This window comes from Anastrepha obliqua, chromosome 2 (assembly GCF_027943255.1).
Source record: "Anastrepha obliqua isolate idAnaObli1 chromosome 2, idAnaObli1_1.0, whole genome shotgun sequence".
NCBI lineage: Eukaryota > Metazoa > Arthropoda > Insecta > Diptera > Tephritidae > Anastrepha > Anastrepha obliqua.
The window spans coordinates 74568285-74640373 of NC_072893.1; the positions used below are offsets into that span (position 1 = coordinate 74568285).

Sequence of the window (72089 nt, forward strand, 5' to 3'; positions counted from 1 at the left end):
TATGCAGGCAGAATGGGCGAAGATTATAACTGAAGAAACAAGAAGTTAGTAAACTCAGTGCTAAATAGATTAAGTGAAGTCCTAAAATATGTTCTCAACTATAAATTTTATACTGTGTTTTTAATCAATTTAAAATATTTGTAAGATGTACGCATATTGTATTAATCAAAAATAAATTCTTTATACCAAAAAATCTCCAAGTAAAATTTCTATTAAAAAAATAACATTTATGATACTTCAATCAATATTCATTTATAATACTTCAATCAATACGAGTATTAATCTTCACATTAACTTCACATCAACTGAGGGGGGCAGCTCCTCCAGACAACGAGTCTTTCAATCGTTTTTTGCCAAAAACTGAGAGTATTTATTATCTTAAAATAAATTACTTATTAATATTAATGCTTAAATTAATAATATATATAACAATTTTTTTGAAATAAAAAAAACAAAATGGCGGTGCGAAATCAACCAGACAAAAATTTTTCATTAAAATAACTTATTCCGCTTTGTACTTACTTTTTTAAGGAAAAAAAAATAAAAAGAAAAATTTGAAGTGAAAAAGAAAAAAACTATACTTTTAAACAAATTGATCAAAACTACATATATATATCTTATAGTGATAATTAATAGAAAATTTGAGGTATATGCAAAGGCCAATATGTTAAAGAATATCCCTGTAAATTTTTAAGTTGATAGCTTGATTACTTTTTGAGTAAAACGTATTAACACATCGGTCAATAAGTCCCTAGCCTGACCTCTAGATGGCGCCCTTTATAGCATATCGATTTGTTATTTAATAGTGCCAACCTCTAAAGGTATACTGTCAAAGTTTCAAGACATTCGGTTTATTAATTACCAAGTTACAGTCCTTTAAGTGACGCTATAGTACTTTTGCTATTTTTAAAAACAATGAATTCAAAGTAATTTCGCGTGTTGATTTATCATTGTTTTCTTATGAAAAAAATACCGTTGAAGCAAAGCAATGGCTCGATAAACGTGATCCGGACTCTGCTCCATCGGAAACAACCATCAAACGATGGTATGATGACTTTAAACGTGGCCGTACAGACACCGATGAAGCTTAACGTCAGTTACTCCAGAAAATATTGAAAACCCCCTCAAAATTATCATGGACAATCGCAAAGTGAAGTTGCAAGAGATAGCTGACATCCTGAAGATATCAAAAGGCACGAACATTTGGGTATGGAAAACCTGTTGTCGAAATGGGTGCCGCGTTTGCTCACGCTGTTTCGGCAACAACCATCAATTGATGAATCATATCGCTGTTTGGACATTATTAAGCGAGATAAGTCTGAGTTTTTTCGTCGATATGTGAGAAAAGGTGAAACATGGATCCACCACTACACACCAGAGTCGAAACAGCAGTCATCTGAGTGGACTGGACCCGGTGAAAGCCGTTCAAAGCGACCAAAGATGCAACAGTCAGCTGGAAAGGTTATGGCGTCGGTATTTTCATTAATTATTTGGAAAAAAGCGAAACAATTAATTCTGATTATTACTGTGAATTATTGCAACAATTGAAGGAGAAAATCGCAGAAAAACGGCCCCATATGAAGAAGAAAAAAATCCTCTTTTCACCAAGACAATGCACCGTGTCACAAATCGATGAAAACGATGGACAAATTGAACAAAATCGCAGAAAAACGGCCCCATATGAAGAAGAAAAAAATCCTCTTTTCACCAAGACAATGCACCGTGTCACAAATCGATGAAAACGATGGACAAATTGAACGAATTACGTTTCGAATTGCTTCCCCACTCACTGTAAAGTCTAGATCTGGGCCCCAGCGACTACTAGCTGTTTTCAGACCTCAAAAAAATACTCCAGAGAATGAAATTTCCATCAAATAAGGAAGTTATCGCTAAAACTGAAGCGTATTTTGAGGCCAAAAATAAATGTTCCACAAAACAGGCATAGAAAAGCTACAAACTCGTTGGAAGGATTGTATCACCGCCAAAGGCGTCTACATTGATGAATAAAGAAGAATTTTCGAAAAAAAAAGTTATTTTCTTATCCAGGCCCGGGACTTATTGACCGATGTGTTATATTTCGAGAAAAACGCGAATAAAGTTTTCGTTCTTACTCATCTTTCGTTCGACGCTCAGCATTTCACTGACTTCATAGGGGCTTTTTAGACTTTCTATTAAGCTTAAAACATTACTATTAAGCTGAAACATTGATGAACAAGATATTCTTTGAATTGTAAAAGAATTTTTAAAGCAAAAAAAAAAATGGAAAATTTGAAAGTGCTGGAGGAGCTGGAGGAGCTGCAGGAATTGCCCCCCTTATAGATAACTTCTTTTCAAATTTGAATGGCTTGAAATTAATTTTAGAGTTATGCTCTAGTGGATTTTTTTCCAAAATTTTTATGTACAATCCGAATTTCCTGGGAACGATGTTGAAACAAGATTGACCTGCCCTAATGCATATATGTACATACAGACATACTTACGTATGGATTTATAAGAAATTAAGGTTTTTATTGCGCTTTAGACTAAAATGCCCAATTTGTGTACGATTTGTTGCTATTACGCCACAAGTGTCAAGGTGGCAGTGTCGCTTCGTTTCTTTTTTTTGTTTTTTTTTTGTTTTTTTTTTTGTTTTTTTTTTTTTTTTTGTTTTATCGTTGCCCATACAAACCCCACATAGTCATAAAGAAATCACAATTTACTCAGAATTGTTAGAAGACAATACTAAATAGTCGTAACGATATAAAAATGGCAACAAAGCAGAATGCGAGTGTGCAATAAGAATCTACTGACGCACTTGTGTCTGCATGACATACGAGTACTTACTCATACAGCAAGTGGAACAATGCAAAAACAACAACATGCAACAAATGTACAACTACTGAGCCTTTTATTCTACGCTCTGCCATCAGATTGGGAATGACATAATTTCTGCTTTGTTGCCGCACCATTGTCTATGGCTACAACACGCCTTTGATAGTGCCGCACCCTTCTGTGTGCCGGTGCCGGTGGCAGAAGTTACGTACATACATATCTCTCTAAAATTTGTTAAAAAGGACACAAGCATAATCGAAAAGGCCGATTGTTTCCATACAGTCTATGTGGCATTGTTTTGTGTCAAATTTAACTGCGCGAAAAATGCATTCGTTGCATGGACGTATGTGAGTATTTTCAATATGACATTGCAGAATGGGTGCACAGATTCTAAAAAATTGGGAGATTTGACATTTTTATTACCCAGACGTACAGACGCTAGTTTGTGAATTACGGTGAAACTTTTAATAAAACCTGCCGCAGCCAAGTGGATTTGGGCGTAATTTCAATTATGGAAATAGTATTTTCTAATAGCGCTCGCCACTCGCCAGGTAACAACAAATCTCGTAGGAATTAGAAGATCTTTGCATGATAACCATGCGCTACGGAGGTAGTATTTGTGGTATAACATCAACGATGACAGGAGAATTATAACGGCGGTCAGCTTGCTCTGTTTTAGCTTGACTCAATTTCGTGCTAAAAAAACTTTACAATTTTCAAATAAATCACAAAATTTACAACAAAATTTGCAGCAAATTAATGAGATCTCAGACATTGAGATAAAAAATTTGCTGCTATACTTGGACCTCACTAAATGGATCGGACTTAGAACAAAAACAAAAACAAAAACCTTAATCATACGAGGACGGTGGTATTAAAACGGTGCTGGTCACTAATTAGGATTATCAGTGGAAATACTCAACCACTTCAACATCAACAACAACAACATCTAATTTAACAATATACTTACATTCGCTTGCTTTCGCAGGGTCATGCGACCTTCTCCGACAGCAGTGAAGGTGAAAAGAAATTTCATAGAATATGCAAAAGCGCACCTAACCGCAAAGGTCAATGACGTTTAACCAAGGCAAAGACCTTAAATTGTGGTCCATAACCCTGTAGGCATGCATGTTAATGCATGAGAGTTATCTTAAATATAAATTACTAATGGTGAAAGGTTTTTGCACGCAGGGTTATATATATATATGTATATGTCAGGTCAGTCCATAAGTTCGTGCTTTTTTTAAAGGTGGTTTTAATATTAATAAAAAAGATGTTTAAAGTATTTATTAATTAATAATATATTTTCCTTCATTACTTACAATGTCTTCCCAACGTTTAGGCAAATTTTTAATTCCCTGCTCAAAAACGTGTTTGTCCTTGGAGCCAAAATACGCCCTTCTTATAGCTTCTTTTGAGGAATAGTTCTTGTTCCTCATATGGGATTGAAGTCCACGGAAAAGGTGATAATCACAAGGTGCAATATCCGGAGAGTATGGTGGATGCGGCATTAGCTCCCATCCGAGCTCGTTCAGCTTGCCTAATGTTTGCCTTGCGGTATGAGGTCTTGCGTTGTTGTGGTGAAACAAAACTTTGCGTCTATTCACTAAAGGCGGTCGATTTTTGTTAAGTGCCTCATTCAGGTTTGATAGCTGATGGGAATAATAATCAGCAGTTATCGTCTGGTTTGGTTCCAGAAGTTCATAATATACAATACCGACCATATTCCACCAAATAGACAGGAGAATTTTCTGGTGTCGGTTCTGGTGTTTCATCTTTCTCTAACCATTGGCGTTTGCGAACAGGATTATTGTAAAGGACGAATTTTTCATCATCAGTAACGATACGGTTCAAAAAACTTTCATTTTCAAGCCGTTACAGCAGCTGAGAACACACATTCACTCTCTGCTGAAGGTTGGCGACGGAAAGACTATGCGGAACCCATTTTCCCAGCTTTGAAACCTATCCCAACTGAACCAGGTGCCTGTGAATTGTTCCACGCCATAAATTTAACCTCTGAGCTATCATATCGACAGTCAAATTTGGCTCAGCTCCACGAGTTCGAGCAAGGCGTCGGAGGTAAAGACTTCGGGACGACCAGTTACCACTTCGGAACTTTGAAAACCACTTTTGCAAAGTCCTTACACTCACGGTATCCTCTCTGTGAACAACACATCGGAGGCTTGCCATTGCCTACCAAGGGGCAACGGCTATTAGGAAAAACGTTTTCTTCATTTTGGTCTTTCACCGAAATTCGAACCTACGTTCTCTCTGAATTCCGAATGCTAGTCACGCACCAACCCTTTCGGCTACGGCGGCCGCCTACAAATGATAACCAATATAAATAAATATGTACGAAAAATTAACATCTTTTCTTTGTGTTTGAGAAACAGAGATTTATTATATAGAAAAAAAACTATTGGCAAATGGAGGCCATAATTTCTTCAATATTTCCATCTCAATTTCTATCCAAAGAGACGAACAAGAAGCGAATCATTCAATATTACATTCGAACGCAAACCGAAAGTGTCTATAAATTAATTTTTTCTGCGAAAATCTCTAGTTTCCCCCACCATATCCACGCTGACCTTATTTACCACCAGGACAAACGATCTTTAAGCCTGTCAAAATACCATAATCAGAACAGCCAGCCACGAGATGCCTCCTGCTGTCTCGCCTGCAACATCTTCACGATGATGATTACCACGCTTCTGGTTAAGGAGCACAGTAAGATGCTCAGCAACCAATTCCTAGGTTGATACCGTAGAAACGACCCCTACAGGCATTTGCTAGAGCCTGAACCACCTTCTAGGCCAGTTAAGAGACAACTAACTTCAACTGAAACGGAGTACAATCAGAACTACTGGGTCAGAGAGTTTATACCACCTTCTCAAACTACCTACTCCCTCATGCCGTCATCGGGTTCCAACCAGCATCCAGCGCAGACGAAAAGCTTTAGCTGCCTCGTGAGACCCGCCTTACTTTGGCACAATTACGTTCAGAATATTGTAGTCGGTTAAACTCCTAGCTATCCAGAATCGACCCCGACGTGCTCCACATACTCGTATGTCCGGCATGTGAAGATACCCCGCACGATACTAACCACCTATTTACAGGTACATGCCCCTCTTAAAGCTGCTCACTATTACCCCTTTTCCCTTCCCATACCGTTAAATGCGATAGACGATGACGGCCGGTGACTACACCGTACTAACAGAACGTGATGAACTACTACAATAAAAACAACAAATTAATTTTATAGTTAAAAAGAAAAACTATTAAAATTCCTTTGAAGCTTAAAGCTTATTCTATTCGTTAATGGACAGCAGACGATGACGTTAATTTAGCCTAGGATACATCTCTTACAATAGTTTGTTAATCATCTTTCTTGTGATGGGATAGTTAAAATCAAAGAAAAGGCTTCGCTGTGGTCAAATGAATAGTGATGGTTTGGGACCATAAGTCCGAGCAGGCCAGCGAGTCCATTTATAGAGGATTCATTAAATTCTGGGATAGGTTTAAAATAAATAAGATCGATGAACCAACTTTTATGAGCCGGTTAACGAAAACTGTAGTGACTTTTCCATGGCGGCATATTTAAAAACTTTAGATTTAAGAAAATCCTATGTACTTTAATGTGGGACTATGTGGTAGGGTTAACAAAAGAATTAAAAATAAATAATATATTAGTTAAAGAAAAAAAAAGCAAAAAACAAAAACAAAAAAAATTATAAAAAAACTTTCAAAACAAAACATAAGGTGCAAAATAAGTTACCTCCATATGGAGTTTCTTCGAAACGTTTAACACCGGCTAAAAACTTCCTAACCTTGTGCGTTAATTCCAAATACTCGTATGCACACATATTTATTCGCTCATTTATTCGCATTTGAACATATTTATGTGATGAAAAAGTCGTTTCTCCTATTTCACAAATACCGAACAAACCTATCTTTGATCAATAGAACTAACTAGAATTTCATTCCAAACGGAATTTTTCACCTTAAAATTGTTTTTTAAAAATACTTCATATATAAATAATTAACTTGAGTATATAGAAATGAGGGAAAAAATTTGAATTAAACATAAACATGCACCCATAACTTTTTTAAATTAGGCTCATAGCCCATTGTGATGCCACGTGGGGAGCTTGCCCCTATCTCTCCTAAAACCAGTGTGTGCTTTTCAGAAATTTTAAAATATCTCTGATTTCTGTAGAACTGACATCTTCCAACTCATCAAAAAATTGTTCACCCAGAATAGTAAACCTGCGTCTGGATAGAGCAGGACAGTGGCACAGTAGGTGCGAGATTGTCTCCTCCTCGTCCTCATCTAGACAACTTCTGCAGAAGTCATGTGTTTGCACACCCATCCTTATCCTATTAGGCAGTGCCCCGTTATGACTGAGATTAATGTGCTAAGACTGTGTTTATTTTGGCTTAGTAGAGATTCTGTGCGTTTAGCATTTAGAGTCGGCCACAGTTGACGGGCGATTTTGCAGGTGGCTTCATTGCGCCATCTTTCGTTTGCTTTCTTTACGATTTTTTCAAGGATGGGTAGCTTACATGTTTGTAAGGGTATCCCTATGTCATTATCTATGTGCTCGTCAGACAATTTAGTGCCGAGTCTTGCTAGTTCATCGGCTCTACAGTTACCCTCAATGTCGCGATGGCCAGGAACCCATGTTACCTTTAGGTGAAATGACTCAGCCATCTCGTTAAGAGATGTGCGGCATTTCATGGCTACCTTGGAGGTTGTCGACTGTTTTGTGAGGGATTTTATCGCCACTTGGCTATCAGTGAAAATGTAGATATCATTTCCGGATATCGCACCACACTGTATCAGTGTCGCGGCTTTTATTGTTGCCATATCAGTTCAGCCTGTAGTGTCTACAGTAGTCGGGGAGCCGAAAACTGAAGGAAATCCCCAGATGTTCGGAATATACACCTCCGCCCACCCTGCCCTCGAGCTGTGAGCCATCTGTGTATACATGGATGGACTCGCTCTGTCTCACATCGTCCCGTTCCCACTCTTCCCTTGAGGGTAGGAGGGTCGTAAACGATGTAACGGCAAGTATAGGCGGAAGTGCATAGTCCACCAGTCCGAGAAGCCCCAAAGTGCCAGCCAGGATTTTACCGTGACCATAATCCGTGTTTGACCACTTATGTAGAGTGTTCATACCTACTTTACTAGCAAAAATAATCCCAATAATCATTTCCCAAACAGCGTTCTGATGTTTGTCATCGTTCATTTCTTCCGTTTGATTAAAAACCAACTCAGAACTTTCTCCCACAAGAGAAGCAACTGTCAAAATTGCTTTAAGATTGGAAATACGAATAAGAAGCGCAAAGCGTGTCGCCAGTACGAGGGACTAAACCCCTTCTCTCTTCCGCGTCCGTCCATCTTCCACGAACAAAATGTTTCCCTTCCAAATGATTCCCTGTGTAAATGGGCACTAAGGAGGCAAAATAACTCCCATACCCATCATCAACACTGAACTGAAATACTTCATTTTTGTTCATATTTTTATTTTCATTTGCAGGCATCCGGCAACACTATACTGTTGCAAATTCTAATGAATTCTTGTTCGCGTTTACCTAAAATTGGAAAATAATGATATGGGCAAATGTAGCAGCATTTAATTTTCATTGAAATAATTCCAATATAAGTATAAAAATATGTAAAGACATGTGTGTGAGTGTATATTTAGTGAATTTAAGTGAAGTGTAGAAAAATATATATTAAAATGTGCCAGACTATAGTGAAGTTCCCGAGGGCACTTTGAAAGCAAATGATTATTAAATTATTATTTTCGAAATAATTGGCAGTTATAAAGGTTGTTCCTGAAACTCTCCCTAACATCGTCACCAAGTTTACCAAACAAAACTTTTTTTTCAGAAAAGGTTAATATAATCTTTTAGGAATATGTCAAAAAAAAATTAGAACGTAAATTTAAGTATTTCTTATATTATAAAGGGTGGTTAAATTTCAAGGGCCGATGTTAAATGTGAACCACACTTAAACGTCACATTTTATTTGACATTTTTCAATTTCAGACTAACTCAATTTGAACCAAGGAAAGATACACAACCGAGCAATGCGTTAAAGTTATTCAGGCTGCATTTCGAGATTTTTTCGGCCAATTTAATCGTCCAAATGTGCGTACAATCGGAAAAATTGTGCAAAAGTTTGAGCAAACCGGGTCTGTATTCAAAATCAGAGGAAGAGGTATAGTTACGTTGTATTCAAACTTTAGACGCGTTTTTCTTAAAACTATATTTTTCGAATTGGCTTACACGATAACTCGAAAAGTTATTGACCGATCTCCCTGAAATTTTGCACACATCTTTTTTATGATATTACTTTCTTTCTTTCGCGGCAAAATTCTTTTTTTTTTTTTTGAAGCATTTTATTCCGCGAATTTTGTTTTTTTAAATTTTGTTTAATTCATATAGAAACTATGACTTTAATAAACAAAAAAATGTTTGGTTTTTTGTATTCAGGTCCCTGACGCCGATGCTATAATGCCCGCCGATTGAAAAGCCCCGCTGCAACCTTCCTGGAAGAATTGAGTGTACATCCGCCATTTTAAATGATTAAAATAAAAAAATTTTATATTTTTTAATGTATAAATAAACTGTATGCCAATTTTGAAAAAATATGTTGGCTTCTTCACTTTAAATAATTTTAATGAAAATCAGGGAAAATATGGCCGTTTACAGGAATCTGTCTCCTTAAATAAGTCATTATAGTTTGCCTAAAAATGCCCATTTTACATTACAGCAAATCCGAGCTGTCAACATTTTTATGCAACATATTTGTCGCCTCCTACTCACTGTGTTCGCAGAGACCAACTCTGACGTCCAACAGAGCGCCTGCGTAAAGTGATTAAATAGACGCTGTGCGGCTGGCTACTGCTGTTGAGATATATTAGTATATACATACATTCATACATATTATTACAAATGGGTACACATACATGCATACATATGTAGGTGAGGACAGTCACTGCAGGACTCCGCTGACAATGCTGAGTCAAATTTAATATATTGCTTCGCGCCTTTATACTCGTACACTCCGCAGTAGTACTGACAATTTGGTTTTCTATTTCCTACTTTTTGATTTTCAATTTCGTTCTTTCATATGGACCGGTGGACTGATAAGATTACGTAAATACTAATAGGACTATGAATAAGTTCGTGCGGTTTTTTTTTCGAAATTTGAAACTTTATTGACGTAAAATGGTTACAAATTTAATATTCAAAGTATTGTCCATCGCTTACTACTACTTTTTCCCATCTTTCTGGCAATTCACGGATTCCCTTTGTGAAAAATTCGGTCGGTTTTGCCGCAATCCACGAATCGATCCATTTTTTGACTTCATCGTAATTACGGAAGTGCTGGTCAGCCAGGCCATGTTGCATCGATCGGAAGAGATAGTAATCGGATGGCGCAAGGTCTGGACTATACGGCGGGTGGGGTAGGACATCCCATTTGAGCGTTTCTAAGTATGTTTTGACCACTTGTGCAACATGTGGCCGAGCATTGTCATGTTGCAAAATAACTTTGTCGTGTCTATCGGCGTATTGCGGCCGTTTTTCTTGCAGTGCTCGGCTCAAACGCATCAATTGTCGTCGGTAGACATCCCCCGTAATCGTTTCATTCGGTTTCAGTAGCTCATAATACACAACACCCAGCTGGTCCCACCAGATACACAGCATAACCTTCAGGCCATGAATATTCTGCGCCGACGTCGATGTTGAAGCATGGCCAGGGTATCCATACGTTGCCCGACGTTTTGGATTGTCGTAATGGACCCACTTTTCATCGCCCGTCACAATTCGATGCAAAAACCCCTTTCTTTTGTGCCGTTGAAGCAGTTGTTCGCATGCCATAAAACGGCGTTCAACGTCTCTTGGCTGCAATTCATACGGCACCCAATGGCCTACCTTTCGGATCATTCCCATGGCTTTTAAACGTTTGGAAATGGTTGATTGATCAACTCCCAAAGTTTTTGCAACCTCTTCTTGCGTTTGAGCCGGATCTTGATCGAGCAATTCCTCCAATTCGGTATCCATGAACTTTGGCGGCGCACCCTCGCGTTCTTCGTCTTCCAAGCCAAAATCACACTTTTAAAGCGTGCAAACCACTTCTGGCACGTTCGCTCAGATAGAGCATGCTCACCATAAACTTCCACCAAGATACGATGACTTTCGGCTGCTTTTTTCTTCATATTAAAATAATGAAGAAGAATTCCCCGCAAAAACACATTATTTGGCACGAAATTCGACATTTTCAAGTGTGGTAAAAATATTGTTGTTTACGCTTCAAATAAAAAACTTATACTGACGTTTGTGCCTTACGACAGTAGCTCTCCAATGAATGTTTGGAAATGTGGATCAATGGAATAATAATCAAGTTACGCCATCTGTTGTAAAACCGCACGAACTTATTCATAGTCCTAATAGAACCGTGTGAAATAAATGCAGAAATCTTCTGGTAACAAATAACGATATTGTTCTTGTTCGATGATTTTTAGGTGCATGAGAACTATTGATATCGAGAGCGGCAAACTGTGTTGACATTTTTTTTTCCAGTAAAAGTACGTTCGCATACGCCGGGATTAGCAATAAATCCACAAAAATTAAACGGGTTGGTGTCGAAATTCTGTCTGTACAAAATTCTAAAAACAAAATTCTGCTTTTTGAAATTCTGCTTTTTAAAATTCTGCTTTTTTAAAATTCTGCTTTTTTAAAATTCTGCTTTCTAAAATTCTGCTTTCAAAATTCTGTATTAAAATACAATGTTAACAATGTTAAAGAGGTAATGTAATTATTTAATTTATTATTATTATTATTTTTTATTATTATTCGAGATATTAATAAAAAATAATAATAATAATTTTTTCTTCAGTTTCGATAGAATCGACAGTATTTTTGCGTAGAACTTCTTTTCGCATGGGCGGCCTTCGGCCGCGCTTCAAAAAAATAACCCTCATCAGTCCAACTCCGGCTACGCAATCCACAGTATTTTTGCGTAGAACTCTTCTAAAAAAAAACGAACAGCTGCGAAGAATTATTAAGGAAAGAAATGAATTAAGTCACACTACATATTTAAAAAGAATTCCAAAAAATATGTAATTGGCTAAACTAAAATATTGTTATCGCTTAAACATACCTATATGTATATTTATGAATTAAATGTTTATTTTGTTACTTCTTGTATGACGAAAATCACAAAACTTGAATAAAGCAGAATTTTAGAAAGCAGAATTTTAAAAAGCAGAATTTTAGAAAGCAGAATTTTAAAAAGCAGAATTTTAAAAAAGCAGAATTTTTTTGCAATTTACAGAATTTTGTCATCCAGAATTTTGTAAAACAGAATAATGACACGCTCCCAAATTAAACTATCCGTTCGCATACACACACGCACAAAAATATTCACAGAACCACTAATTTTTCATTCAATCAGCTGTATCTGGAAAAAAATTAATGTTATTCTAAGATAAATACACAAGTTTATTGGAGTTTACTCCTTAAGAAACGATATATAAGGCCCACGGTATGAAAAAATATGAGTAGTAAAATCGTGTAAATCACTGGCGTACGCTGACGGAAGTGACGCATTGCCCTTTTTCTATATTCTAGTGAGAAAAAGCACTGCCTACCTTGTGGCGCTACTTTGGTGGTGCAAACTTGTAAGAAATATATATTTCCTTCTGGTTGCTAATTTCCAGTGAGAAAAAGCACTGCATACCTTGTGGCGCTGGTTTGTTGGTGCAAACTTGTAGGAAATAAATTTTCCTTGTGGTTGCTGATTTCTAGTCAGAAATAACACTGCCCACATTTATTTCCGTTTCCTATCTAGTGCTTGTGCGTTCGTTGAGAACCTACATATACCAGTGATATCGTCTGAACCTTTGGAGGAGATTGTCTTCAAAAACCCTTACAATGGTTCATCTGCCAATTACACGCCAATGAACTACCGCTTAGACATTTGTTTGAATACATTGATGGCTCTACGTCTAAAAGCTTTAACGGTGAAATAGAGAAAAAATTTAAGGATTGTGCGAAGCTTTCTTTCGTCAATTATAAACCAATCGTATTGACACTACCAGATATATCCAGTGAAAAAGATTTAAGTACTGATCAAAAATACATATTTGATATTTGTAGTGCTATTATAAGTGGACATTGCAACGACAGCTTAAAAAAGAAAAACCCCAAAAAATTGTTCATTCCAGGTGGCTTACTATAGCGAATAGAATAAATAAATTTATATTTTTCCAGTAATATAGAAAAGGTCTTCATTTACTCCTTTTGCATATTAAATATATTTTTAAATATAACAGTAATCGTTCTTAAGGAGTAAACTCCAGTCGCGTGTCGGAGCTGACACACACACCTCTTTTTTTGTTTATTTAAAACTAACTTAATCTTAACAAAACTTTACTCCATGAATGAAAAATTAACAAAAATCACAGAATGCTTCATATTTTTAAGGGACACAATTATTCAGACAATTCAATTTCACAAATAAAATATTAAGTTCGATGAAATTTTAATATTTAGTAGGCATTCCTTCTTGCCTGATGGCTTCATTAAGTCTATTTGGCATAGAGTTAACTAATTTTTTAGTCACATTTAGACTCAAATATCGCCATTCCTGTTGGATTTTGCTAGTTATGTTAATTTTAGCAACACGCCTACCGAGTTCATCTCCCAAATGCTCGATGGGATTCAAGTCTGGAGACTGTGGTGGTGTTGGAAGAATGTGAGGTATACACACATACACACGTCGTGAGCAGTATGCCTGGGATCATTATCTTGTTGAAAATAAAAGTTATTTCCGTCACACAGTTTTTGCCCACGTTTCCTTTTAAATTACGAGGTGTGTTCAAAAAGTATCGCGAATTTTGAATTTTCGCAGGTTACGTATATTCGAATTTCGATTTTTTTGTGGCGATATGTTGGTACTCAATTCTCTCACTCAGGCCGACGAGTTCGGCCATTTCGAATGTTCAGTTAATGGTTGATTTTTACGTATTCAAAAAGATGGCTCAAAGAACCTGTATCAAATTTTGTGTGAAAAAACGAAATTAAGAGCGCGGATGCATTCCGAATGTTGACTGTGTCATACGGAGAAGCTGCTTTGGACCAAAGCAACGTTTATCGGTGGTACAAAATATTCTCAAAAGGTCGAGAAGATGTGAACGACGAAAAGCGTGCCGCACGCCCGAGCACTTCAACAACAGACGAAAAAATTGATTAAGTGAAGAAAATGGTATTGGCCAATCGTCGAATCGACCTTAGAGAAGTTGCTGAGGACGTGGACATAACGATTGGCTCGTGCCATTCGATTTTTTTTTTTTTCAATCATTTGGGTCATTAGACGGGTCACCACAAAATTCGTACCAAAACTGCTCAATTTCGACGCATGAACATTGCTAATGAGATGTTGGACTCTGTCCGCGACCACCCAAATTTGCTCCAGAGGGTCATAACTGGGGACGAATAGTGGGTTTATGGTTATGACGTGGCTCAATCAACTTAATGGAAGCTGCCGCACGAACCAAGACCGAAAAAAGCGCGCCAAGTTCGGTCGAATGTAAAAGTTTTGCTCACCGTTTGCTTCGATTGCAGGAGCATTGTGCATCATGAGTTCTTGCCACAGGGTAAAACGGTCAATAAGGAATATTACCTGCAAGTTATGCGCAATTTGCGCAAAGTAATCCGCCAGAAACACCCGGATTTGTGGCTCTTGCTTCACGATAACGCCCCTGCTCAAACATAATTGCTTGTGCGCGACTTTTTGGCGAAAAAACCCCCTAATGATGCCACAGCCACCGTATTCCCCAGATCTCGCCCCCTGTGACTTTTTCTTGTTCCCGAAACTAAAGAGGCCTATGAAAGGACGACGCTACACTACTATTGAAGAGATAAAGACGGCATCGAAGGACGAGCTGAACAAGATAAAAAAAGAGGTTGTCTGTAAAGTCGGTTTACTGATGATAGTTGAACGTGACAACGTCATAAGAAAATACTGATGTGATGGTTGCGTTTTTCAAATGAAAATTTTAATTTTATTTGTTTGATAGATATTTTGTATGAATATAGAGAAGGGCGGCCGCCGTAGCCGAATGGGTTGGTGCGTGATTACCATTCGGAATTCACAGAGAGGTCGTTGGTTCGAATCTCGGTGAAAGCAAAATTGATAAAAACATTTTTCTAATAGCGGTCGCCCCTCGGCAGGCAATGGCAAACCTCCGAGCGTATTTCTGCCATAAAAAAGCTCCTCATAAAAAATATCTGCCGTTCGGAGTCGGCTTGAAACTGTAGGTCCCTCCATTTGTGGAACAACATCAAGACGCACACCACAAATAGGAGGAGGAGCTCGGCCAAACACCTAACAGAAGTGTACGCGCCAATTATTATTATTATTATTTTTTTTTTATAGAGAAGGAGGTAAATAGAATCGCAATGGAATTGATCAAGTTGCATTTATTTGTACGCATAAATACAATTATGTCAATTTTAACATGTGTGATATTTAACTTCTTACTATTTGTGTTATTTTGTTGAGAATAGGACGATGATAGAAAAAGTAGGAAATCAAAGGGAGTGTTTCGAGTGAGTGTGTCTTGAAAAAGTCAAATCGATGGTGGTGCCTCTTAGTGTTGTTGACTTATTAGCGTCTGATGCACAATCGACATTGAATCTTTCATGTATTTGATACATGTTACATCATATTTCACGTTTGTGTTGAAGTCACCACAAAGAAGAATTGGTACATCGATATCAACTTCTATGATGGGATGTATATTACATACTGGCTGTTGTAAACATACGGAAATAGTACTGCAGGATGAATATAAACTGCGCCAAGAACCATTTTAAACGTGGTATCAGCGGTGAATCAAACGTCACTTCGGCCAAGCAAACGTCACCAGTGTTTCTAATAAGCCGGGTTGTATTCGACAGTTCAACGTTGACAATTTTGGCCGTGGATGTCGACGATAACTTTCTATAAATTGTCACTCCACCTGCTGCGTTTGTTTCAGAATCTGATCGATTATTCTGCTGGGTTACACATTCAAAATTTTCAATTGAAATTGGATCACAATTGTTTCGGTCAGAATCAAATAATCAGACCTTGGAATCACTATGTCTTTTTCAATATTTGCAAAGTGAGCAGGCAAACTCTGTGCTTTACAGAATTTTACTGCATTATCAGTAATTAATCGAAGTGTGTGTCCACGAAGTCGAATATATTCGTTACGGATATCTCTTGTTGTCTGTGAATCGTTTCCCTCCCGTCCGTGTTTAAAGCGAAATGGAACATCTTTTTCAGTGATAATACGCAAGCCTTCTATACTTGTTACCCGACTCAGCACCACGTACACCAACTGTTGCGATTGCTTGGATGAGTATTTATAAACAATGACAGTAAACGTCCCACCTTGCGACTTCTGAAGAGTGTAGGAACGCAAGGAAACTGTTTTCGTTTGCATTTTATTATTTTTATTAGTATTATGGTTGCTATTTTCTTATAAACAGTTTGTAGACAGACTCTGGTTTCTGTTGCTTCTTCTGGAAACTCGAACCATAAAGTAACAATTTCTTCTCTAGCTGCTGGCGAAGTTGTACTGGTCGATGGTCCTGCTTCTGCAGAATTGTCATCTACATTTGACTGCTGACGTTCGATATGTCGCAAGACACCAATAGCTCCACTTACCAATCCATCAGCGACATCTATGTTAGAAGTTATCATGTAGGAATATCCTTCTGCCAAAGGCAGCAGGTACGGTAATCCATCGGTTTCTGCCACTGTCGTCTTGTGTAGTTTTATAGTTTACCTTGGTACTGTCTCTTCTCTTGTTCACTTGAATAACCAAGCATAATATCAAGCGAGACAGTTGTATGCATTTAGAATTGCGCTTCGGTTGTACGAATCCACTTCATTGTTACTACATATACAGCCTGACAGCATTAGACACGTTTTCCTTGCACCAAGCCTGAGGTTTCTGTCTGGACTCAATAAGGGAGATATTATCGTTGCTTAGTTGAAGTCCATCGCCGATTTTTGTTAGAATCGTTGAAAACCGCTCATCGTTTTGTCGCACAACACGAACCAGTGGGAAGTAATCAATGCTGTGCCAAAGAATCGGACCTCCTAATTGGTTGATCGGCATAGTATAACATGGAGTTGTTCGTACAGGTGGAAGCTGTCTGAAATCTCCACATAATATAACGTGAATGTCTCCGAAAGGTTTGTCGTGAATGCCAGTAATCTGCTGCAATCGTAGTTAACTTGCTGAAGAATAGCTGAACTTAACATGCTGATCTCGTCGATGAAAACAGCTTTGACGCCTACGAACATTTTTCTGTAAGGTTGCAAATTTTCTGTGGATAAGCGTTTCGTCACGTGAGCAGTTGTGAGACGAAACGCTGAATGAACTGTAGTGCCACCAAGAGGTACAGCGGCTTTACCTGTGCTTGCACAGGCAATGTAGGCGTTGTTCATTGAGTTGTTCTCCTGAGTGTAGCGATTGTATGTTTCCCTGAGGCACTTTAATGTGTAAGTTTTTCCACAGTCTGCAGGACCCGTGGGGAAAATTTGAAGTGCTTCAGAAGTGTAATTGATTTCAAGTAAAATTTGTATAATTTATAATTTATCCTGTTCAATTTATCAATCCCTTAAACCATTATAGTATTTTTCCCAACAGATGTCTCATTTTTTCTTTGATTTTTAAACTTGTTCGTCGCCCTGTTACTAAATGACAGTTAGGTGGTGCTGGTGCTTGCTGACAGTACTGACAGCCAGATGGCAAAACAAAATTACAGTAGTGTATCGAGGGCATGACTTAGCTAATATTGCTAATAAAAATCGGCAAATAAAATGGGCGAAAAAATTATTTGCAAAGGAAAATTCCGTAAAACGCGAAACCAAATATTTTATGATTAGTATATGAAGAGATACGCAATTTTCATATTTTTGAAATTCTTAACAATACAATTAATTCCTTCTGGTTCCATCTACAACTTTTTTCAAAGATGGGATATGAATATGGTAAGAAGCTGCAGTCCCGGTATGTGTCTAATAACAACAGTTAGCTTATGAAATATCGCCGTACAAAAGACACAATCAGTGTTTGGCGTCGCGAAAATTTTACATTCTAATTATGGAACTTCAGTGCTGAAGCTTGAATATTTCACAAAATAGCTTAGCTTTGGATTTAGTCTTATGTCGCGTGATAGATGTTGTTTGATAGTTTGTTTACAAAAAAAACATACAACGTCAAAAGCAACAACATTTCTGAAAAAATTACCTCAGCCTTCTGTTGGATGAAACATTACTTATTTAGAGCTCGTTATTTGCAGTATATCTCCACAGAGTTACTATGCGGTTTTCGCATAAATTTTAAACTGTCGTATAAAAATCTGTTGAATGCCTTTTGCAAATGTCTGATTACCCGAAACAACTTAGAAATCAGAATTAGGTAGTTGAATTTAGATTTTGCTGAAAAATTTGTTAAATTTCATTTCTGCTTGATAAGCATATTATTATATTAATCAATATAAGAAAATCGTAAGTATTATATGCCTTAAGTTTTCTGAAGTTGGGCGAAGTATGAATAATCCAAGTATGATAGCATACAATTCGCTGTGTCGTCAGATTCCATAAATAAAAAAACAAAAGAAATAAGAATTACTTGTTTGTCAATTCGCCTTGTGCATAATTACCCCTTAATGCAAGGCGAATTGAGCATCTTAGGTGGCGCCCAAGGCGAATTGAGTAGCTCAGGTGGCGCCATTAAGAACAGTTACTTTATTTTTCGCGATTTTACAAGTCTGACGTCAGCTGCGTTTGCAATAAAAATCAAACAAAAGTAGGAAAAATTATATGATTGTGAAAATTCAGTGAATGGCTTGGTAATATAGTGATTTGTGAAATTTAAACTAATCAAAATTATGAAAACGAAGTGCTGTGCGTTAAATTGTGAAATTGCAAATTAATATAAAGCCTCCAAATGCAGTTTTTTGCGTTTTTATGCTGAATACGCCGTGGTTAGAAAGCATGTGTGTGTGTGTGTGTGTGTGTGCATAATTTCTTGTGCTTGGTAGCTTCCATTGCTTTCGCCTACTCTTCTTCTTCACAAACAAGTAATTCCCCTTCCTTTTGCATGTTTATTAATCCGCTCGTACGACACGCGAATTCGAAAGCCGCAATCTATTTCTCTATCATTCTTGGGTGGCGTCATTAAAAAACAGTTACGTTCAAAGGTTTATATTCATTTGTGCTTTGAAAATTTAATACGCAGCACTTCGTTTGCAGTAGTTTATTTAATATTAATATCACAAATAACAGTATTACCAAGCCATTCACTGAATTTTCAGAAACAGTTAATTTCTCCTACTTCTGCTTGTTTTATATTGCGACGGAAGCTGACGTCAGAGTAAAGTAACTGTTTTTTTTAATGGCGCCACCTCCAGTACTCAATTCGTCTTGGAATATCCACAACAAAAATATACCAAATAATATCTTTGACTTGGAAAACTTACAATAACAAATAGTTTAATATATTTCTAAGCTATAATAATTTTTTTTTTTTTTTGTTTTTTTGAGAAATGTCTTAATTTTTACCTAGTCTTTTTAGATTTTTCGATACGATTTTCTATGAAATTTAATAATTTATGAGATGATCTCAGCTGTGAATATTTTTTATTAACCAGCTGAGAGTTTTTTTGCTTATGGATCTGTACGATGCATTTGGAGGCTTTTTACCACGCGGCACTTAGTTTCACTAGTTTGTTTAGTTTAAATGTCACAATTACAAAGCTATTCAGCTATCCTTTTTATTTGCTTAATTTGTATTGTCATAGTGCCTCATTTCAGACTTGTCAAAATCGCTAAAAACTAAGTAACGTTTTTCGAAAGGCGCCATCTTAGGTATTCAATTCGCCTTGTATACAAAGCATTTTTCTGCGATGCTACCATATTTTTGAATTAAATATTTTATATATTTATGCGACGTTCGTGCTGAGCACTAAATGTGCATTGAAAACTTTCGAACATTGCTTTTTCGAAATGTATTCATGGTATCGCTTTTACAAAATATGCATTTACTCTCGTTCAGAATCTTATGTTTGTTATGGTTGTAAAATACTTTATACGTGCCGATAGGTATATTCAAATTTTTCAATGCGTACTCTCAAACGGGAAGCCTTAAAAGCAACGGAATTGCATTTCGAATGATATTAGGTGAGGAGCAAAACTCTTGTCTTTTATCTATATTGACTTAATTTTTAAATGTCTAGTAAGGTTTATCTTATTTATGGTAAAGTTATATTTGTCTATATTTCTTTATTTAGATTATAATTAAGGAAATAAACACGTCGATTTGCGAAGTTAACAAAATTCGAATCTTTGGATTATAACAAAAATGCTCAAAACGTTGTTCGAATTAACCAATTGTTCGAAGATTACAGAGTTGCTTTCAGCATTTAGATTCTTTATGCAAAAAAAAAGAGGTTGTCTGTAAAGTCGGTTTACTGACGATAGTTTAACGTGATAACGTCATAAGAAAATACTGATTGAATGGTTGTATTTTTCAAAAGAAAATTTTAGTTTTATTTGTTTAATAGATATTTTGTATGGATATAGAGAATGAGTTAACATTAACATAACATAATATAGTTTAACATAACATAACATAACATAACATAACATAACATAACATAACATAACATAACATAACATAACATAACATAACATAACATAACATAACATAACATAACATAACATAACATAAAATAACATAACATAACATAACATAACATAACATAACATAACATAACATAACATAACATAACATAACATAACATAACATAACATAACATAACATAACATAACATAACATAACATAACATAACATAACATAACATAACATAACATAACATAACATAACATAACATAACATAACATAGCATAACATAACATAACATAACATAACATAACATAACATAACATAACATAACATAACATAAAATAACATAACATAACATAACATAACATAACATAACATAACATAACATAACATAACATAACATAACATAACATAACATAACATAACATAACATAACATAACATAACATAACATAACATAACATAACATAACATAACATAACATAACATAACATAACATAACAGAACATAAAATAACATAACATAACATAACATAACATAACATAACATAACATAACATAACATAACATAACATAACATAACATAACATAACATAACATAACAGAACATAACATAACATAACAAAACATAACATAACATAACATAACATAACATAAAATAACATAACATGCTGTTCAAGCAAGGTAACGTCGCATGAGCAATTTTGGTGCGTGCAGCCGGCTACATAGAATTATAAGACGTTATCACGTCAAAAGATAATAATAACATTAAAACAGCAGGTATTATTAACAAACTTGGTTTTATTTTAAATTCTTCAAGTAAATCAAATTAATAATAATCAATAAGAAGGCATATGCAAATACAAATACGTGAATTTATATATGTACATATGCGCATATACATACATATATACGCTCACTTAAGTAGGAGAGAGCAAGATGTCGAACGTTGCCGTTCGTTTGCTTTGTTCGTTCGGCGCTTTCGCTTGCAGTTCATTCAAGGTAACGGCAATGAGCAAGGTAACGACACATTTTTTCGTGCGTGCAGCCTGTTAAATCGAATTATAAGACGTTATCACGTCAAAAACATTTAGCATTTAGTTACATTTAGGTTGAGGTTTTTTGTTGGTAAATGTACATTTATAGGTGCATTAAGAACTGAATGCGCTAGTGTTCAGCATGAACTGCTATAATCCTACTTATCAAATATTTCTAAAAGTTTTCGCACAACTATTTTGGCGAACTTGACTGAATATTGTGAGAAAAGTACCCGGGAAACATCTTGATCCAAGCGTGCGGCAGAATAAATCAGACGTTATTATGAGAAATAATACCATTAAAGTGTACTTAGCTGAGATTTAGCTAAAGTAGAACTTAAGTTCAACTAAATTTCGTTTATAAAACCGACCCAGAAAGTCAGTTGACAATCGACTTAACGTTACCGGAACGACACGGATTTAAATTCGGCCAAGGACTGAAATGGGAAATGTTTATGCTGCTACAACAACAACTTCTATTATTAAGTTATTTATTATATTCATGCCTTAGAAGCAGAAATTACTGTACGAAAATTTCACCTATTTAAAAGAAACACAAAAAATCACTATATAAGCATTTCCTGTGAACAGTACTATCTCGGCCTCGCTACAATGAACATTCAGTCGAAAATCCGAGGTTTTTTTTAACTATTACCTAACAAGATCCTACATAGTATAATTATGTGGAACTCAAAAGAAGAACCAAAATTCTGTATAACAATTTATTAATCTCTGTGCACTTGAAATTGGTTGTACATACATCATACAATTAACTAGTTTAAATAAAGGAAATCTCTATGTAATCTTGTTTTAAATGGAAATTCATTTATTTTAATAGTAATCGTTCATTTCGTTCAATTATATGCACAGGTAAAGCTTATATATTATATAAACGAGGCTTTGAATATACACAGAGTCAGTGCTTATAAACAGGATTTTAGACGGTGATTATATCCGGGGAATACTGTACATATACATTTTATTATTTTTTTACACCATTAATAAAGTTATTAAAACAATTATTTTATTTAATATTTAAAATTCTTTTTATATAAGTGCTCGTTTTTTATAAATTTTACATGATTCATTAAGTCGAAGGCTTTTTATAAAAGACTTTTTAAAAGCATACATTGTTTTTCGAGATATTTTAATATTCAAATATGTTTAATTTTGATTTGACCAATAAATAACACGTATAGTTTTCATTTCCCCCAAAAAAAGTTATATGGCTATATTTGTCTCTAGAACTTCTATCGATCCACATACATATGTACAGGGTGGGCCATATAGCGTTTGCTTTTTGAACCACCTATTTTTTTGAGAATGGTAACACAAATTACATGTCAAATGTGTTCGTAATTTACTTAAAGGTTTGACATTTACGAAATGGGACACTATACGCTTGAACAAAATTGGGAAATATTGAAAACCTATTTCCAAAGTGGTGAGTCTTCTTCTTCTTTTCTGATTTTCACATCGGTGGCTACGCCAATAAGCAAAATTGTCGGATTTGGGGCTCAGAAATCCACACGTTACTGTAGAGAAGCAAATGCATCCACAACGAGTCACTGTTTGGTGCGGTTTTGGGTCTGGCGGCATCATCAGGCCATTTTTTTCGAAAATGAGCGAGGAGCCGCGGTTATAGTAAATGGCAAGCGTTACCGTGACATCCTCAACGAGTTTTTGTTTCCAAAAATTGAAGAGGATGACATGGACGACATTTGGTTTCAACAGGACGGTGCAATTTGTCACATTGCCAAAGTTACACTCGAACTTTTGGCTACCGTTTTTGAAAACCGAATAATCAGTCGAAATTCCGATATCAATTGGCCGCCTCAGAGCTGTGATTTAAGCCCGTTGGACTATTTTTTGTGGGGAGCCGTTAAGGACAAATGCTATGCGAACCATCCAGAGACGATTGATGCTTTAAAACACGAAATCGAAGTTGCCATTCATGAAATTGGAGCCCAAATAATTGAAAATGTGCTTAAAGATTGGGTTGATTGAATGGCCTACTGTAAAGCCAGTCGTGGCAGTCATTTGAACGATATTATTTTTCATTCATAAATGACAATATTTAATCTTCAAAATAAAAAAAAAAGTTTGAAAAAATATTGATTAGTTTTTTTTTTTATAGCCGATTCAAAACGCAAATTTTACATGGCTCACCCTGTACATACATATTTACTTTTCTAATAAGAAAATTGAAGGCATTCTGCATAGTCCATTAGACAATTGCTAGATCTAAAGTCCATTTGTAGATCGATAAATCACTGTAGGTGTTACAAACCAGAACAGTAACATACATATGTCATTTGAATTTTAGGTATTTAAAATAGCTATTTGGAATATTTTTAAATTTAAAGATCGGATTAAACTACGTATTTTCCCATCTTTGCTACTTTTTTCTGTATTGTATATTCTGAATTTCACTACTAAAATGTAAAATTTTCATGATATTGATTCACGATATTTAAGTGCCAGTTCCATACAGTTAAAAATATACGCAAGGACTTGTATCGTGTAGCATAATTTACGAAGTTGCCAAACTTTATAATTTATTTGAAATATAATAATTATTTGAAATAGATCATAAAAGTTTAATCGACCGTGAGTTAAACACACATTCGTTCATATTTTTGTAAAAGTAAAAATTTGCTTAATATCGTTGATTAATGATAACCAAACAACGAAGCTTTACAAATTTTCATGTTTTCTAAATATAATATTTTAGAGCCTGATGTATTTCTATGAGAATGGCAGCACTTGTAAATTGCTCTCATATGGACATCTCTGTTTTACTTGTAGCTACTAGAGCCATTGGGTAGATCCGCCATTTTGTTAGTGTGTGCGCGAACATGGTCGTGATGGTCGTGGCATTACAGTGGAAGTTGCGATAGTGGTCAGATAAATTGTTTGAAATATATGTATATTAAAATTAAATATAATATGAATAATTCGGCACATTTGTTGTGAATAGTGTATAACTTAAATAATCTGCAAATCTTTAAGTTGGAAAAAATTGGGAAAATATTGGCAGCTTTTGTCGCGCTCTGTTACGATTTCGGTTCGATTTTCTCTCGGACGAGTTCGTGTGCGTGAGTGCATCAGTACAATTCGTCGTGATTTTTCGCAGCTCGTTGCAATGATCTTGGATTGATTTATTTATTGTACAAAAAATTGTTCTAGTTGATATGCCCTTCTGTGTATTTGACGCATTTTTATATGTGCAATGTTCTTTGAGATGGGGTAATTAAGTGTATAAATCGTATTTAAATATGCTACAACTCGTTGATTTACTGCTCATACGATTCGGACGCGGAGTCGTGTATGTATAGACGAGTATAATGTGCATAGAAATTCGTTTCATGAAACTCGCTGTTCACTTATTTATGTCAAAATCGAAAATGTAGATAGTGAAAGAGAAAAGTGACAAAAATAAACCGAACGCAAAGTGAGTGGAAGTGCGCTAGAAGAATATGACTACATGCCTGAGATGTGTGTGAATGTAGCACAAGCGTAAGCGCTGCTCATTACTCATATACTGTCTCTTTTAACCATCGGGTTGTCATTGTTCATCAACCGAGTAGATCCGAAGTTTGTATCAATTTTTTCTACACTTGCTTTATGATACGAAGTGTTGTTAACACTCAAATTTTTCATATCTGCAAATCGGGGATATTTACTCCCCTGTATTCGAGCGCGACAATTAAGATATTACCAAGTTTAGATTATTTGAATAAATAACTATTTTTCAAGCGTTTATAGATTTGACAAACTGGTATTAGTGTTATTTTAAAATTAGTTTGAGTTACATTGAAATATAATATTTTGATATAGTAGGCTTTTAAAGTTAGTCTTGCTATGGTGTAAGCTTTTGAAGTTAGTCTGAGTTAATAGTTCTCAAGAAATGTTTATCTGTGTAAAAAATATTAGTAATTTTTGTTTATTATTATATAGATAGACGCATATATGTGGGTATGTTGATTCTGATACTTAATCGATGGAATGCTAGTAAAAATCCCTCTGGGACTTTAAGTTTGAGTAATCAGTTTGAGCTGACAACACTTGTATCGCGCTATTCAGAGACTCATAAATCGACTCGACTCTTTCAATTTTAGTCTTTCTTCCTAGTTCTGTCGTTACTCGTTCGCGAAATCAGTTGAGTTTTTACTGGTGCGGAGCAAACGCACTGAATTTTTGTTTTATTGCTGCGAAAAGAATTAAAAAAATTGTAAAAAATTCAGAAAAAATGTTAAAATTATGTTTTGAAAAAGCAAAATAAAAAAAAAATATGAACTTTATTTAAAAAAAAGATTGCCGGCGAAAAACAATGTTTTTAATAAAAATCAGAAGTGAGCAAAATACGAATAATAATTTTGTATTAAAGTAAATTTTTTTCTGTAAATCTGATTTTTTCGTGAAAAATTTTACGATTTTTTTTTAACATGGAAATTTTATAAAACAAAAATTCTGCAAATAGAAATTTTCGATACGACGTGAAAACTAGCGACAAAAAATTTCAGTCATTGCTTGTCTGTTTTTCTTTCTTTTTCCAATACTGCTCGCACTCGTTGGTCGAGGTGGTCGCGATGCAAGTGTAGTAGTGCAAGCAACACACTGACTATTCGCGTTCCGTATACAGTGTTTTGAGCGAATCGGTCGGCTTGTGTGGTAGCTGGGCAGTAGGAAGCAGGCACAGAGGCTGGTAGAGCCAAAAGTCCGTCAGTGGAAAAGTAACGAGTAGTTAAGAAAGAAACAAACGAGTGTGGTTGACAAAATCAACGAGTAGTCGCCGACAATATGCTTGTCTTTCTCTCGCTCAAAATTACCAACAACGTTCATATGTACACGCTTCCAGTTAGGACATTAGTGGTCACATATATGATAGAATGAACGAAAAATTTACACGAAATTGTACGGGCGGCCGACGGTCGGCTGAAAAGAAAGATGAACGAATCAAAGAGAAAATCTTTGCTGTTTGCCATTTGGCTATGATGATTGTGGCTTGACAGTTTTGAGGGAAATTCGTTGAACGATATAACTCATATATCTATGCTTGTTTTTGAATTGTTAAGCAATTTTTTGATTAATTGACACCAAATATAAAACTTTGTTTTTGTAAGTTAAAGAAACCCTATCATACTGTCAACTGTCACAATGTTCTTGTACTCCAACATATCCGCAAACAAATAGGCCAAATAAAATTTAAACAATGCATGGTGGACGTGAAAATAATTACGAAATCAATATGATTCCGAGTACAAATTCAAAATATTAAATCTTTTTTTTTTTATTCCTTTTACAGTTGATGTACAATTAAATATCGTTGGAATTTTTATTAATGCAAAAAAGGCGCAAAAAACCTATACTCAAAGAAAACAATGTTTGATTTGAAAGATGTTGATGGTGATAATCGTCGGCGATTAAAAATGATGATTGAACCATCAATGCAAACGCAGGAAAGTGTCAAGTGCCAATAAACAAACGAATGAGAATGTACGTAAATTGAACTGAAAATATGTTCACCTAAAATTTGTTTCTCTAACTATAAACAAACAAAAAACAAAAAAAAAACAACTCATCTTAAATGAGAACGGTTGGAAGTATACCAAAATAATAGGAAATAAGCCGAAACTTTCAGGCCTTCCTCTGCGATTTCTAACACAAAATGCACTCAATCGTGACCGGAAAAAACGATTTAACACAGTTGGAACATTTCACAATTAAACGAAAGCGATTTCAAAGAGTGCTAAAGAATCTAATCAGGCTGCAGAAACAAAGCCGAAGTAAACAACGTGTCCAGACCTGGGAAATTTTAACATTCTCCCATAATGTCATTTCAACAGCAAGGCAAATGAGTGCAACAGTGTCGAGTGGTAGTGTTTTGAAAATTAAACCATTTCCGGGAGAGACATTTGCCCTCCTACTAAATGCAGCGATACTTTCGACTTTTGTAAAATCTCGTCTACTTTCGTCGTTATTAACATTTTTAAAATAAACTTTTGTTTTTGCCCTCGCAAAAATTTGTAACTATTTCAACAACAAGTTGATCCATCTGAACATCAAGTGAAAAGGTGCGTAAAGTAAAACGCGTATACGGATACTAAATACCAAAATATAGAACAAAACGATTTCTGAATGATGGCAGATCATATGGACGAACCCCCGCAAAAGCGGACTAAAATGGATCCAAGTGAGTTAAATTACTATAGCTACAAATATAAAAGAATAAATTTTATTAAACTATTGTATACCTCTTATTTTGTTTAGCGGATTACGTTTCCGTTTTAGAAGATGATCTGCCAGATGAGTTGGTAACTGGTAATAGCAATTGGCCAGATCCCCTTGGTAGTGGTGGTGGACCAGGTTCTGGCCTCGGGGTTAATGTGGTCGGCGGTCCCAATAAACCACCTGCACAAGGCCCCGGACCAGGTGGGCCACAAATGAATGGTGGTGGCGATGATGCCACAGGCGTGGGCGGCAATCAAGTCGGTGGTGGCAGCAATCCTTTACGGCAGATGCAACACCATCAACATCTGCAGCACCTATTGCAACAACAAGTAAGTGTAGTGTTAATAAAATATAAAAAACTGCAAATTTAATATTTTCATTTAATTTAATTTACTTCATTTGCAGGGTAATAAGAATACCGGAATGATAGGTAACCCTATGAGTGGAGCTGGTATGAACCAATTAGGAAGCAAATCGCCTAATCTGCAATCTCCAAACGCAGCTGGTTTGCAAGTAGTTGGTGGACAAATGGGTATGGTCAATTCAATGTCGATGTCTATTTCAAATAACGGCACTCAAGGAATGAGCTCAATGCCCGGTAATAAAACTCACATTCATATATTGTTACTAATTTGATTCAATTATATACTTACTAATATTAAATGCTTTAAGACAAGGTGAGGTAGTAGTCTTAAATGTGCTGAAATGTTTTGAACTTTGTTAAGGTAGTACAAATAAGTCAGCTAAGTATTTCATTGGACAACTTAATTTTGAAATTATTAGGGAATTTTTTTGGTAGAATATATAATAAATATTTTCATCTAAGAATTATATTTGTTAACATGTATGTAATAAAAAATGTGCAATAATTTCGTATTTAGGTATAAATACGATTGCCCAGGGAAATATTGGAGGCATGGTGATCACCAATAGCAATTTGGGTAGCCTGGGTGGCAATGCTGGAATGGTAAATACATTAAAACAACAAATAGGTACCGGTGCTGGTGGTATGATGAGTGCTGGGCCAACCGGAGTTGGACCCGTAGGAAATATGGGACCTGTTGGTGGTCCAAATCAAGGAATGCATTTAGGTGGTGGTCCTGGCCATCCTCAAGGTCTACAGAATGGTCCAATGATGGGCAGAATGGTGGGACAACATATGCTACGTGGTCCCGGCCCACATTTAATGGCTGGCAATGGACCTGGTGTTGGACCAGGCGGAGGTCCTCGAATGCAGAATCCAAATATACAAATGGGTAAGTTTTTCTTTTATTATTTATAAGGTTCTCAAGAATTTTGCTTTGAATGATTTGACACCTGTGCGTAAAGATTTTAAATGTAGGTTTTAAATGTATGTTGTAGATGAATGTGTAGTTATAATAATATAACATAAATTTCATATAACAATATATGAATAGTGTGCAAACTCTTATTTTAAGTTTAATCAATTGTTTTAAAAATGAGTTGTATGTATCAATGTCGGCGATTACTTTGTAATGTTCAAATACTGAAAAGAACGGTTATTCAATATGCCATGCATTTCATTACATTACTCGTTACTCTGTCGCTTATTTTCGTATAATAGTTATATTGCGATAGCAATCATTTATCGTTTCATACAAAAAAATGTACAAATTTCTGATTTACCCACGGAGGCCTTTCGCGTTAAAACTTTAATCAACCAATCGACTCTCATCAATTGCGTATTAAAAAACCAAATTCTTTCATTCAATTTCATACATTCGTATTGTCTTAAGATGATAAATAATAAAGAATCCCTTAACAATTTTTATTTGTCCCTCATTTGTATGGGATTAAATCACTGTGCAGCTCAACGATCAGATGTGCTGAACGGTAATCTTACGTACGGTGGTCCAGGTCAAATGGCTAATATGGTTGGCGCTAATGTTGCAGTCGGACCAAATGGACCATATGGAAATGCGGTGGGCGGTGTTGGGAACTATGGCGGACCAGGTGGGCCACAAGGCGGAATCAACGTGAATCCAAATAACCCACAACAACTATTGGCACAACAAATGGCACAACGTGGCAATGTTCATCCTATGCAACAGGGTAACCGACCTGGTGTACCCATGGGAATGGCTGGAGTGGGTAATGATGTTACACCTGGCGGTATGGTTGGCGGTCATCAACAACCGCAAATACTGCAAATGGGCCCAAATCAACAGCAGAATGCGACAATGGGACCACGACCGCCGCAACCTGGTGGTGGCCCACAACCAAATCAAATACTTCATCAACAACAGCAGCCGGGCACATCACAACAAGCTGGTGGAAGCGGCGGTGGTGGTGCAGGAGGGGGTTCTAGTGCTAGCGGCCATCTCTCTGAAGAACGAAAGAAGCACATACAGCAACAGCTGGTGCTACTTTTACATGCACACAAGTGTAATAAGCGGGAATCCCTCAATCCAAATCGCGAAAAATGCCCAGTTCCCTATTGCAAATCTATGCAGGATGTTCTGGCGCATATGGCGAACTGCAAACAAAGTAAAGAATGTAGCGTTCAACACTGTACCTCGTCTCGTCAAATTCTGTTGCATTACAAGACCTGTACTCGTTCAGAATGTCTAATTTGCTTGCCCTTCCGCCAACAACAGAGTTTTCATAACAACGCGATCGGAGCTAATGCAAATTCCAACGTAAACCAGCCTTTGCAAGGTATTGTTAAGCAGCAGCAGCCGGACGGAAACACCGTTGGTAGTGGGGGGCCGCAGAATACTGGAATGCCACAACAAAATTCTGGTGGACCGAACATTGTCACCGGACCGGGCGGTCAAACGGGTATGGCAGGCGGTCCAAATCAGCAACAACTTGGCATAAAGACAAACGCTGACATTGCACAACAAATGCAACAACAGAATGCACAAAATCCGAATCAGGAGATTCGACGTTTCGACAGTTTGGGTATGCAAGGTGCAGTCTCCAATTCGGGACCAGGCCCTAATATGCTGCAAAATAGTCCCGTAAATGCACAGCAACAGTTGCCAGGCATTCGTATGCCGGGAGGCGGACCGTCTGTACGAGTTATGTCTGCACCAGTCGGCGGTCCCGGTGGTGGCGTAGTAGCTGGTGGCCCGAACGCAAATACAATTATGGGAAACAACATGATGCTTGGCGGAGCAGGAGGCTCAGATAATGGCATGCAACAGCAAACACAAAGTGCTCAAACACAGCAAGTACTTTTGCAGGGCGGTCATAATAATAATCCACAGTTGGCGGGTTTAATCGGCGGCCCGAACGCCAACAATGCCGGTCCGAATCAACAAAATACAGGCCAGCAGCAACCATCAAACATTCCACTCTCGGTGAGCGTTCACAACTTTAATAACACTTCTGCGTTCAACAATGCACAATTGGCTAGCGGTGGTGGTGGCGCCGGCAATGCAGGAGAAATGGTTGGCGCCGGCGGTAATGGGCCTCCACCCAACAAGCAGTTAGTAGGTGCTCAAGAATTGGCCAAAATGAAATTACAGCCACATAATGTAGCGATGGCCAATGCGACGGCTATAAGCGGAGTGGCAGGTGGACCTGTTAGTGTGGTAGGCGGTAACAACAATGCAAGTGGTCCTGGAGTTGGTACAGGTACTGGCGGCGGCGCTGGTGGCATGGTGGGTGTCCAAGGTCCCCCCGGTAATAATGCACCCAGTGGTGGTGCTACATCATCGCAAGGGGGCAATGGGGGTGGAAATAATAATGCTGGTAACGAAGAAAGAGACTGGCGTGAATCGGTGACAGCTGACCTGCGCAAACATCTTGTCCACAAACTTGTGCAAGCGATTTTCCCCACGTCAGATCCGACGACCATGGCGGATAAACGCATGGCGAATCTAGTTTCATACGCTGAAAAAGTTGAGAAAGACATGTACGAAGCCGCAAAGTCCCGTTCGGAGTACTATCACCTACTTGCCGAAAAGATCTACAAGATTCAAAAGGAGTTGGAAGAAAAACGGATAAAAAGAAAAGAACAGCAATTGTTAATAATGCAACAGCAGCAGCATGGGACCGGCGGTGCAGGAGCTGGCCCCGGACCAGGACCAAGTAATACTGTACCAGTTGGTCAACAACTGCCGCCTGGACATCCGCAAGCGCAGCAAACCCAGATCCGCCCAATGATCAGTCCTATGGGTGGTAGTGGGGGGCAGGGTGTGCCTTTGGGCGCTGCTGGTATAATGCAGCAACAACTACGAGCACAGGTACCCGGCAATGTGGGTATGATGCCAGGACAGGCTGGACAAAATATGGTAGGAATACGCAGTCACTCACCTGGGGGCAATTTGTTGGCCTTGCATCAGCACCAACAACGCATGCAATTTCCACAACAGCAGCCAGGAAATTTACTGGTCGGCCCGCCGGGACCCAGTCCAAATAGTGGCATGGGTGTAATGCCGAATTCCACACAGCAGAATATGGTTGTGCAAAATCCAGTTTTATCGCCTTTCGGTGTTCAAGCAATGCAACCTGGTCAGTCAGGAGCTAGTGGCGTTGCCAATGTATTGACGAGCCCTGTTCCCGGCCAACAACAGTTTATTACCGCAAACGGAGGAAATGGATCACAACCACCGCAGCAACTTACAGAAATTATGAAGCAACGGCTCTTGCAACAACAGCAAGCACAACAGCAACAGCCACAGCAATCTGGTATGTTATTGCCACAATCACCATTTAATAATGCTGCGGCACAAATGCAGCAACAACAACAACAGCAGCAACAGCAAAATCCGTTCCCGTCACCAATGTCGCAGCAACAGCAGCAGCAACCACAACAACAACAACAGGCCAAACAAAATGTCGGTTCTGTGGGTAATATGCCACCAACGCCTACTAGTCTAGAGTCGCTAGTCGGTACGGGTTCAGTAGGGATAAACACCACACCTGGAGGCCCTACAACAGGTGGCATGGTTGCCGCACCCAGTCCGTCGCCTAATTTCGTATCGAATGGCCCAATTGGTACGCCTTCCAATAATCCTCCATCCGTAACATCACTTATGCAGCCACTGAGTGAGCGAGCAAGTAGTACACCTCCCATTCTGGCGGCATCACCAGCATCGGCAGCATCTGGAACCTCGGTGTCGGTGAATGTTAGTGCATCATCGAGTGCTGTAAGTGCGTTAATGAGTGGCACATCTACAACATCAACTGCAGGCTCCTCCAGCACTCCCACGTCTGCATCGGCACCTCTGAATGTCGTCAACACAAGCAGTAATGGACCGACACTGATACAACAGCAACAAATATCGATGGGTAAAGGAGGTAACAGCAATAGCAACAGTAGTGCCATTGCAGTAGCCACAACTACCTCGAAATCGACTGTGATGAGCTCACGTCCTTCGTCCAGCAGTAATCTCTCATCACAAATGGCCGCATTGGAAGCAGCGGCGCGTGATAACGATGAAACGCCGCCATCGCCTAGTGCTGATTCTGGTGGCGAGAGCGGTAACGCTTCAAAAGGCAAGCTAGATTCTATCAAGCAAGAAGATGATATCAAAAAAGAGTATATGGAAGATGGAAGTGGTGGAGCTGGAGAGAGTTCCCAAATGGACTCACAATCATCAGCTGGTGTGGGTAAAAATGTAAATAATGATGGCACGAATGTGAAGGTTGAAATCAAGACTGAAGATGGTGATGTTGTAATTAAAACGGAACCAATGGATACCGATGACAACAACGGTGCAAATGGTGTAGGTGGAAGTGGAAACACTAATGCTGCTGATAGTAAGGACGACGCAAAGACATCTGATGGCGAAGTTAAAGTAAAGTTAGAAACAAAACCAGTTGTACCCGAGCCATTGATGCCCAACGCTGGCGACAAAAAGAAAAAATGCGGTAAGTTTTACGAAGTTTTAAGATCAACAAAATTGCATATACAACCAACACATTATTGCACCTCCATTTCAGTGTTCAATCCCGAAGAGTTGAAACAGGCGCTATTACCAACATTAGATAAGTTGATACGCCATGAACCGGAATCAGCACCGTTCCGTTGTCCTGTGGATCCACAAATGCTCGGCATACCAGACTATTTTGATATTGTAAAGAAACCTATGGACTTGGGTACCATACGCAATAATCTCATGAATGGCAAATATAATGATCCCTGGGAGTATGTCGACGATGTGTGGCTAATGTTTGACAATGCTTGGCTCTATAACAGAAAGACTTCACGTGTCTACCGATACTGCACAAAGGTAGGTTTCATGTTTAGGTTTCATTTCGGATAAAATAAAAATAAATCGAATAGAAAATTAATTCCTTTTCGAACTTGTTATTCGTTTAATTACAGTTATCCGAAGTTTTTGAGCAAGAAATTGACCCAGTGATGCAAGCTTTAGGCTACTGCTGTGGTCGTAAATACACATTCAACCCACAGGTGCTATGTTGCTATGGAAAACAGCTTTGTACAATACCACGGGATGCCAAGTATTACAGCTACCAAAATAGGTATGTTCATGATACATTTTTATAAACGTACAAATAATTAAAGAAAAAAAAAATACATCAACAAGTGTAATGAAAGTACAGTAGATTCTTTTGTTGTTGTGGTTGTTTTAACAGCATAGTTAAAACAACAGTAGATTCTGTTTTTATGCGGTATATACGTTCCGCAAGAAACAGCATAAAAAAAGCTACCAGTTCTATAGTAAAACTGTAGATACGTTTCAAAAGTGCTAAGAACCGCATAAATCCGAAATAATGTAATAAAATCGCATAAAAAAGGCTACTAGTCCCATATTATAACTATAGATACGTTCCAAAGACCGCATGAATCTGAAATAATTAAAGAAAATCGCATAGACAAAAAATTGTATGTTTGAAAATTATATCTTTATTTAAGAAACGTCAGAATCGAAAAATAAATTTAAAATTTAAATAGAATCAGACAATACCCGCATGTTGCGCATTCGTTTAGGATTTGGCGTAAAATCACTTCCGTCACTTGAAGAAATGTACACGTCTGATCTGGATGGTGATGCAGGCGGTTCCATACTTGCAGGGTTAGCATTTTTGTTATAGTCTGTGATGAGTTTTTGCTTAGCTGGTTTAGAATCTTGTTTATATGTACAATTCGCGATAGGTCGAAATGTATTTTTTAATTAAAAAAAACCCCCACTATTTCAAAACCGCATAAAAACAGAATCTACTGTATTTTTAAAATTATATATTAAATACAAACTCAATGTAAAGTCAAGTAAATAAATTTGCTAAGAAGTACTAAATATTATGCAGACTGTTCAAGTAGCGTAATATATTTCTTTGTTGATGTGTTTTTTTTTTTTGTAATTAAAAGAAAAAAATTAATAGTAATGTAACACAAACACTCACACATGTTTCTCATATTTAAATATTAAAATTATAACTTAAATTGTACTAAATAATTTATCGTTTGTGAAATAGATTTTCGGTTTTGCTTTTGAAATTATATAATATTTTCATTGGAATTAGAGTAACCCTATTCGTCTCATATATGTAGTTTTATAAAGTAAAGTCCTATGAAGCGAAAACGGTCTTTATATGAAAAAAGTTAAATAATTATCCTACTTTCATTATTATTTTCAATGTAATAATAATTCACTGAAAGCGCAATAAAAGCAGTAACTGTTAACAAACAAACAAACAGTAAAATTTGATATTTTGCGTAAATTATACATTTATAGTATTTGACTAAATTCGCACATGATGTTCTGATACGTCATTGAAATGGAGGCAATGTTCATTCTTGTTTATCAGTTGCAACAGAACAAATAATTTTAGTATTGTGGTGAACCTTATTTGGGATACACAGCCCTATAATGGCAGAAATACAGAATATATAAGGTTGTCAAAAAAGTCTTGCGGTATTTCCGCAAGCTTGTCTTTGCAAGCGCGTAGTTCTAGTTGTATTCGTCGCATCGGTTCACGCTAGAGCTTTTTGGAAAGCTCTTTTCACGTGCTAACACGTGTTTGATTAATTGTTGTTTGCTTTTAGTCGTTCGTGAGTTATAGCGTCGCAAACATGGAGCAAAATAAAGAGAAAATACGGCATATTTTACAGTTCTACTACGATAAAGGCAAAAATGCATCTCATGCTGCCAATAAAATTTGTGCAGTTTATGGACCCGATACAGTTTCCATTTCCACCGCACAACGATGGTTTCAACGTTTTCGTTCTGGTGCAGAGGTGATCGGAGATGCGCCACGGTCCGGAAGGCCTGTCGTCGAAAATTGCGATAAAATCGCTAAATTGATCGAAAGAGACCGGCATAGTAGCAGTCGTAGCATCGGCCAAGAGCTGGGAATGAGTCATCAAACCGTTATAAACCATTTGAAGAAGCTTGGATTCAAAAAGAAGCTCGATGTATGGGTGCCACACGACTTGACGCAAAAAAACATTTTTGCCCGTATGGATGCATGCGAATCGCTTCTGAATCGCAACAAAATCGACACGTTTTTGAAGCGGATGGTGACTGGCGATGTAAAGTGGGTCACTTACGACAACGTGAAGCGCAAACGGTCGTGGTCGAAAAGCGGTGAAGCTGCCCAGACGGTGGCCAAGCCTGGATTGACGGCCAGGAAGGTTCTTCTGTGTGTTTGGTGGGATTGGCAGGGAATCATCCACTATGAGCTGCTCTTCTATGGCCAAACGCTCAATTCGGACCTGTACTGCCAACAACTGAACCGCTTGAATGCAACACTCATGCAGAAGAGGCCATCTTTGATCAACAGAGGCCGAATTGTCTTCCATTAGGACAACGCCAGGCCACACACATCTTTGGTGACGCGCCAGAAGCTCCGGGAGCTCGGATGGGAGGTTCTTTTGCATCCACCGTATAGTCCGGATCTCGCACCAAGTGATTACCACCTATTTCTGTCCATGGCGAACGAGCTTGGTAGTCGGAAGTTGTCCACAAGAGAGTCCTGTGAAAATTGGCTCTCCGAGTTTTTTGACAATAGGGAAGCGAGCTTCTATAAGAGGGGCATTATGAAGTTGGCATCTCGTTGGGAACTCGTCATCGAACAAAACGGCGCATATTTGGCTTAAATCGCATTATTATAACCAATTTTATGAACAATTGAAAATTCAATAAAAATACCGCAAGACTTTTTTGACAACCTTATATTTTATTAAAGTGATAGCGACAGTTTTGAAGAAAGTAGTTAAAATCATTACTTTTTTCAAAACTGTCGCTATCACTTTAGTAAAATATATTCTCTATATATCAATGTTATGAAGAACTTTTTAGCAATCCTTTTGAAAAATATCATACGCTTCAACATTAGTAATAATTCGCTTTTTTGTTATAAATTGGATTTATTTGTTTTAATTTTTTTTTTGTAATATTATTTGCCTAAAGTTTCCTAAATATAAGGCCTTCTATTCGCAACTTTTTTTCTCGCTATTTCTATGCTCGATTAGCTGACGAAAAATTTGCATGTGAAAGCAACAACAAAGTTATCGAGTCAAATTTGACGCTAGCGAGTATGGTTATACCTCATAAAACTGGTATAATTCACTATTTTACAAACAAATGCTATTTTAGGTAGCTCTATTCCGGCGTTGCCAATATATGTTCATTTATAACAGTTGCCGCATCTGTTCGCCACTTGCTAACGCTCGGCGAAAAGGAGAGGCCTATAATCTAGGAGTACATACATATATATCATGAATAATATGAAATAAATGAATTCTGACAGAAAATCTACTGATTTTAATTGCGCACAAAGTAAAATGTGCTCCAAACGCAGAATTTCTATCAGATAAATGTGTAACCAAAGAGTTCATTTGGGTTGGCTGCTATTTTTTGAAATCAAACCTACTCATAGAACAATGAATATTATAGCTAGTAACATCAGGCGGAAGGACGGAAATTTAGTCTTAGCGTATAAAACGTGGGCGTGGTTTTCATCCGATGTCAATAATATTTATATCGGATCTAAATTTACCAAATTTGGGGGAGTTTTATTAAGTCGCATGGCATCACCCATTTCCAAAATTTTTATTGTGTAATTTTGTTTTTTTTTTGGTTCTTTTATACCATATATGAGGAACTTGGCTTAATTTTTCAAAACGTTGATTTTTTTTTAATTATCGGTATATGCTCGCGGACAGATTTCGCAAATTTCCGTTGCCAACTTACCTTGAACAAAGATATGTGTATGGATATCACAATTCCTAGTAAGCCCTTTCATTCACAAATGACTTATTATTCATACAATGACCGTTCTTGCCAAAGTTCAAAAAGTAAATCTACTTCCGGCATTTCTTTGCAATTTTTAAATTTCTTTTATTGGCAAATATTAATAAAATCAAATGAAATATTCATTTACTATGTATAAAATTAATAGATTAAAAAGTATGGTATCGAAATAAATACAATCATGATAAATGTAAAGCTTTTACGAATAGTGTTAATAATAGGGTAACGCTTACCTTTGAATTTTAAAATAAAAATTACATTATCTTGCTGTACCTATTAATGCCTTAAGCCTAGGCAATACTGTGATCACCAAATTTTACCATTAATTTTATGAGGTGTGAAAATTTTCTGTAACCTTATAATGTAAGGCAGGAAAAAAAAGGGAAAGTCCACTAATTTGATTATAATATAATACAAAGAAGTTATAAAAGGTCACAAAAAATAAATGTATAGGGTTTTCCAATAAGAGGTGTTATTTTGATATTCAAAGAAAAATGCTATTTTTTAATATAAATGTTCGGATGTTTATTTCTTTATAAAGAGGAAGGTATGCCGTTAATAGTGGAAAATAACATCAAGAAAATGACCACCACGACCACGCTTACAGGACAATATCCTTTTCATGAAATTTTCCATAACCGAATTGCAAAGTGGCTGCCCTTAATCCTTGATAACCTCACGAATTCTTTCTTTGAGGTCTTGAACCGACCCTGAGTAGACCTTCTCTTTCACGTGGCCCCAAAGAAAAAAGTCACAAGGTGTTAAATCACAAGATCTCGGTGGCCAATTGTGCTCACCTCTTCGAAAGATAACACGGTCCGGAAACTTTTCCCGTAAAAGATCAATGGTTTCGTTGCTTGTGTGGCACGTTGCACCGTCTTGTTGAAAAAAAACGGTGTCCACATCAATACCATCCAATTCCGGCCATAAAAAATTGTTAATCATCTCTCGATAGCGCAATCCATTCCAAAATAACAACTGTATTAAAAATCCGAAGTAAAAAAACACTATTGGTCTCGAAGTGGTCCCCTTTAGCGCGAATGCATAACTTCAAACGCTCTACAAAATTGTTAACAATGAACCGCATCTACTTCACAGTTAGTTGATTCCATTCTCGTTGTTGTTTTTGTTGTAACAGCATACACATACCTCAAGCGCAGGACTTAAAGAATCACTCTACGAGGAAACCCATATTGAACTCTCTTGTCGTTATATGTATCAAGTCTTTTGCAACTATTGCGCTGTTATAGAATAACTACTTACATTTTTTACTCCTATCTTGAATGAATTTTGTAGACTGATTCCTTGATAGTACAATAGCCAAAAAACAAAAAATCCTGAAATTGCACTGACATAAATCGGCGGCCTTAGTCGAATGGGTTGGTGCATGAACATTCGTAGAAGGTAGGTTTGAATCTCCGTGAAACACCAAAATGCAGGAAAAATTTTTTCTAATAGCGGTAGCTCCTCGCCAGGCAAGCAAACCTCCGTATTTCCGTCATGAAAAAATCTCCTCATAAAAAATAGCTGCCGTTCGGAGTCGGCTTAAAACAGTAGGTCCCTCCATTTGTGGGACAGCACCAAGATGCACTACACAAATAGGAGGAGGAGCTCGGCCAAATACCCAAAATGGTGAAGCGCCAATTATATACATATACATATATATATATAGTGTAGTGCGTCTTGGTGCTGTCCCACAAATGGAGGGACCTACAGTTTTACGCCGCCACCGAACGGCAGATGGATTTTTTAGCTGGCGGAAATTTTATTTGAAAATGTCATCACATTCACCTGTTTTATTTTTATTTTCATTGATCATACGAACTTTTTCCCCAAAATACAATATCCCGTATAACTTCGAGTTCGTTACTGGTAAAAGGAAAGCGGGAAGAGAAAAAATGACCTGGGAATCGTCCTGAACATTTTTAATACTCACTAAATTTATTGTTTCGTTTTTAATTGCCGCAATACGCAAAAATGCAATCATCAAAACATTTTCAAATCCAATTTCCGGAATCGGCTTAAGTGAATTTTCTTTATCAACTAAAAACGGTTTGTAATTGAATTTTGTAAAGAGAGAAAAATCAAGTGGTGTAATAATAATATTATTAGTAACTTCTTTGGCCAGAAATTATTGCACAATGATAGTCTTGGTGAGTTGTTTTCCAAAAATCAGGGATTTTCCTACTAATGCTCTCCCAAATTCTTTTTTTTTGTATTTTCACAATCTCTTTTTAAATCACAAATCCCAATAATTTTTTACAGAATGCTCTGCTAAGATTTCACGGCTTTTTACAGATTTTGTTAGCATATAGAAATATCAGGTATACATTTGTACTCTATATATGAATATATACGGAACTATGTAAAAACTAGCCTGATAAATCATTGGCCCGAGTTTCATAGGTTCCAATGATGATTTCATAGCAAATTTGTAGTGCCAAATTTAAAAGGAACCCCATTTCAACCGAGTACAAAATTTAGAATCACAACCTGCAAATTAAATTTTACTAAAATGTGAGCGGATATATAAAGTTCGGCCCGGACCTAATTTAGCACTCTCTACTTGTTTTTAGTTAGAAACTGAGTACTTCTGATGCCATTTAGGTGGGCCCTTAAAATGATTACACCATTGATATGAACGTCTGAAGACGATTTCATAGCTGCCGGTGCTAGAGAAATCTCTGGAAGCGGCTGTTGAAATGGAAGTTGAAACTGCTATTCAGTTCAGTTTCGGTTGAAATTGTCAATGCTGCGAATTCTGATATTTTCTTCTATATTTCTACATTGTAGTTAATATTTAAAATTTTTCTATTTATGATGATAAATCGATTTCTGGATGAACTCTTTTGCCTAGAAATAATTTTGCTGGTGACTTTCACACCGCGCAATTTGTATTAAGTGTCGACCAAGCTGAATAAAAAATCGTGTTAGATTTTTGTTATCTTTATTTTTCAAAATAACAAAGACCACGACGACAAATTTCAATGCAGGATAAGAATTCATCCGCAAGGTCGATATATTTACCTATAATCTGAATGAAGTTTGTTGCTGCTAATTGCCCTGATTTTATAATATTATTATTTATTATTATATTTCAAATAAATCATAATATACATACAGTGTGCAATAAATTGGCCCTCTATATGGGGATATGTTTGCCATATTCAGAACAAATATGTTTAATCTGAGCAAAATTTTTCCTATCCTTTACCGGTACTCCAGAGACTCCTAAGGCTGACAAAGACTACTGTCGATTGTGGTGGGTGTTCTAACTGTCCATTAGGTATCCATACTGTGTGACTTGGCTTTACTTTGAGTGTGCAGCTGTCTATAGGATAAGGTGGAATCATATCAGCATCTATTCCTTAGCCGCCAGTCTAAGTTTCAGTCATTGTGTCTTTCCTGTTTAACTACACCTGCGAAGATAGAAGTTTCGGGTATTAGTTGCCCGAATTTCTTTATTAGCACGAAACGATTACCGCAGCCGCAACTAATAATCGTTCGAATCGCCCTTTTCCGCTTGTTTTTCCTCCATTCAGTGAGGCCACAATCGATAACTTTAAGATTCAACCCCCAGTGAGTTTTTATCTTAAGCATTTATTTAGCGTTATTTTACTATTACGTTCCTTTTCTTCCGAATAACGTGAGTTCTATTGGAAGTGCGTCAATAATAGTTTCGAAGAAAGCGAGTAAAATTTAAGAATACTTCAAATATAGCGGAAAACATTGAGAGATACCCTTAATGTATTGGAAATGGATCGCAGTTTATAAAATAAATTTACACTATGCCATACGCAGAATCGCCTTAAAAGATTGCTCTTCCACCGATGAACATAATGAATCTTGCCAATTGCCATAATAGAAATTGCACTTTAAATCAGATAATTCAGGCCCCATCTTTTTTAAGAGTATGTTTATCATTCTGGCTGCTATAGACGGCAACAAGAATGTTAAATTAGAAATTTCTTCAACGAATTGTGTTTATAGTTTTTGTTACAGCATAAAACATTCTGACTACTTTATTCGTGAAAGCTGCTGAAGTAGATATTCTTGGTCGGATGCAATTACGAGTAATTCCGGTAACCTAGCGCTTTTTGTCGTGTGAATTTACAATGAATCAACTCAATTGTGCAGCCATTCTGGTTCTTTTGCTCAAGGCAATTAATATCGGTGCCCGTCTTCTATTTATGAACGCTTTTCTAATGTCTTCAGTTTTAAATCTGTTTTGTAAACTCATGAGTTCCAATAAGTGATTTTCTCTTGGGCTATTATGTTATTTCATCTGTGCTTGATACGAGCAAAATTTTACTTCCCGTTATTTTTTTTTTTAAATTCGGCATACTTTAATTTGAATAATTGGTCCATAGTGCATGCACCCCTCGCCTTCTAAAGTGGTATATTGTGCTTGATCGCGAGCCTATAATTGGAGGTTTCCAATGAATTTGAAACTTTCTCCGCCTTTTTTTTATACTTCCAATTTATTTAGAGTCACACTACCTACTTAGGCGTGTGAGTGTCCATCTTGCGAGAGCTACACATTAGCAGAGCGTGCGCTCTAGCGTCTAATCACTCCGCTCGTAAAAATGGCATACGCCTTTTTTTAATAATACGAGGGTTGCCCTTTATATGATGAAAATGACGTTATTGTTTTTCAAAATATTCTTGTTGGAAGTCAATAAACTTCTGCATTCGCTTGGACCAACTTTCAGATCACTTTTTCCACTCAGAAGTGGATGTCTACAAAACGAGCTTTTTAAAGGATTCTGACGTTGAAAAACGTTTACCTTGCATTTTATTTTTAAGGGCACCTTGTCAAAAATTTTTCTTTGTGAAACATACGTGAGAGCTGGCATTGTGGTACCGTTGAGACATGACCAGATTTTTCGAAAAAACGACGAACCTCTCTCTTTGATTTGCTGCTTCCGCGAACAACTTTTGTTGGATTAAGTAACCTCGTCTTGGATCACTCATACCGCCGATTGCTGTTTTATTTCCAGCATTCCCCTGGTATGTATGGGAATGTTTATGCTGCTACAAGAACAACAAGAATAATAAACAAACAGGATAAAGTCGAATTTGCATTATAATAATACATAAATTGTTTTAGTAAGAAAAGAGTATCAAATGTTACATACAAAAACGGTCATTTGTCGTGGGGAAATCATATTCCTTGCCACTGCTAATGGCAATACTCGTAGAGTAAAATTATCGAATACATTCTTTTCGATTTAAGTGACACAAAAGAGGCACGAATTTAAAACTTACCGTAATTCCAATGATTAAATAAAAATAATTGCACCTGCACTAATAATTACATGCACGCACTAAACGCTTAATTTTTTTTATTTTTACCAGTGAGTTTATAGTAAATTATATCTATTAACCTCGTTACAAATACAACTATGTTAAAGAATAATTAAATATAAAATACAGTAGTTACATGTATTTTGTTTTTATGTATGTAGTCGTATAGTGACATCACCTTTTTTATATTTTATAACCAAACAATTCTAATGTGAACCTTGTTGTTTTTTATTTTCTTCTATTCCTTTGCAATATCCATAAAAAAAAACAAATATATCAAATTCTTGTGGTAATGGTTCATTGTGTGCGTCTGTAACATCCTATAACAAAAACAAAAATGCAATCCTAATAAAAAAATCGATCAACTACCAACTAAATTCATCCATCCATCAACAACCATCGACCAATTAAAATCTTACGTACACATCTGCTTATTGTGTAACATCAACACAAACCATTTTTATAACCACCGCTATCGCTGTTGCCGTCTTTAACTGCTGATCGCTTGCTACTTACAACTATACGCTTATTAATAACATCTTGAAACCTGCGGTGTCAACCATCTGCCTAAACGCCTAACCACCACCCACTTGCTTTCGTGCTCTCACTAACGACTTGATTTAAATCCACATGTACATATGTACACATGCACTGCTACCGCATATTAATCTCATGTACTACGCTCACTCCCACACAAATACACATCCAACTGCATCGAAAATTTGCTGTACATAAAATGCAAAAAACGAACGTCCACAAAACGCACGAAACGCACGTATCAACAATCATACACCATTGCTTCTCGTTTGGTTTTTTCATAACGTTTATCCGATCGCCTTCCACCTGTTTCTGCTCATTCTTTGCTGCTGGGACGCAATCACACACATTCGTACTTACACCTCATAATAAAAAAAAAAAAAATATAATCAATTTGTTAAAATTCGTATTGGTTTTGTAAATACTAAAGTCTAAAGGATTATGGTGTTGCCTCAAACAGATACACTTTCTGCCAAAAATGCTTCAACGACATTCAAGGAGACACCGTTACTCTGGGCGATGATCCACAGCAGTCACAAACGTAAGTAGATACCGTGATAAATATAATTTTTTAATACAATTTCGTCTCACGTCTTGAGAATTAACAGTAGATTATGCTGTCATAATTTTAATTGAATATTTTTCGTTTTATTTTTAAAATTTTCTCCACTCACACACTAGTCAAATTCGCAAGGACCAATTCAGAGAGATGAAAAATGATCATTTAGAGTTGGAGCCTTTTGTTGATTGCCAGGAATGCGGTCGCAAGCAACATCAAATTTGCGTGCTCTGGCTAGATACCATTTGGCCGGGTGGTTTCGTTTGTGATAATTGTCTTAAGAAAAAGAATTCCAAACGGAAGGAGAACAAGTTCAATGCGAAGCGTTTGCCCACTACAAAACTTGGAATTTACATTGAAACACGTGTGAATAACTTTTTGAAGAAGAAAGAAGCAGGCGCTGGTGAGGTTCACATCCGCGTTGTATCTTCGTCAGACAAATGTGTCGAAGTAAAGCCGGGCATGCGACGACGATTCGTCGATAATGGTGAAATGTCTTCAGAGTTTCCGTATCGTGCGAAAGCGTTATTCGCCTTTGAGGAGGTGGATGGCGTCGATGTATGCTTCTTTGGTATGCACGTACAAGAATATGGCTCAGAATGCCCACAACCGAATACGCGGCGTGTGTATATCGCCTACTTGGATTCGGTACACTTCTTTAGACCGCGCCAATATCGTACTGCAGTGTATCATGAAATACTGCTGGGTTATATGGATTATGTGAAGCAGTTGGGCTACACAATGGCGCATATTTGGGCGTGCCCACCGTCCGAAGGCGACGATTACATCTTTCATTGTCATCCGACAGACCAGAAAATACCAAAGCCAAAACGCTTACAAGAATGGTACAAGAAGATGTTGGACAAGGGCATGATTGAGCGTACCATACAGGATTACAAGGATATCTTGAAGCAGGCAATGGAAGACAAATTAACTTCAGCGGCAGAGCTGCCTTATTTTGAAGGTGATTTCTGGCCCAATGTGTTGGAAGAAAGTATCAAAGAGTTGGATCAGGAGGAAGAGGAGAAAAGGAAACAAGCCGAGGCAGCAGAAGCTGCCGCAGCAGCCAATGTAAGATTTACACTTTGAATTTCATGTAAAGTGTAAAATTAATTTTTTTTTGTTTTGCTTCACAGATATTCTCCATTGAAGATAATGAAGTAAGCGGTGATGGCAAGAAAAAGGGCCAAAAGAAAGCTAAAAAGTCGAATAAATCTAAGGCTGCACAGCGCAAAAACAACAAGAAAACCAATGAACAACAGACAGGCAATGACCTCTCCGCCAAGATCTATGCCACAATGGAGAAGCACAAGGAGGTGTTCTTTGTGATACGTCTGCATTCAGCGCAGTCAGCTGCAAGCTTGGCGGTAAGCTCATTCAATTACAAATAGATTTACTTGTACTTATCTTACATATACAGTGTTTTCTTAACGCCATTGTGATTGCGTTATCAGTGGATTTGCGAACTTTAACTTTAAACCACGCTTTTTGTTTTTACAGCCCATACAAGATCCAGATCCATTGCTAGCCTGCGATCTGATGGATGGCCGTGATGCATTCCTAACACTGGCGAGAGATAAACACTACGAATTTTCATCGCTTCGACGCGCGCAATTCTCAACACTCTGCATGCTGTACGAATTGCACAACCAAGGCCAAGACAAGTTTGTCTACACGTGCAACAATTGTAAAACAGCAGTGGAAACACGATACCACTGCACCGTTTGTGATGTGAGTATATGTGATATTTCTTTTTATTGTTTTTGGTCTTTGCATGATTATAAATTTTAAAGTTACAACCGATGGACGTATTTGAGTGGTTGTTGAATAATATTTTAGTTTGTAAGACATTTGAAAGTATCCCTGTTTTTCTTGTAAGCTCGCGGGTGTTACCTTGTAATTATTTAAAATATTTTGCTTGTCGCAATAAATTCAAAGAAATAATTAAGGTTTTGAGTTGAGTTTTTGCTTGTCGCAATAAATATAAAGAAATAATTAAGGTTTAATTCACGGCTTTAAGCTGTGATGTCGTCTGCCAAATTTTTGTTCCACAAATTTCGACCGAGCACAGATTCATCTTCTGTTACTCTCCCTGCTGTTTTATCTAAATTGAAAGGAAATTGAGCAAAAAAGAAGGCACTTGCTCCCACGACAGTCGGTTCTACGTTACCGGCACGACTCGAATATTTAACAGGTTGAGGACTTTGACAGTAGCAGCAGCATTCACCAAACCTTTATAGGGACTGTTTATGCTGTTACCACAACAACAGCACTTGCTGCTGTTAGTTCAAAGCGTCGCATAGAAAATAACTGAATTGGAAGCTTTCAAAGATAATTCACGAGGATATATTAGGGCTTGCTGTCACAGTAAATGAGCAACGCATCGCTTTCTTGCCAGCAGACAGCCAGTTGGCGCACCTTGTAATAAAGATATCGAGAATCTGAAGTGTTTTCGATCGGGTTTGTCTTTTCATGAGCAGCTTGTCTCCTCTAATCCGGCGCGTGCAAAGCTCAACAGTGCGATTGTGATAAAATTCCAGTGCCACTGATATGTCTAATATCGGATTAAAATTGACTGATAAAATTTAACTGGCGAGTATGCCGTGGTTAAAGGTTCACCCACTTCTGATCGAAAACGTGTGTCAGCGGTTTGTGATCAGTAAAGATGGTAAAACTCGTTCCCTCTAAAAAATAACGAAAGTGTCGAATGGCTTTGTAAATGGCCAAAAGCTCGCGGTCATAAGCGCTGTATCGTTATTCGGTTAAGATAATCTTCTGCGAGTAAAATCTTAGTGGCATCCGGCTGTTTCTGACCCATTGGGGAAGAATTGCACCGGCGACGATATCCGAAGCATCTGACATTAATGCTAACGTCGCGCCTCTTAGCAGAAAAACTAGGAGTGCCACTTCCGCTAAGTGTTTTTTTTTGTTAATTTTTCAAAAGCTTGCGTTGCTTCTATTGTCCAGGCGATCACTGTTCTATAACGCTTTTTGCAGGGGCCCATTAGCTTTTGCAGTGGAATTTCGGTAGCAGCAGCATGAGGCAAAAATCACCTATAAAGATTTTTGGCTTCCAGGAATCTTAATTTATGAACTTCTTTCGGCTTTTTTATAATTCGAGTATGCCTTTTACTTTCCTTGGTAATGGCTTGATACCTTTAGCCGACACGAGGTGGCCCAAAAATTTTACCTCGTCTTGGCCTACTTGGCATTTTTCGCCGCTGATTACCAAACCTCTCTCCCGACGGCGATCAAACAATTGTTCGAGGAGAATTGCATGCTTGTTGTTGTTGCAACAGCATAAACATTCCCCCTACTTACATGCTGGAGTCCTTGGCCGGATATAAATCGTTTCGGTCGTTTCGGTAACGTAGAAACGACTGTCGTGGAAACGTGAATTGCATGCTCTTCTGGGGTTGTGGAAGCGACGAGTCGATGAATCGCTGAAAGTTTGTGCGGTGTTCCTAACACCAAAAGTCATATACTTGAACTCAAATAAACCAAATGGCGTCAAAATAGCAGTTTTCGGAATATGTTTTGGATGCACCGGAATTTGGTGGTACGCTTTCGTGCAATCGATCACGAAAAAAAATCTTTTTGCCATACAACTCACCACCGAAGTCTTGAATATGTGGCGGACCGGGTAGTTATCAGGAACGGTTTTTGCGTTCAGCCTTCTATAGTCGTCACAAGGTCCCGTTAGATTTTTGTACCATATGTAATGGGCTGGCCCTCTGGCATTTCGAACGTTTGTGAATTCCTCGGTCCAGCAAATACTCGAATGTCCGTTAAGTTGGCCCCGCCATTTTTGAATTTCGTGTTTATTGAAATTGTGCTGCAATGTGCTATTCTTGTGCCGTATTGTGCCGCCAAAAGAAATTTTATATCTATTTTTTTTCTATTATTTTTTCAATTTTTAAATTATCAACCGTTAAGCTGGCCCCGCCATTTTCTCCGATCTGGAAAAATTAAGAAGCACTGAGTTCTGTTCGACTTGTGCTGTTTTGTGCCACTTTTTGTTTTCTCGTAATTGCCAAAATAACAGTGAAAAATTTTTTTTTTGTTTTTTCGAAACACACAAAAATTTTTTTTTGCGAAAAAATTACTTGTGCTGTATTGTGCTATGCCTGTGTAATATTTTTGCCCTCTAGCGTTTTTTTCTAAGACGTCAAATTAATGGAGAAAAATTGAAAAAATGATTTTTGGGAATATAAAAATACAATGTAAATACATTTTTATTTTGATTTATTAATTACATAAATGCACATGTGTGCATGTACTAATTTTTTAGGATATATAATAGATGATTTAGGATTTTTGCTGTCTCCATCAAATAGTAGCCAGCGCTCAAACATCGGGATGTAAGCGACATAATGTCCAATGACACCGAGTTTAAACGCTCCAACATATGCAACAACACCTGCAAGTGTATAAGTTTCTTCTTCAAGAGTCAAAACTGGTGGAATTTTATTTAGCGTAATCTGTTCGCGACTTCCCATGTCGGTATCAACCAATAGCGTTGGTCCATACTTTCGTGACATGGTTTGAGTTTGGCTGCAACACTTGCGATTAAATATACTATTACGGATTGCCTTCTCAAGGTCTTTGAATCCTCCACATTTCATGTCGTTGTGATTGACACAGCGCTTGTGCGTTCTTCATGTTTACCACAAATTTGGCATATATGCGATATTGTACATGAGGGTGTCTTTGCAAAAACGGCAATTAAAAAGTTAGCAATATTGCTTTGTGCTTTAACTGTTATAATGTTTCCAGCTTCTGAACTTTTTGTTACTTCATGAAGGAGATATGCTCGTTGCTTAAAAAACTTAATCTTTTGTCCATCCTGGAGCAATATTTGCGCACACAAATGTATTGGGTTAGGATCGTTGTCAATAATTTCTTTATACGCTTTGTTATTTAATAAACATGTAGCCAAAATTTGACAAGTGCTGTCAAACGGGCACGTGTTTTTAACAATGAAAATCTTTTCCTTGTCATGGACATTTTGGCAATAGTTACCATTGATGATGACTGGTATCATCGTCGTTTTTGGTAGATCAGGGTCGAAATTTGGTCGTGGTTCACCGTACCTTCGAGGCCGCTTTGGTGCATTTTTGTTTCGCCAATTTGACTCATAGTTGAGATCAGATTCATCTGTTTGCTCGGATACCTCTGACATTTTATTATCACTGCAAATGATTTCAACATTTTCATTTTGTTCATTCAAGTCATTGACATTCTTTCTTTTATTAATATTTCTATTACAGATAGCATTCCAGTCTTCTACGTTATTGGCTTTATTAGAATATAAAAATTATTTTTCAATTTTTCTCCATTAATTAGATGTCTTAGAAAAAAACGCTAGAGGGCAAAAATATTACACAGGCATAGCACAATACAGCACAAGTAATTTTTTCGCAAAAAAAAATTTTTGTGTGTTTCGAAAAAACAAAAAAAAAATTTTTCACTGTTATTTTGGCAATTACGAGAAAACAAAAAGTGGCACAAAACAGCACAAGTCGAACAGAACTCAGTGCTTCTTAATTTTTCCAGATCGGAGAAAATGGCGGGGCCAGCTTAACGGTTGATAATTTAAAAATTGAAAAAATAATAGAAAAAAAATAGATATAAAATTTCTTTTGGCGGCACAATACGGCACAAGAATAGCACATTGCAGCACAATTTCAATAAACACGAAATTCAAAAATGGCGGGGCCAACTTAACGGACATAATACTCGAATTCTTTTTTAGCACACTCCAGCTTCTCGGGGGAAGAGGCGGCAAACTTTTTGTACCACGGGTGCTCCTTTCGTCTCAATAAAATATTGTCGGACGTACATGTAATGCTTTTTTTTATATTTTTTTCGAGCCATGTGTAAGGTCAGCGTGCCGTGCTATTATCTTATAAAAGTCATTTGCCTCCCTTTGTTATTTGGCAAGTGGTTCGAACGCTTGTTTGTCCGGTTGATGATTAATTTACTTTCTACATCTACTAATATGTCGAAGTGTTGCAAAGACTCAGCCCCGAGAATTGTATGTGCAACCTCTGCGATTATGAATATCCAGGAAAATGGTCTGCGTAAACCCAAATTCAACGTAATACGTTTCGTGCCATATGTGTTTATTTGCGTGCTGTTAGCAGCAACTAATTTCATAGCTGCTGTGTGATCACTGCCATTCGAAAGTTTGGGTATCACTGAAATCTCAGCCCAGTGTCGACGAAAAATTTTTGGGAAGATATTCTATCACGAACGTAAAGGCGGCTGAAAATAAATCGGCCTCCGCGGTTGCCGTTCTACGCGGAGGGGCAACTAGTTTTCCGAAGGAGTTTTGCCGTAAGCACATGACTGACGGCATCGTGTTGCACTTTCACCAAATGTGCGATGGTACCAACAGATGGTTTGTCTGCTGATCGAGCCTTTATTGCGCGTTGTTTTTTGGGCGGCTGCAGGCGTGCAGTGTCACCGCCACGATTACAATTCCTTTTACTTTGCCATGTACTACGACGTTTATTAAATACCAGTGGATCTAATCTGATCTCCAATTCAGAGATTGCAGTTGATATATCAGGAGTGCTGATGTCGTTCTCGTTGCTATTCGTTGTTGAAACATCCATTATGTTGTCGGCCTTCCTAAATCTGTTGCACGTGCACAGGCAAGTGTTGTAGCTAAAGCGATTTTAAAATTTATTGGTCCAAACGCTGATTTGCGAGGTCTTTCATTTCACGGAATAATGCTGTTAGTTTTTCGTTCCCAAACGTTTTAGCCTTTTTTCGTTTGATTTTTCGGATTCGTCAATGAGCCGCTTCTTTAATACGTCGTTCTTTACGCCAGCGGGTGGACTTGCATTTATATCTATACAGTGTGAAAATACTGCTGAATCAATTTCAGTAACCAACGTAAAATATTTTGTGTCATCGGTAGTGATATCTGCCCGCATTAATTGTGCTTCTACCTGCGCGAACTAAAGACGTGAATCTAATTTCCAAAATGGTGACGGCTTAAAAGCGAGCCGTGCCACGTGAATCGGTCGTCAATACGGGGTCACCACTTTATAGCTAGTAACTTATTTATTTGACTTTATTCAATATTACCTAGTTTATTTATCTAATTTCACTCAATACTAACTACGAAATATACGCTTGCCTGGAGAAACTGTAACGACGCGTCAGCTCGTCCTGGCGGCCAGTAAGTTAGTGAGTGAATGATGCTGGCTGCGTTGAATCAAAGAGACGCTATTCTCTCGTTCTGTTCGTTTACGTTCCTCGTCAAGGGTGTTGCCATCCAGTATTGGCAATAAATATTTTATTTTTTTTCGAAAGTATTGTAAGTAAATTCTGTCATAAGAAATTTAAGAATGCTTGGAAAGTTTACATCGATTGAGGTGATTTTATTTCCCGTTTGTTCACAGAAATGAGATATTTCATCGCCGATGTGTTTGCATTAACAAACTGAGTTGTGAAATTTCCGACTCCCTGAAACCACGGAATTGTTTCCGATTCCCTTTTATGATCTAATAAACGCCAAACTATCCTAGAAGAAGTTATCTTTTCCAAAATCGGCTCGCCTGTACCTAGTCCACCCACCCTCTGAAGGACTATTTTTTGCTGCTAAGTTCCAGCATATTCAATGGAGTTTCACATTTTCATTCATTAGTACCTGCAATTCCTAAGGAGTCTAGCTATCTTCGCCTATCTATTAATATCTAAACATAACGTTTCGTTAATTTCTTTATTATAATTCTTTTAATATTATTTATGCACGATTTTATAGGATTTTGATCTCTGCTCGGTGTGCAAGGAGAAAGTCGGGCATCCGCATAAGATGGAGAAACTCGGGCTGGACATTGATGATGGTTCATCGCCAGCTGATCTCAAACAAGCTAATCCTCAAGAAGCGCGCAAGCAATCCATACAACGCTGCATTCAGTCACTGGTGCATGCGTGTCAGTGTCGTGACGCCAATTGCCGTTTACCTTCGTGCCAGAAGATGAAACGCGTCGTGCAGCACACAAAGAACTGCAAGCGAAAAACCAATGGTGGCTGCCCAATTTGCAAACAACTCATTGCGCTCTGCTGCTACCACGCCAAGCACTGCCAGGAACAGAAATGCCCAGTGCCTTTTTGTCCAAACATCAAACATAAGCTCAAACAACAACAACTACAGCAAAAGTATGCTATTGCTATTGATTTCGAGAAGTTTTCTTTATTTACTTTAACTTACTTTTTAATCACAGATTGCAACAGCAACAACTATTGCGCCGTCGTATGGCGCTTATGACTCGTACCGTTACCACACCTGCAGCACTAACTGGTGGACCTGGCGTTGCAACTAGCCAGGTTGTAGGGCCGAGCGGAGTGGTCGGACCTGGTGCTGTTGGAGTGGGTGTGGGCGGTGGCGTCAATGTTGGTGTTGGTATGCAAGGCGTTGGCGTGGCTCAACCGAATATGCCTGGTCAACCAGCTTTGATGGCAGCAACCGGCGCAGGCGGAATGAGTCCTTCTACAGTAGCAGTACCTTCACCTGTGTCAGCACCTATGGGAGGCATGACTTCACCGCATCCGCATCAACCTGGTATTGGTATGAAACCAGGCGGTGGTCATTCACCTTCACCCAATGTTTTACAGGTGGTTAAACAGGTTAGTATTAGAGAAATTTTTAGATGAATGTGAACACAAATAAGTAATCTTAAGTAAACCCATAATAATTATTCACATTCTTGCACATAGGTAGATAGTAATTTTTCGCACTTAAACTTCAAATGGTATTTTTGTTTTGTGTTCAATAGGTCCAAGAAGAAGCAGCACGCCAACAAGGCGGCCCAATGCCGCCTCCCGTAATGCAACGTCATATAGGAGGAATGCCAAATCAAGGCAATCCTGGTGGAAGTATGATTGGAGGGAATGTTGGAAATGTGCCGGTTGGTGTTGGCGGTGTAGGTGGTGTAGGCGTTGGCCAAATGGGTCCTGGTGGCGTAAATGCTGTCATGGGCAATAGCATGCCTATGGATCAATGGGGTGGCGGTAATCGCTATCAAGGCAATGCCAATCAAGGCATGCGTCAACCAAGCACAGCCCAGGTTCAAATGCAGCAGAACGCCATGCAGCCGGTAAGTGGATAGAAAAAAAATGAAGTGTATCACATTTGTATAGTATATACTTAAATGTATTTATGTTCCTTTAACTATTAGAATATGATAAGTATGGTTGGAGCTGGCGGCTCGAGTCAAATGATTGGTGGCCCAGTCAGTAATATGGGCACTGGCAATGCTGGTGGCAGTAATATGCCTGGTGGTGGTGGCGTTGGCATGGGAGGTATGGGCGTTGGCGGCCAGGTAGGTGGTCCAGGTGGTGGTATTCGACCGCAGGGTGGCCAGCATGGAGCAGCTGTTGGTAGCGGGCAAACGCTGAACGAAGCCCAGCTTGCGCTTATTATGCAAAAGATTAAAAACAATCCCTCACATGACAACCAGCAGATATTGCAAGTCCTTAAACGTAATCCGCAAATAATGGCTGCCATTATAAAGCAACGCCAACAGAGCCAACCGAACGCTGGAAACGCTGGAGGCGGACCAAATGGAAATGGACCGCAACAACAGCAGCAGCAGCAGCAGCAACAACAGCAACAACAAATAATTCAACAAAACCAACAGTTGCAGCATATGATGAGTCAGCAGCAGCAAATGTCGCAGGCGAATCAGCAACAGGTGGTAATGCAGCCGCAACAGCAACAACCAGGGCCGCCACACCAGCGAATGCCAGGCATGCAAAACCCGATGATGATGCAACAACAACAGCAAGTTCCTGGCGGCATGCAGCAGCAAGGACCGGTAAGTTGTTGAATAGCGGCAGCGAGTTCAAATTAAATTGTGACTAACTCTTTTAACCTGTGTTCTCCACAGATGCCTAATGTGCAGTGGTTTAAAGCGCGTCAAATGCCAATGCCCAACTACCCGCCCCCTTATCCGCAACGACAACGTGCGCCGCCACAAATGGGTGGTGGTGGCGGACAACAGTTTGCCGGTGGTAACTTCGGTCCTGGTGGACCAGGTGATCAATACGCGGCCGCAGCAGCAGCGATGCAACAAGGTCTGAAGCCACCAACACCGCAACAGCAAATGGGTGGCATGTCAGGTGCTGTGCCACAACAACAGCAACAGCAGCAGCAAATGATGCAAGGTGGTGGTGTGGTAGGTGGTCCCAGTGTCGGCATGGTGGGTGGTCCCAATGTAATGGGTCCACCAACGCCGCATACTCTACAACAGCAGCTAATGCAAACGGCGGCACGTTCTTCACCACCCATACGTTCGCCGCAGCCAACGCCGTCACCGCGTTCAGCGCCATCCCCACGTGCTGGCGGTCCATCGGCATCGCCACGAGCCCAACCTTCACCACATCATGTGATGAGCCATTCACCAGCGCCACAAGGTCCGTCTCACGACGGCGGCCTACATAATCACGTTGGCGGTATGCATGCGCCGCACCAATCACCACTGCCGGGTGGTGTGTCACAGGATGTAGGTGTAGGAGGTGTTGTCGGAGGTGGAGTGGTCGGCGGTGCCGGTGGCGGCCAAGCCGTTACCGATGCATCCGATCAGCTGACCAAATTCGTGGAACAGCTCTAGTGTAGCAATTAGCAGTTGCAGGCACCACCTGCATTCAACAACAACAGCAACAAAATGTACCCGCGTTATTACTGAGACAAACCGAAATTGAATAACTACAGGTTTTTCAATTATACAATATTTTTAACTTTAGTTGAATTTTTATATGCTATATATGTTAAATATTTGTGGTACCCACATTGAGGTTACTAATTTTCAAATTACCTACCACTATAAGTTAGGATTATGGTTTCTTTGTTTCTTTGGATTATATGTAGACTTAATAATTAATGAATCGCGTTTAAAACTTTGTGCAGCAATTATCACATGTTCCATTGGAAGAGCTGTGGTGCGTGAGATGCATGCATGTAGCGAAGGACATAGTACTCAATATAGACAAAATCGATCAAACAAACAGTATAATGCAGCTTAGCTACCGCGTGAGATGAATGCACACTAAACCCTCTGCGGTTGCGTACAACTAATACACGCGTTGTGTTTTTTTTCTAGAGAAATTTATGTTTTCAGGCGTACTTAGTTTTATGAAAAATATGAAAAGTAGTAATCTTTAGCTTTTTGTTAAAATCGAAATTGTGTCGCCTGTTCGAAGGCTGCACCTTCAAAGCATTGATTACCAAATGTAGCGAAGCTTATCGTATATGCAACCGCCCCTTTGTACGCATTAGAATTATCCTTTATTTAAGTTTTTTTTTGTTTTTTTGGTACTTTTCTGCTTTTAAAGTTAACTTGATTATACTCATTCTTAAAAAGCCGTTGAATACACTCTGCCACATGCACATGCACATATAGTATATATATAGAGAGATCCATGAATGCAATTTAAATAATTAATAATCTACCATAAATCATAGTTATGTATATGTAAATTTAATGTAAGACGTAAAAGTTTATTTTTAACACATTGAGAACTGCAAAAGAATAAACTACAAAATCAAAACACAAAGTAATTTTGTATAAAAAGTATGAAAGGAAATCAAGAGGGAATGCAGTTTTTGTAAATATATATTTTTAACTAATAACATTTTTATTTAATTATTAACCGATTAATTATTAAATAAAAATCCACAGAAAAAATTTCAAAACGGTAAAAATGAACAAATGATCAAGCAAGCAACAAGTTGCATGTATGTATTAGTGTGCACACCTATAGCATTTTTGATTACTAAATATTTTAATAGCCAAGCACTAATGCTAAATAAAGTTTCGTAATTGAGAATAAATTGTGCATTAATAAAGTAATCCCAAAGAAATTGCCAAGTTCAGCAACGTGCAACTCTGTATTCCGTTTAATTTTTGATTGTTTCTTTTTTTTTTTTTTGCATGCGTCAAAAGTGGAAAGTACGAGTAATAACGCTTGAGCATAGACAAAATAAAGTTGATCTTACATGTCATTAAATGATAACATTTAAGAACTCACTTTTTCTGGCTACGATAATAGGTCACATTACGCTGGTTATGTTCTATATAAATAGAATAGAGAGAGATGGTACCTATCTTAACGCATTTATTCTTAAAGTTAAACGCAGCAATAAATTGAAAAAGGCCATGGCTTACATTAACAATTTATCGCCAAATTCCCTATTTAAATATCTCTCAACACTATTTCTATTGCTTACTTAGTTTCCCAATTGAGTCGGTTAATACCGCAGTTGTGTATCATAAAGCGGCTTGATGCGCACGCATCATTGCATACGACATCCAGTAACAATATAAAATGTGCCTTTTCAGTATTTATACTTTTTATGTTAATAATTCATTAGTATGAACTTCATAAGAATTTCAGCGATTCCAAATTTTCCATAAATCGCTACGAAACCGGCGAAGGACATTTCTTTTCATATGCCGACATAAAATTCAAGCATAAAATACAACTCTTATTGATAGCATGAACTCAAGCGGATTACTAAGTCCAACGTATGTATGCCTATGAGTAAATTCTAAAAGGAAAAAAAAGGCTACACAAAATATCTAATTGTGAAAAATTAAAAGATTAATTAACCACTACGAAATTTGATTGATTGGAGTACATATAAAATGAAACCAAAACTAAAAGAAAACAAGATTTTATTAAAAAAAAAGTGGAAAACATGCCCAGTATATGTTCAAATACATATTTTCACAAACAATGGTTTGGTTCATTAACTCGAACACCGCTCCAAACGCGAGTTTTCATACATTTTTTAGACTAAACACCTAATTTGCGCATACGCAAATAAAAGCTATACTATTATTTCAGAAAAAACAAACAAAAATAAATTAAAAAAAAAAAAACCAAAAAAATATGTATGAACTAAGTTAAATCTGCGCACATAATTCTCATTAAAAAGTGCTGTCGCAACATGAAGCATATATTACCATCTTAAAAATAATATCTTTAAGTAATTTAAAACGATGTTAAGTAAGTAACACTTATTTTTTTTTTTTATAAAACTTGAACCCCTTAAAAATTAAATATTTCATAGTTGTATAATAAGTGCTAGTGCACGCATGCTTAGTTCTATTTTGTGATAGCTTTTTATATTGTAATATTAATTTTATATAAAATGAGCGCTGTTTAATTTTTCCTTCATTTTTGATATCTATAAGTTTTACATGAAAATATGTTAGCATTTGTAAAAAGTAATATACATATGTATGTACAGTATCTCAACTCTCATGCACAGTGCTTGCAACACAAACCCATACATAAATATACAAGACGCTTCGTTTTTGTATATGTGGCTATGAACGATTAATTGGTCTATACATACTTACATATAATCAATTTATTATCAGCAGTTGAACATAAAATAACGACAAATTTTGGTTTTTGGTTTTTTGTTTAATAATTTGGCAAATGTGTGTCAGATTTGCATGGGTGTGCGTGTGCGCACACAGAACCGCCCAAGTGTACGCACACACCCCCATGAGCGTAAAACAAACATATTTTCACATTTCAATACAACAAAATTCACCGCTGTGACTCATACAACATGTGTATGTGTATGCAGATTCGCCTTAGACAGTGCGCACGCTTTAGATACATACCATAGATTTGCATTCTACACACACATATACACGTGCACAGAAAGGAATACATTATTTTGGTAAGGTTAAGGTGTAGGTAGCTACACTGTTCTTCGATTTTGTGTGCTGCACAATTTTCGCTCGGTTAAACATTTGCTGGTCAACCGCCCGACCGCCCGCCGCCAACTAACGACAGTTAAATGAAAATCGGGGCGAAAATTGTGCAGTGCATTGAAAATTACATCTAACAAATTTCAAACTAAGTTCTAAATGAAAACTGCATTGTACATAGAACATAGCGCGTAGAGTAAGAAAAAGAAAATAAAGAAAAAAAAAACAAGAAACGAAAAAAGAAAAAAGAAGCAGCGTAAGTTACTTATTCAATCAATTAAAAAATCGTATCGAACTCAAGTTTTTAATACATAAAACGCAATGTTTATTACAAACATTTGTAATATTTATAAATGTACATACATATATATAATCATACATATTAACGTATACATACATACATACATACGATTAGCAAGATAATTTAAGTTAATTTGTAAGCGTATTGAAAACTAATGGAAAGCACGTAAAATTTATTAACAATAAAAGAAGTCGTTTTTAAGGGATAATTCCGAAATTTTTGTGATTTGCATACATATGTATATGTGTAGGTATTCGTGTTTCAATGTGTGTGAATAGTAAGTAAATTGAGAGAAATAGGTAATATAAGGTTAAATGCATAAAAATGTAACAGTGAATGCATAAAGCTATAATTTCTTTACAAATGTAAGTAGTTCAAAAGTCTTAGTGTGGTCTTACAAATAAAACTAACAATAAATGAATAAAGCAAGCAAAAAACAAAAAAACAAAAATGATGACGGATCTTTTTATTTCGTCTTTGCGTGTAAATTTTTCAATATGTTAACTTTAAACTTTTCCTTAATGTATTTATATAATATCAATGAAGTAATTGAAAATTAAAAATTTACTTTAGTAAATCGTAACCTATAGTCTACAGCCGTATTATTAATATAATAATATTAGTAAGTAAGCGACTAGCAGCCTAATGGGAACAATATCAAAAAAAGGTCTTTGTTTTCAAATTTAGTATAGGCATTCTGTTATATATACATAGATGTACTTTTTACGGGAAAATTTATAAATAAAGCTATACTAAAGAAATAATAATAAAACGAAAAGTCGTATTGTACTATTCAGCCGATTAAATCTGTTCATTAGTTCTAACCGTATGCACTGATGGTTTAAAAATAAAAAGTAAAAAGTAAAAAATTCTAATGAAAGCCCTGAATGTAATTATTCATGTATACAAATTCAATCAAATCGAAAAAGCTAAGGTAAAGGGTGTGTATGCGGCGTCTAAACTGTGAAATTCTGATTATTTACTTGCGTGAAATTAAATAATAAAATAATGGTGTGTAAAATATTATATTTAGGTATGCGTTCATCACTCCACAAAAAAATCGAAAAAATACAAAACATTGAGGAAAGCTAAGATGCGCCATTTATAAAACAAAAAAACCCATTCTACATATACACCCCCATGCATACGTAGAAAGAGGAGGAAAAAATGGAATATGTACACTTATGAACCACTAAAATAAAATTTTAAATTGCACAGAGGTCTTATAGGAATTTGAAAAATATAGCAGATTTGGTTTTTACCAAAAATTTTAAGTTTGAATACATTATGGAAAAAAGAAGCGATTTTATAAAAAATCAATTTTCCAATCTGACGCCAGATTTAAAATGTTTTTGCAATTTCGTATACATGCATACCACATAGCATACACGTCACATACACATACGCGTTCTGGCTTGTCTTTATTTAAATGTACATATATGTATGCGATTGAAGCTGTTCATGTGCCAGCAAAGCCACAAAGAAAAAATGGAAAAAATAGATGGTAATTTTGTGTGTAAGAAACTATTGTAAAATATTTAGAAAACAAGCAAAATAAAATAAACTGCATCATCTCGAAAAGTGTCTAATTTAAGTGCGTCCTTTATTGCGACCATCGTTTTGTGTTAAAATGTATGCATAAGTGAGTGTATTTGTATGCTTAATTTAACAAAAAAAAAAAAAGAGAATCACACACGCAGGTATGTGTAAATTTATAAGCTTGAGCGGAGCGTTAGCATAACGAATTACAATTAATTACTACAAAAAAAGAAAGAAAGCAGCAAATTGCAATTTGAAAATGTTCTTAGTTTTATTTTTCAAATTAGTGGAGAGTTTTGAACGTAAACTAAGTTTAAGCCTTAAGTCCTAGTTTAATAAATATTGCAAATAAAACAATAACGTAACGTAGGCATTAAATAAAAAACAAAAAAAAAAAAACAAGAAAAAACAAACTTAAACCAAACTAAATATAAATATTACACACATACATATGTGGATGCAAGCAGAAAGGCGCGCTCGTGTATCGCATAAGATAAAACAGCATTATTTGTATAGTAAAAATTAATGATAACGGTTTATATAATTATAATTATATACATACAATAAAATAATAATAAATATAAAAATTATATACAAAATTCAAAATGCGTATATATACACAAAATGAAATTGAATAAAAAATATTAAAATGACGAAATTCAATATCTTTTATTTAAAACCAGCTGGTTGCTTATGGCCGGCGTCGCCCGTGCAAATTTTGAGGGGTTAAATATAGTTAGAATTAAAATTTTTTTTTCTTAATGTACATATATTCAAGAATACCCACAGAAAATTTAATATCGTTCCGGTGAATATTTTCGAAGTTACACGCAAATTTGAAAAGGCGTTTCAGAGTGCTTTAAATACGTTTTTCTCAAAATGGTGTTTTCAAAGTCGGTGACCAGCATTACTCGAAAAGAACGGCTAAACCGATTAGTCTCAAATTTTTACACGAGCTTCTTAAATATATTTTTTAGTAATTAATTGAAGATTTTTTCTCACCGATAAATATTTTTTTATAAACAACTAGCATTTCCCAGTGGGCTTCGCACCACCATACATAAAATGTTTTTTTTATATCGCAAGAAATTTTTCATATTAAGTTTTCTTTATAGAACTCGTAAAATGTTTAAACAGTTGAATTAGTTGATTTTTTTCAACATACTTTCTAAAGATATCACAATAGCCTTTTCTGTAATTTTTTAAAATTTGATTGTGGTGGTCACCTATATACAGGTAAGGTGAAAGAGCCGATAAAAACTTGTAATTAAACTTTGATTCTTTAATTTCCATTTCATTTTTTTACGCTAAATAAATTATGCTAAAATAAATAAAGTTAAAAATGTTTTTCCAGTTCCTTGAATGCTCCAGTTTTTATTATATTTTCGTCCAAAACATGATTCAATTATACAAGGTTAAGTAAAGTTTGACAACTGATTTCGGATGCTACTTAATCCATTGATGCAATTTGGAAGCAAGGGAAAAAAGGGCATAAGTTGATCCCCTTTCGGAAAATGTAGTAAAAAATTGAAAAAGGTCGTTGTAAGCCATTGAATAATTTTATGTTATTTTATAAGTGGTACTTAATTATTTATATTTTTAACTTAACTATTCCCATGGATTTGTGTCATATATATATGTATTTTGACCATGCATCGGATTGGAATCTATAGGTGCCATTTGTAAACCTACTCTGAAGTAATAAATATAATAAAACAACTTGAGAATAGTGGAAACTCTTAACGAGGAAAAACCACTTTTATTTCGTCACGTCCGCTAATCATACATTTGACTTTTTGATTGACGAGATTACCTGCAAAGTTACAAGTATAAAATCTGTGTTAAAAAAAAGATAAATTCATATATACGCAGAAACACAAGTAGACGCCCAAAGCATTGCATACTTTACTTACAATTATCTTATCGAATGCTCATTAATTTGAACAATTTTTGTAAAAATGATATCCCACCGTTGAACTGGTTAAACGCTGATTCCAACATTTTAATTTTGTCCAAGAACTCGGTGCTTGGTTTAACTAATCCGCCCTTAGATAAAGTGTCAACCCAAGTAAATGTAGGCTCATTGCATGAACAATTGGTCAACTTTAATTTGCGTATTATGTAACCGGCAATATATTCAAGGGCATCTTCGTGTAAGCTATCAAAGTCAGCGTCCTCATTTAATGAATCGTTGGTATATTGGTTATTACTTCTACATTAAAACAAAACAACAGAAAAATTATTGTTTTTGTTTTAAAGCGAATATAATATTTACTTAGAATATTTTGGATGTTTATCTAACCCAAGAGCACTCACAAATATGTGATGTTACTTATGTATGTGTTTTAAGTTAGTTCGCAGTTGTAAAACAAATATTAGTTAGATGGGAAACGAGACAAAAGTAAAAAAATGGAGTCTCTAAAGGAGTATTTTCATTACATTAAAATGGAAATGCAGCTAGTAAACAAAAATATTTTGGAAAATTATTTCACTCTTATGCATATAAAGCCATGTTTAGTAACCTTTGCATTACGACGTGTTGCAAATTTCCTCATTTCAGTACCGTACGAACGTAAATGTACGCTTCATACCTGTTTTTACAAACTTTTATTCCTGAAATAAATGCTGACTTTTAGCATCCTTCATATGCATTAAGAGAGTAACTTGTTAAACCATTGAATTTGATATAGATTTGGCTGCCATGATATGTTAACGACAGGAATGAGATAAAACAGAAAATTTAATTTCGTATTTCGAGCATAACAATATATGACAATATATGTATGTCCATTTGTTACCGTAAAGACATTGCAAAGGCAGAAGTTCAGTCGATCATTCCTCCACGTAAGAAAAACATTGGAGTTAGAAGAGTTAAAATTGAAAAAATTACAAATTTATTAGTTTATTGTTTATTTATCTTGCAAACGCTCGCTTATCAACTCTGAATTGCTGGTCAACGTTACAAAGGCGCTCCTCTTATCCTCTATCAACTTTGGCGTAGAAATATATGGCCAACATGCAAAAATAACATCAAGCTCCTAGCGTCTCCTTACCATACTGCTGTCCGACGATCTTTACGTGCATTTCCTACTTCGCCAATAAAAAACATCTTGGCAGAATCAGCTCTACCATCACTAATCGACAATGTGGAGGACAATATAAGGAAACTTTATCCTAAGCTTGCTCTCACTTCTAATGCTTTGCTACAAAAATGCTTTCACTCGGCAACCGTGCGTGCACGGGCTCCTAAGATAGCTTCATCAATTTCCAAATGCGCCTCTTTTGCAAAAGACAATGGACTGCCCTTAAGACTATTATCGACGAGACATGGCCATTACCCGCCATGGGTGCTAAAAAAATCATCTTTTATAAACGACTTAAGTTACATGCAAAAATCTACTACGACATCGGTAGAGTATTGCGCACATTTTTTAGAAATTTCATCTCGCTTTAAAAGCACTAGTTGGCAGCTAATCTTCACCGATGGTTCCAAAGCGAATTACACTTCCTTTGCTGTCGTGAAAGAGAATGGAGAGCCTATATCGTATTGACTACTACTTCCGTTTTGTTCAATTTTCACCGCAGAAGCAACAGCAGTTCTCTACGCCATGCAGTATTCGTCAAAATCGAAGGGGAAATACATTATATGCACAGACAGTATGTCCTGTTTTCAGGCCATAAAGAACTATAATAATTCCAACCACATTATTGGAACCATAAGAAATATCCTGATTTCTCACCCTCATAATATCAAAATCATGTGGGTACCAGGGCATTCATGCATCAACGGCAATACAATCGCTGATAATACTGCCAAGGATATGATGAGCATTACTCCTACGATCACATCAAACCTTTTATGTAAAAATGATGTTTATCGACTTATGAAGCAGCATAGGCAAACCAAACTAGTAGCTGACTGGTTTCACTATAGCCACCATTACTCCAGGATTAATCCTAATCGTATTAAACCAACTTATCTATCATCCCTCCCATTTAACTATACTACGCCATATACTCGCCTACGTATTGGTCACAGTGTAATCACCAATGCATATCTACTGCAAGGGAGGCAACCAAGCTTGTGTCCATTTTGTAATACCCCAGTAAGTATCCTGCACTTGTTAGCCTTTTGCCCTGGGCTAGATAGACAAAGACAGCAGAATTTTGACGGTCATGATGCACTATCGCTATTAATTAACCCTTCCGATTCCAACATTTCGAAAATCTATAAATTTCTGAAGGACTCTGATCTTCTACGTTATCTTTTTGTTTATTTAGCAATTGTATTGTTATTTAAGCTTTTAAAAAATAAAAAAAATAAATAAAATAAATAATTTTCACAGAACTTTCAATATAATTGAAAGATGAAAAAGTCTAAGCAAAATGGAATAGGCAAAACAGTATTGCCTGCTAACTTTTTCAGCAAAAGTTTTAATTTCTAGGCTTTTGAGTACTTTTTCTTTAGAATTTGCTCTGAAATAAAAAGTAGCTTTTCCAAGAGGACAACACGGATTTATTAAGTAGCTTCAAGATGGCTAACACAGGGTGAAAATTGGCTACTTACATCACCTTTAATTATTGCTTCATGCGTCCAAAATTAATATTAACATAATACACTTACAACCACAACAGTACAACAGAAACGCTCATAAGCGGCTGTGTATTTGTTGTTGTTTTTCCCATACAGGCATTTCGTATGAGAGGAAACCATTATTCGCATAAAATGTCATAACTTAGGAACGGCTGCACCGATTTCAATCAAACTTCACACAAACCACCTCCTCAAAGATAGAAAAGAACTCTAAAATTTTTGTGTCAATCGGTTCGGCGGTTCTTGAGTTATAAGATTACCAAGGAAATGTAACTTCTTTTTATATATATAGACTAGCAAACCCCGCCCGCTTCGCTGGGCACACTAAAATAGAATAGATATGGTTTAGAACAGAAAAGATATGGTTTTCATATTATTTATTTCTTTATTCTTTATTCCAGCGCTTTGGCATACACAATATTTTTTGTTTTTCTATTTGTTTTTGAGTAAATATATAATGCTGTTGGCTTCCCAACACGTGAACAGCCAACGTATAGTTGACCATGGGTGAATACTGGTTCTTCTAAATTCATCCCGCATATTTCTAAAGTTCGCCCTTGTGATTTATTGATAGTTATTGCAAATGTTAAGCGAATGGGTAGTTGCAAACGCTTGAATTCAAATGGCAATTCAGGTGGAATCATTGGAATTCTCGGTATTAGAACGTCTTCATTTGATGCCCATATTGTACATACACAACCAAAGGTTACCCGGGTCCACGTTTTGACCTATATCTCGAGATCCCAGTCACGGAGCGGCATGAAAAATACTCAGAACTAAAGCATTCACCAACAGCTTCCATTTGATACCCATATTGTACATACACATTCTAGGCTCCACGTTTTGGTCTCTATCTCGAGACCCTAGTCACGGAGCGGCATGAAAAATACTCTGAACTAAAGCATTCACCAACAGCTTCCATCTGATATCCATATTGTACATACACATTCTAGGCTCCACGTTTTGGTCTCTATCTCGAGACCCTAGTCACGGAGCGGCATGAAAAATACTCTGAACTAAAGCATTCATCAACATCTTCCATTTGATACCCATATTGTACATACACATTCTAGGCTCCACGTTTTGGTCTCTATCTCGAGACCCTAGTCACGGAGCGGCATGAAAAATACTCTGAACTAAAGCATTCACCAACAGCTTCCATCTGATATCCATATTGTACAAACACATTCTAGGCTCCACGTTTTGGTCTCTATCTCGAGACCCTAGTCACGGAGCGGCATGAAAACTACTCTGAACTAAAGCATTCATCAACAGCTTCCATTTGATACCCATATTGTACATACACATTCTAGGCTCCACGTTTTGGTCTCTATCTCGAGACCCTAGTCACGGAGCGGCGTGAAAAATACTCTGAACTAAAGCATTCACCAACAGCTTCCATTTGATACCCATATTGTACATACACATTCTAGGCTCCACGTTTTGGTCTCTATCTCGAGACCCTAGACATTTTCCAGGAGACCAAATTGTGAATCTAAACCATTCTCGAATCCCATTGAACACACACAAAAAATTTCATCAAAATCGGTTCAGTCGTTTAGGAGGAGTTCAGTGACAAACACACGAACATAAGAAATATATATATAAAGATTTAAGGCTGAAATTTTGGTCAAAAATCGATTTTTTTTTTGAGAAACCGCCATTTTGTCAAAAAAATTTATTTGCTTATTCCTCCGATTAATTTCTGGATTTAACACTACTTTAACTACTGTTTGGTTTTTTAATGTCAGAGGATCCAGTTCAGAGACATAGTGGACACCGAAAAACGCCTTTTTTGAGAGGAGCTTCCGGAGATCAGCTGTTGCTCATTTCCAAATAAATATTTTTACTCATACTAAGTTTTAAAATACAGCTAAAAGATAACATAATAAGTGTACACATTTTTAGATCAATTAATTTAAAAGTTTTCTCAGAAAAAATTCTGGAAATTTCCCTTTTTTTCGGCCTTCTAACTATATACAGTTAGTAACAGAAGTAAATATACACCGGACACGTTTTCAATTTTCCTCCAATCGATTCCTTCAAACAACCTAAGTGATAACAAAATTGTGTTTTATTTACATGAATGAAATACAAAAATCATATTTAATCTAAATAATGACAAAATTTTAAAAAGAAATAAAATTATAGCTTTTTATATTAAACTTTATAAAAATTCATGTCTCAGAAGTAAGTATACAGTTCATCACATTATTAAGTTGTGAAATCAAAAACATAATTAAAATCAAGTCCTAGTATTTGGTAGGATAACCATTAGACTTTACAATCGCCCCTCGTGATGACATTGATTTCACAAAGTTTTCAGTTACAGCTGGTGGTATTTTGTTCCATTCCTCTTGAAGGACATTTTTCAGTTGTTCCTTATTTCTAATCGGATGTTTACGTATTTGTCGCTTTAAATGTTCCTAAAAATGTTCGATTGGCTTGGTATCCGGGGAATGTGGCGGTGTTTTCAGCTGTTTTCGCATATTGTATAACAGCCACTCTCGTACAATGTTGGATGTGTGCTTGGGGTCATTATCCTGCTGGAAGATAAACGTTCCTCCAAGGCCTAATTTCGTAGCGCTTTCTTTTAAAATATTTTTCAAAATATTTAAATAACCATATCGGTCCATAATATTTTGGGTAAATACCAAGTTTCCAACCCTGTTCGCAGACATACATCCCCAAACCGTCACAGAGCCCCCTCCATGCTTCACAGCGCCGGTCATATTGTTTGGATCCAATTCCACGTTAACTTTTCTCCAAACTTTTTCACGGTCATCAGATCCACAGATACTGAACTTACACTCATCAGAAAATATGACTTGGTTCCAAAACGTTTGGTCATATTTTTCATCATCTTTTGCGAATGTAATCCGTTTACTCCGATTGACACTACTCACGAAGGTCTTTTTTCTAACACTGCGCCCATGATAACTAGCATTATGCAAAACCCGGCGAATAGTTTGGGTACTAAATTATTTTCCAGGCTCATTTTTAACTTCAGATTTCAATTTGGGGGCACTTATTTTGGGGTTTGTCCTGATTTTGCGTACGACTAAGCTTTTTTCTCTGGGGCTCAAGAGCGGTGGACGCCTACAACGCTCTTTATTAGTGGTGCTTCCCGCACTTTTATATTTATTCACAATATTTTGAACTGTAGCAAAACTCCGGTCTATCAAACGACCGATTTCTCGCAATGATTTATGTTCCTTGTGATATTTTATAATCAGTTTTTTTAAATCATCAGAAAGCTCTTTTCCTCTTGGTGCCATTACTAAAAATGTCGCAAAAATTAATACAAAATGTACTTCCCTAAATTTTTATACTCACTTTAATTATTTCATTTTAATAGGTTTAACTTTTTTAATCAATACGTAAAAATAAATGTTATGCTAACTGAACAATCGTTTGCTGTATACTAACTTTTGTGACATAAATTTTGCTGGCATCAAAGACAAAGCAAAGCGTGGATAACGGTACCTAAAATTTACACCTAAATTAAAGCGCATATGAAAGCTTATCCCAGTACACAATTACCATGTGTAAAATATTTTGATTACATATTAAGGAAAGCGTTAGCGTCAAACAATTCCATAAATCAGGCTCCTGTATACTTATTTATGTTACTAACTGTAGCTTCTATGTATTTTGCAAAAGAGTTTCTCTTCACGTTACCCATATACATTTCGAGTGCGAATCAAATCGGACTATAAATACGATTTTTATAATAATTCGTAGAAACTTTGCCCTTGTAACTATAAATAAAAAATACGAATGGGCCAAATGAATCAGTCTGTTCTAAAGTTTTAAAGTTACATACATCCATGCACAAAATAATTTTTATTTATAAGATTTTAGAATGCAACAAAATATAAAATTTTTGAGCGGAAAATCCATTTTAAATGATTAAATTCTTAACATTTCTTTATCGCAAGTTATTTAGCGAAATCAGCTGAGGCAGTAAAATCCGGGTGTGTTCGAACTTCAATAATTGCGGCAATGTTACTTTTATGATAAAGTTCTAAGCAAAAATCCACGCGTTGTTTATGATGAAAAGAATTCAGAAGGTGTGGCTATCATTCGACCGTTAACCGGATCTCAGCGCATTTGAGGGAGTCAGCTGATTTTCTGACGCTACTTTGGATGTGACGGTGGTTTGTTTACGAAAAAACTGAGATGCGCTAAACAGAATTTACCGCTTTGATGAAGTGTAAAACTTGTTGCTTCGAAAGCTATTTTGCACACCACTGTATGTTTAAGAGAATAGCTCTCTTTGTTACCATTGAAGCCAGGCTGGTCAGAGAATAGCTCTCTCTTGAAGTCAGCAAAGGGGCTGGTTGAATAAGCTAGAGGTTACTTAAGCGTGAATGTTAAGGAGCGGCTAGTATTTGTTTAAATTTGTATCTATATCTTTCGACAGTGCATATAAAATACTAATATATTGGGTATGGGAATAAGTTTTCGCCCTCGCAATATCGCTCTAGTAATATACTGATGATTTAAAGGTGTAGATATGAGGTGTCGATTACAGTAGTTGACATTTGTTTGAAGCTGTAGCGTAGAGATCCTTTTTTAACTGACGTCAAAAATGTGTACGTTCGTCCCGAAAAAACAGCATTTACGGGAAGTCATACTTCATTATTACATTTTAAAGAAAAGTGCAGCTGAAACGTGTCGCATATTGATCAATATTTACGTGAGTGATCGCGGAAGGGCATCGAAAAAATTTGAACATACTCAATTACAACAATTATTGAATGAAGACGCATGTCTAAAGAGTTAGATGTTGACAGATCAACCGTCGTTAAACACCGTCGTTTGCACGCGATGGGAATGGTCCAGAAAGCAGGTAACTGGGTGCCACATCAACTGAAAGAGAGGGATATTGAAAGACGTTTGGTGATGTGTGAGATGCTTTTTGAACGGTAGAAAAGAAAAGGTTTTCTGCATCGCATCGTCACTGGCGATGGAAAATAGATCTATAGTATTATGATAACCTTAAGGGGGGACCCTCATTTAGACGGTCGAAAAATGCATCATTTTTGGGAATTTTTTTCTCAGGTAAAATAACTTCAAACGTTTTGTAATTCATAAAGTACTTTAATAAATGTCTTGACTGTCTACAAAAATTTTCGGAGAAGAAAAAAAACATTTTAAGTATGGAAATATACACCTCGTCCATGGCACCTCATTCTATCTGTGTACATTCTAGCGCTCTGAATTTTTTTCTGAAATAAAAAAACCAAATTTTTTTTAAAACTTTAGGATAATACCTTCGATGTGACATTTTGATTTAAAAAAAAAATGTCGAAATTGATATTTTTTACCCAGTTTTATGTTAAAAGTGATTTTTCATGCATAAAAATTGACTTTAAAATTACAAAAAAATATGAAAATCTTTTTTTTTAAAAAAACACTTAATGTCACATTGAAAACAATTTAATTATCTTTAAAATGAGCTATTGTAAAGCCTGATTGGTTCAATACAGCGTTCTCAATTGTGTACACAAAATCGAAAAATGATGTTTCGAGAAAAACGCGTTTAAAGTTTTGGATACAGGCGATCAGGCCACCCGTCGCGTCCTGTTAAAAATTTTGTCACTCCTTCAAAAATACAGATATCGACTTGAAATTTTGAAAGTATATTCTTAAATAGTTGTAGAATAGATTAAAATTATTTCCAAAAAATCGATTTTTTTGACCCGATAAATGAGGGTCCCCCCTTAAGCGTCGAAAATGTTAGAGCCAGCCAGGTGAACCAGGTCCATCGACAGCGAAAAAAAAAATTCAACCTTCAAAGGTAATGCGTTTGAATCGAGCTCTCAAAGAAAAGCGGCCAGAATGAGACGGTAGACATGACAAACTGATTTTGCTGCATGACAACGCCAGGCCACACATTCTTAAATCGGTCCAGGAATATTTAGAGGGACTAAATTGGGAAATCTTGCGCCACCCGTCGTATGCCCCAGACATTGCACCTTCAGCCCCTATTGGAGAGCGGTTCAGTTCTTACGATAGCATCGCAAACTGTCTCAATGAATGGATCAAGTCAGAAGAACTCGAATTTTTCGGCAGAGGATTCCGTATGCTGCCTGAAAGATGGAGTAAAGTTGTAGCTTCCAAAGACACATACTTCACATAATATCATATGTTATTTAATTTTTTAAGTAATTCGTAACTTTGGCTAAGAAACGATGGAAACTTATTCCCATACCCAATATATAGGTATATATAATTGGCGCTTACACCCTTTTTGGGTGTTTGGGCTGCTCCTCCTCTTATTTGTGGCGTGCGTCTTGATATTGTTTCACAACATGTTCTGGAGGGACCTACAGTTTCAAGCTAGTTCCGAACGGCAGATATTTTTTATGAGGAGATTTTTTATGGCAGAAATACACCGGAGGTTTGCCATTGCCCGCCAAGGGGCCGAGTGCTATTACAAAAAAAATTGGTGTTTCACACAAATTCGAACCTACGTTCTACGAATGGTAGTCACGCACTAATCCATTTGGCTACGGCGGTCGCCAATACTAATACATACTTAAAATCGAAAATGTTCATATTTTTGCAATAAAAACTTTCTTTTTTTGATTTGTGTAAATATCTTGGAAATATTTGATTTTATTGAAAAATTAATGAGAAGCGAAAGACAGCAAATTTCAATACCTTTAATTTGATATATCATTTGTTTTGGTCGGTTAACAAATTCTCCAGATATTAGAAATTAATATAATCTAAATTTTTTTCTTTAATCAAAAACAGTTATTTGGCGATATTTCAAAAATTACATGACAGAAAAACAGATTATGTGGATTTTCGTTTTCAGCGATCGATCCAAGGTGAATTTATTACAGGTGACAGCAAACACATAACACATAAGTAAAACCCTACATGTATTTGTTGTTGCGTTTGGTCCAACCATCACGTCAAAATCAGCAAGCAAATGTAAACATACCAATACATACAAACAAATCATATCATTTTGACGTAAACCATACCTACGGTGAAAAATTCAGCCGGGTGAATGCTGTCACCTTAATAATTCCACCTTGGATCGATCTACATAAAAATTGGATAGTTTGGTTCTTGGGTTTTGGACTGTAAGCTTTTTTTGAAAAAGTGACATCGGAATTATAACCATCGACTTTAAATACTGTCGGGTAGTAATTTTTATAAGCTTAGCTCATAATAATTTGAAATTCGATCGTAAGCACTGGACCTTAAAGGGGTTAACCTTTTATTTTATTTTATTCAAATTGGTTTATTTTTATTTTGGAACTTGCATTAATAGTTTTAATAGTGTAAGATTCAAAGTTTAATTTGAGTATAGTTTTTTTTTACCAATAGTTCTTAAAAACACCAAAAAAACAGGTTTTACGCATTGATAATTTTCGACATCAGAATAGTGTTCCGCGCACAAAACATACACCGCTAACCAGTCTCATATAAAACAAAAAAAAAAAGAAAGTCATGTAGACTTGTTGCATGCTTTTGTCGTAATAGTTTCTGCAATTACCTTTTTG

At 36.7% G+C, this 72089-nt stretch overlaps 1 protein-coding gene across 7 annotated transcripts; it reads left to right on the forward strand.

Annotated features, from left to right (window-relative positions):
- The first annotated feature begins 24362 nt into the window (after positions 1-24362).
- On the forward strand, positions 24363-60157 carry LOC129238634 (histone acetyltransferase p300). 7 transcript variants are annotated; one of them, XM_054873730.1, is made up of 17 exons: positions 24363-24453; positions 26860-27747; positions 27825-28114; positions 28191-28383; positions 28667-29041; positions 29616-33629; positions 33702-33991; positions 34087-34244; positions 44253-44363; positions 44504-45452; positions 45518-45748; positions 45882-46112; positions 52159-52556; positions 52622-53024; positions 53174-53494; positions 53576-54214; positions 54287-60157. In XM_054873730.1, the coding sequence occupies exons 2-17, from the start codon at positions 27693-27695 to the stop codon at positions 55007-55009; spliced, it is 9381 nt and encodes a 3126-aa protein (XP_054729705.1). In that variant the 5' UTR covers positions 24363-24453; positions 26860-27692; the 3' UTR covers positions 55010-60157. The 7 variants fall into 7 exon arrangements, with proteins under 7 accessions (XP_054729705.1, XP_054729703.1, XP_054729702.1 ...); XM_054873728.1 differs by lacking the exon at positions 24363-24453 and adding an exon at positions 24750-24800; XM_054873727.1 differs by lacking the exon at positions 24363-24453 and adding an exon at positions 24756-24879.
- Positions 60158-72089: the final 11932 nt, after the last annotated feature.

What these genes read in the sequence shown, in the direction of transcription:
- LOC129238634 (XM_054873730.1), top strand. Translation starts at nt 27,693, where the DNA reads ATGATGGCAGATCATATGGACGAACCCCCGCAAAAGCGGACTAAAATG. An exon ending in ACCACTGCACCGTTTGTGAT is followed by an intron (nt 46,113 to 52,158) that starts GTGAGTATATGT and finishes ACGATTTTATAG; the next exon opens with GATTTTGATCTCTGCTCGGT. An exon ending in CAACAACAACTACAGCAAAA is followed by an intron (nt 52,557 to 52,621) that starts GTATGCTATTGC and finishes TTTTAATCACAG; the next exon opens with ATTGCAACAGCAACAACTAT.